This window comes from Zea mays, chromosome 4 (assembly GCF_902167145.1).
Source record: "Zea mays cultivar B73 chromosome 4, Zm-B73-REFERENCE-NAM-5.0, whole genome shotgun sequence".
Lineage (NCBI taxonomy): Eukaryota > Viridiplantae > Streptophyta > Magnoliopsida > Poales > Poaceae > Zea > Zea mays.
Window position 1 is genome coordinate 90,304,830 of NC_050099.1, and position 72,089 is coordinate 90,376,918.

The following is a 72,089-nucleotide window of genomic DNA, read 5'->3' on the forward strand; positions in this document are numbered from 1 at the left end:
ATTAACACAAAGAACACATAGATAACCTGTGCATCATGCTGGAGTTTATTTGATTGTGCATTTGTGGATAATAAAAATAAATGCATCAATAGCAATGTAATAATGTGCCCATGACATCCAACCCCTAAATTGAAAACAAAACCATGAAAATGGAGAAGGGAAGGAATAAATATTGTACAATGCCAAATAAATATATAAATAAATAAATTCCTCTCATTTTTGGGTATGTTAAAATTTCACTTATAATTTGATAATAAACTTGACACAAGTTTGAATTCAAGATAGAAACTCAAATTGAACTTGAAAATAAGAAAGAAAAGGAAAATCAGAAAAAGAAAAAGGAATAAAAAGCTACCTGGGCCGTGGAGCATCAATTCGGCCCAAATTCCACTCCTCCACTCACGCGCGCGGCCCAAACCACAAAACCGGCGCCGACACCTGGGGCCCGGCTGTCAGTCGCTGGTTTCGCGCGCGCCTCTGACGTGTGGGGCTCGTTTGTCAGCTCTAACTCCACCGAATTCCCCCGCGCGCTGCTCTGTCACATAGGGCCCACATGTCGTACCGCGGATCACGCCTATCACTGTCCCCGTGACCCCACCTGTCATCTCGGGCGTGCGCCAACCGCCCGCGTGGATCGCACGGCGGACCTCCCCGTTGATATCCGCTCGGCCCCAACCGACCCACCTAGGCCGTTAAAGGGAGCTCGGTCGCGGTCCTCCTCTCCCCTTTTTCCGCGCTCGCACCCATCAACGGCCTCACAACGACGGAATTTCTCGTCGGAGCAGTACCGAACCATCTTTCCGCCTTGCGCCGTGAACACACACGTCTACGCCCTACTGTGAGGTAATAACCTTTTCCCTGGAATCGCATTCATCTCCGCATCGTGTTAAACCTCGGGGTCAGGGAGTTCATGCACTAACGCCATAGATTGCATTGGCGCCGATGGGGGGTTTGCCGTGGTTCAAGCGCCACCGTGGATCCGCTCCACTCCGTGGCCAGGGTGGTAACATCAGTCGAACATTAAATTGGGGGGCTCTATCGGGTTCGCCCTACCTTTGGCTTAGTGTGGCTTGGTTGGATTGGAAACTCAGGCGGGTTTGTGGCCGATTTGATGGTTCTCCGGCGAGCGGGTCACCGTGGGAGCGGGCGCCGTCGCGCTCGGCAACCAGAGGAGAAGAAGGTTTACGCGCCGTTGATCTCCCAGGGAACGGCTGCGATTAGAAGTAGCGTACCCCTTCGCCACTTTGGTCGGGTACCGTTGATCTCGAATCTAACGGTAGTGGTTAGATCTGGTTTCATAAACTCAGGGTGCGTTGATTTGGGATCCAACGGCTGCAGTCGCGTACCGGTTCGGGAAAGGCTAGATCTAATCTCGCGCGTCCACACCTAATCGAACGGTTCAGATTAGATGATACCCCTTCGGCTTGCACATTTCGCTAAAGAGACCCCGACTAAAACGAAAATTAACCCGCCATCCTATCCGACTGTGCGCTGGGTCTAGTATCTTTTGCGCAGAGACCCCTGACTTCTCTAGAATTCGTGGCCCAATCCAGAGCCTACTGTAAATCGAATAAAATAATTAGAAAACAGATTTTAATATGAAAATAAGTGTTAAAACTTGTTTATTGCATAGAAAATTCATTTTAGCTCCAAATTGAACCATTCCAATTTCTAAAAATTTGTAATAATATTCTCTATCATATAGTGGCTCTGTTTTGGCATGAAAACAGTAAAAAAAATTTTTTATCATTTAATCCTATTTTAATCACATTAAACCTTAGGAAATTCATAACTTGAAATCTATAACTCCAAATTTAGTGATTCCAGTTCCTATGATTTCATTTTAATATGTATATTTTTACTGTATATTTTATTCATCTGTTTGGTGTGATGTTGATTTTGGCTATACTATGTATGTATTGTGTTGATGCGAGTAGACGAGCAAGCCACTGTGGAAACTGAGGTTCAACAAGTAGAGATAGCTGAGCAGGAGCTCATTGAAGGCAAGTTGTGCCCTTGATCACTTACTTTTCCCAGCCATGTTCTTATTAATTTTAATGATCTGCATAGGTTAATTTTGATGGGAGCCTTTATGTTACCCCAGTTTTGATTACCTCTATACCTTGTTCACCCCTGAAATATTTTTGGGTAGTACTTGCTATTGCTTTATGTGGATTGGGTATGGAGATACACTAATCATGATTATTCTGTTATTATCTTGTTATTATTACTGTTCATGTTAAGATCATTAAATTAATGGGAACATGGAGCGACCACCCGGGAAAACAGTGCTACCACAAGGGTATAATGGGACGCCCTTGGCTGATTAACTAGGAAAGCTAGTGGAGGTCTTCCTTACCCGAGAGGGGCAAGGGCAGTAGGGGAGTGGTCAGTGTAGGGAGGTCCTTGCTTGATTTTGCTGCGATGGCGGTCAGGCAAGAACCCTGCACTGGAGCTTCCTATAAACTGTAGCGGGATTTCTGAAGCTAGTGGAACTTTGTAAAGGCCTCGTAGTGTTACCCTGCCTCGCTTCCTTGGTAGAGGTGTATGGGATTCATGACCCCTTGGCAGATGGGTAGCACGGCTTGTGGGTAAAGATGCGCAAACTCTGCAGAGTGTAAAACTAGTATACTAGCCGTGCTCACGGTCATGAGCGGCTCGGACCCTCACATGATTAATTATGGAACTTAAATTCAATTTGACATTTGCATCGCATTTGGGATTATTTTACTATTACTGTTCTTTATTATTATTAAGGTTTGGTATTTACTTACACTTAGTAATTGCTAATAAAATTTTGACCAACTTATAAAAGCAATGCTCAGCCTCAGCCTTTATTTCATTGATCAGCCTTACACTACATGAACTCCCACCTTTGGTGAGTTCATGCCACATTATTCCCCACGACTTGTTGAGCTATGAACGTATGTGAGCTCACTCTTGCTGTCTCACACCCCCCCACAGGAGAAGAACAGGTGGTTCAGGAGGAGCCACAAAGCGAGGAGTTCGATTTGATCTAGGTGGCGTTTCTCAGTCGACATTGGAGCCGACGATCCTTAGTTCGTTTTATATTTATCTTTTATTTTGTAATAAGTCTTCCGCTATGTAATAAATACTCTGATGATTTATGACATTTAGCTCTATACACTCTGTTATTATATATGTTGTCTTCTTGGCGCATGTATGAGATGCACCCGGCTTTGTTCCTTAAATCCGGGTGTTACATCAAGCCACCTCAGCAGCAGCAGCCGGCACCCAACCGCTACCCAGCTCCCGCCCCAAGGAACAATCAGCCTCCGCAGCAGCAGCAGTTCCGCCAGGGCAATGGGAACAAGTGTTTCACTTGTGGCAATGTGGGGCACTATGCCAAGAATTGTCCCAGGAACCAGCAGAGGCAGATGCCAGCACCAAATCAAGACAAGGGAAGAAAGCAGAAGGTGCAAGTCAGGCAAGGGAAGCTCAACTTCACTACTCTGGAGGAAGTACCAGAAGGAACTCCTATCATGACCGGTACCTTTTCAGTTTATAATCAACCTGCTTTAATTCTGTTTGATTCTGGTGCATCTCATAGTTTCATTAGCCAAAAGTTCAGTGCTAAATGTAAACTGCCATTCTCTCACTCAAAAGGGTCATTCATGATAGCCACACCTGGGGGTAAAATTGCAACTAATCAATTAAACCAAAGTGTGCCTATTCAACTGGGAAGCCACATTCTCAAAACCACTCTTCTTGTGTTGGGATTGGAAAATGTGGACATTATTCTAGGGGCAAATTGGATGACCTTGCACCAAGTTGTGCTGGATGTAGCCAGCCGTACCGTGGAAGTTAATTCTCCATTCTGCGGGAATTTCACTTTGATTCTGCCTAGTCAGGGTTCTTCTCAGTCATGTGCTTTCTCTATGACGGAGCTACCCCTGAAGAAGATCCCAGTGGTCTGTGAGTATGCAGATGTCTTCCCTGATGAATTGCCAGGAATGCCACCAGACCGGGATATTGAATTCGCCATCGAGTTGCAACCGGGAACGACCCCAATTTCCAAGAGGCCCTATCGAATGCCACCCGCTGAGTTGGCAGAGTTGAAGAAGCAATTGCAAGAGTTGCTGGATAAGGGTTTTATTCGCCCAAGCACTTCGCCTTGGGGATGTCCAGCACTGTTTGTGAAGAAGAAAGATGAAAGCTTGAGGCTGTGTATAGATTACCGCCCTCTTAATGCGGTAACTATCAAGAACAAGTATCCTTTGCCTCGTATTGATGTTCTCTTTGACCAGTTGGTCGGGGCCAAGGTGTTTTCCAAGATAGACCTTCGCTCTGGCTACCATCAGATCAAGATACGAGCAAGTGATATTCCGAAGACGGCATTCTCAACCAGATATGGGCTATATGAATTCTTGGTGATGTCATTCGGGCTGACAAATGCACCAGCATATTTCATGTATCTGATGAATTCTGTTTTTATGATGGAATTGGACAAGTTCATGGTGGTTTTCATCGATGACATTCTAGTGTACTCAAAGAACGAAGAAGAACATGTCGGGCATTTGCATGTAGTGCTTCAACATCTGCGAGAGCACCACCTTTATGCCAAGTTATCCAAGTGTGATTTTTGGCTAAAGGAAATCAAATTCTTGGGTCACACTATCTCTCAGGCTGGAATAGCTGTTGATCCTGATAAAGTGCAAGAAGTGATGAATTGGAGGCCACCAACAACTGTTCGCCAGATTCGGAGTTTTCTGGGATTAGCTGGTTATTACCGAAGATTTATTCCGGACTTCTCTCGAATTGTGAAGCCTATTACTGAGTTGCTGAAGAAAGAAGTCAAATTTGTGTGGAGTTAGAAGTGCGAAGATGCCTTCCATGCTTTAAGGCAGCATCTGACCACAGCACCAGTATTGGCGCAACCCGACAGCAGCAAGCCTTTTGATGTGTATTGCGATGCCTCTGGCACCGGGCTAGGTTGTGTCTTGATGCAAGACAACCGAGTCATTGCTTATGCCTCAAGAGCACTCAGGCCTCATGAGCAAAACTATCCCACTCATGACCTCGAGTTGGCAGCAGTGGTTCATGCATTAAAGATGTGGAGGCACTATCTAATGGGAACCCACTGCAACATCTTCACTGATCATAAGAGCCTTAATTACATTTTTACTCAGGCTGATCTCAACATGAGGCAGAGAAGATGGCTAGAGCTGATCAAGGATTATGACCTGGAGGTACATTATCACCCAGGGAAAGCTAATGTGGTAGCAGATGCCTTGAGTCGGAAGTTGCAATGCAATTGTATTCTGATGGATTCTCGCATTAACACCTTGTGTGATGAGTTGAGCAAGATGCAAATCGAAGTGATTCCTTCTGGGTTCTTTGTCTCACATTTCTGTTGAGCCAACTTTGCAAGACCAAATTATCATGGCCCAGCTCAGTGACAAGGGAGTGCAAGTTATCAAAAAGAATCTCCATCAGAAGGTTGAGAAGTATAATTGTTTCCGCCAAGATGAAAAGGTTGTGTTATGGTTCAAGAGCAGATTGGTGATTCCTAAGGACCAGGATCTCAAGAGGAAAATTTTGGATGAGGCTCATCTCTCCAAATTCTCTATGCATCCGGGAAGCACCAAGATGTACCATGATCTGAAGCCTTTGTACTGGTGGACCAGAATGAAGAGGGAAATAGCCCAGTATGTATCAGAGTGTGACACTTGTCAGAGGATAAAGGCAAGCCACTTGAAGTCAGCTGGAGCCTTGCAACCACTGTCCGTACCTTCGTGGAAGTGGGATGACATCAGCATGGATTTCATTGTGGGTCTGCCCAACACCTCTCGTCATCATGATTCAATTTGGGTTATTGTGGACCGATTGACAAAAGTGGCACATTTTCTTCCTGTGCACACCACTGATAAGGCTCAGAAATATGCGGAATTGTATATTGACCGGATCGTGTGTTTGCACGGATTACCTCGGACCATTGTTTCTGACCGAGGAGCCCAATTTGTTGCCAGATTTTGGGAACAATTGCAAGAGTCTTTGGGAACCAAGCTAATTAGGAGTTCAGCTTACCACCCACAGATTGATGGTCAGACGGAAAGGGTAAACCAAATCCTGGAGGATATGCTAAGAGCTTGTGCGATCGATAGTGGCAAGAACTGGGATAAGCACCTCTCCTTGGCAGAGTTTGCTTATAACAATAGTTATCAATCCAGCCTAAAGATGGCACCTTTTGAAGCTCTCTATGGAAGAAGGTGCAGGACACCACTCAATTGGTCTCAACCTGGTGAAAGAGAAGTTTTTGGACCTGATTTAGTGACTGAAGCCGAAAGGAAGGTCAAGCTAATCAGGAAGAATCTAGAAGCTGCTCAGGCCAGGCAGAAGAGCTATCATGATAGAAGAAGGAAACCTCTCCAGTTCGAGGTGGGAAGTTTTGTATACCTCAAGGTATCACCCACCAAGGGAGTGCAGAGGTTTGGGATCAAAGGCAAGCTAGCCCCTCATTACATTGGACCTTATGAGATCATCGAAGCATGTGGACCCGTGGCATACAAGCTGAAGTTACCTTCCAAGATGTCTGCCATTCACAGTGTTTTCCATGTATCTCAGCTGAAGAAGTGTGTTCGATTGCCGACCGAGATCATAGCAGAGCCAGAATTGGAGATAGAGCTAGATCTATCGTACCAAGAGTACCCCTCCAAGATTCTGGATTGCAAAGAAAGATCAACTCGGGCTAAATCGATCAAGATGTACAAGGTCCAGTGGAGTAATCACTCAGAGGAGGAAGCTACTTGGGAAATCGAGGAATTCTTAAGATCCAACTTCCCCGATTGCCTACCTAAGGAAGCTGGTACGTAATCACCCCCAACCCCTCCTCCTGCCTTTAGAACCTAATTTCCAAAAATATGATCTTAATTCAGAATGAAGAAACTATGAAGTAAAACTTAAAAGGACTTCCTTCTGAAGTTGCAAAGAGAATGACATTCGAAGAGCAGTTTTACCCTAATAATAACAATAATCACCCATTTCCTATAAGTCTCACCCTTCACTTCACCCTGGGAGGACTCTGGCCCGAATCTCGGGACGAGATTCCTTTAAGGGGGGGAAGGCTGTGACACCCCAGTGTCACCTAGGGTTTATCTCAAATGCCAAACCAAGAACCATTATTTTATGTGAACCAAAACAAGCATGAGCTTCAAAATAACTTAAGTAATAAAGAATTCACCAAGTATATACTTAAAAGTATCATGATCAAAACAATTGAGTCTTTGAAAAGGGTAGAATGTGCAACCCTAATTAAAAACCCTAAGTGAGCCCCATGAGCAAAATTCAAGAAAATAAGAAAAAGGGAATGAAAAGTTTAGAATTATGACTTGAGCCAATTATAAAAGTTAAAGTATATTTATTGAGCAACAAGAAAGGTTGAGAAAGCTTAGCCAAAATAACTCAAATAAATCCCCAAATCAGCCCTTGAACTATGAACCCTTGGAGAAATTCAGATTTCTGAATTTCTGAATTTCAGACCTCTTCCCAAAGATCATCTGTGTTCTCTGCTTTTCGAAACTCAAAGCCAGGAGATCCAAATATCAAAGTCGTGCCAAATTCCCTTGAACACGTCCTGGAAAAGTTTGAACTCAAACCAAATTCATTGGCATGGTTTTGGCGCAGCTTGACCTCGGGACCAGGCATTCTGACACTGGCACCTTGGTGACGCTACAACTCCCTGTCCCTAGCCTAAAACCGTGCGATGTCCATACACAAAAGACAAAGCTTGGTTAGGTGAACAAATCCTTCACAGCGATCTTGCCCAAATTCGCGAAGATTTGCTCCCAATCGGCGCTTGAACAGGGGCAGAGGCAACGGGAACACGTGTTCGACCGTGACTGACACCCCCGGTTCACGCCCGTTCGCGCACCGCGCCTCCCGGTGCACGCCCGCGCGCACTCGCCGGTCCACGACCGCCCGTGCACCGCGTCGTGCCTATAAAGCCTTCCCAGGCGCGCCCCACTTTGCCCCGCACTCACCCTCACTGGCCAGCCACTTTTCCTTAGCTCCGGCGAGCTCAATTCCGCCTGCCATTGCCGCCAGAGCTTCGGCCATCGTGGCCAACCCACTCCAGCCATCCTCTGGGCAAGCTAGTGCTTCGGCTAGCTCCGCCAGTAGCCCGTGAAGCTTGCCAAGCCCTCGGACCCGGTCGGACTTCACCGGAGGCCCGAGATCGACCTCACCGGACTTCGGTCTTCCGCCGCCGCGCGTGGACCGAGCTATCCAGTGAGTCTCCGCCCAATTCCTTGCACTCATGTCTTCTCTGGCATCCCGTGAACCTCCCTGACCCATCTAATTGAACTATCTCGCCGTGACCAGGCCGGTCTCCTCGCCGCCGACGAGCATCCCCGCCTACGCGCGTGGACCGACCAACTCCGGCCATCTCCGATGGCGTCCCGCACACCGTTGTGATCCCCGAGACCTCCCCTACGTCTTCGACCACTTCACCAGAGCAATCTCGCCGCCGGTAAGCCCCTCCGCCCTTTCTTCCACCGCGGTTACTGTTTAAGGTAGAAGAAGGACCTCGGGTTAGGATTTGTAGAACCCGAGGGGTTTTCTGTAACGTCAGTGACTCATGTGAATAGTATCTTAAGAACTTATCCGCGAAGAAAACTTAAAACCCGCCAGGGACCCCATGTCACACCCGGATTTTAGGGTCCAAAACCCGAGCGCGAACATAATCACTAGATGTGCTGGGACCAAGTCTCACACATATGATGAATCATGGCACATGATCGAATGTCACATCTTTACTACATAACAGGAGTTCTGTACAAAATAAATAAATAATTACATTATAAGGAGACAACGGTCCAGCAACCCAAAGTTGACTGGGAAACGACGACCTAGACCTCTCACGAACTCGTCACAGCATCCTTCATGCGCCATCCTGTGGTACCTGTTCTTGACCTGTGGGGGGTGTGAGATAGCAAGAGTGAGCTCACATACGTTCATCGCTCAACAAGTTGTGGGGAATAATGTGCATGAACTCGCCAAAGGTGGGAGCTCACGTGAAGTGTAAGGCTTACCAAAGAGGATGGTTAGAGCTGAGCATTGCTTTTAAAGTTGGTCAAAATTTTATTAGCAGTTACTAAGTATAAGTAAATACCAACCCAATTAAGTAGTAGAACAAAAGTAACAACATCACCTACGATGCAATGCATATGACAAATTGAATTTAAGTTCCATAAATTAATCATGTGAGTGTCCGAGCCGCTCATGACCGTGAGCACGGCTAGTATACCAGTTTTACACTCTACAGAGGTTGCGCATCTTTACCCACAAATCGTGTTACCCATTTGCCACGGAGTTGATCAGACTCCATACACCTCTACCTAGGAAGCGAGGCAGGGTACCATTACGAGGCCTTTACAAAGTTCCACTAGCTTCAGAAAACCCGCTACAGTTTATAGGAAGCTCCAGTGCAGGGTTCTTGCCTGACCGCCATCGCAGCAAAATCAACCAAGGACCTCCCTACACTGACCACTCCCCTATTGCCCTTGCCCCTTTTGGGTAAGGTAGTCCTCCACTAGCTTTCCTAATTAATCAGCCAAGGGCGTCCATAAACCCTTGTGGTAGCACTGTTTTCCCGGGTGGTTCTCCATGTTCCAATTAACATAATGATCTTATCATGAACAGTAAATAACAACTGATAACAAAGATATAATCATGAATAAAAGGTATCTCCATACCCAAAACCACATATAGCACTAGCAAGTACTACCCAGAAAGTTCAGTGGTAAACAAGGTATAAAGATAGACAAACTAGGGTATCCTATTGGGACCCATCAAAATTAACCTATGCAGATCATTATGATTAATTAGAACATGAGTGGGTAAAAAGAAGTGATCAAGGGCACAACATGCCTTCCACGAGCTCCTGCTCAGCAGTCTCTACCAACAGAACCACAGAATCCTCTGTAGCTTGCTCGTCTACTCGCATCAACACAATACATACATAGTATAGCAAGAATTAACATTACACCAAGCATGTAAATAAAATACACAGTAATATTCTAGACATTAAAATGAGATCATAGGAACTGGAATCATTAAATTTGGGGTTATAGATTTCAAGTTATGAATTTCCTAAGATTTAATGTGCTTGAAATAGGATTAAATGATAAATTAATTTTCTACCTGTTTTCATGTCAAAAAAAGAGACACTAAATAGTAGAGAATATTATTACAAAATTTTAGAAATTGAAATGGCTCAATTTGGAGCTAAAATGAATTTTCTATGCATTTTACAAGTTTCTAGATTTGTTTTTGTATTAAAAACGAAATTCTGTAATTATTTCTCTGTTTTTAAACATCCCAGGACTCGGCCTCATTTTCCAGAAAGGTCAGGGGGTCTAGCGCATGATTTCCACAGACACAGACTACTATATATTAGACTGCGGGTTGATTTATCAATACTGGAAGGGCTCTTTTGCAAAACGACCCGGCCGAAGGGGTATCCAACGACCCTGGCCGCCCGATTAGGATTCGAAAGCGTGGATTAGATCTAGGCGATTCCGACATCGTGACGTGCTTCAACCGTCGGATCCAAAATCTACAGCCTGGATTTAAACTACCCAGAGCGATTGCCACACGTATGATTCGAAATGGACGGCGGGGATGAGCCTGAATCGAATCGGTATATCGCTTCTAATCATCACCGTTGCCTAGGAGATCAACGGTCCGACCGTCATTTCCCAGGTCCAGTGCGTGGACACGACGGCGCCGCCCACCCCGCGGTGGCGCTTCCGCCGCCGCGGCGAGCCTTGCCCTATTCGCCGCCCCCAACCCCGACTAGATGGCGCTACTCGATGCACATAACAAATCGAACCGTGTGAGTGAGATCATACCCCACAGCGACGAGTCGGTGTTGCAATCCACGGTGAGGCGCACCTCCGCCACCAAGGAGAAACTCCGGCGAGCAATTCACCGACGACCCCGCCGTCAAGCCCGCCCGAAGTGTAACCATGCCATCCACGCGTCTAGTCGAAGCCCCAGACCCACTGGTTGAATCCCGAGCTGTACCGTGCGCGAGTTCCACGGCGGCGGAACTTTCCCCCACCCGCACCCACTCTCTATCTCACGGCGAGGTGTGCTCAGGGCCTGCCTGGTGCTTTGTGATGATGGACAGGGAAGCGGTGGTCGTGACCCTTATACCCGAGGTCAGATCATATCAACCTCGGCTAGATTCACGCAGCACTTCGCGGCGGCCGGTACGGAGGTTCGGTGCGCCCAACAGAAAGGCGGACAAGGGAGGAAGAGGCGGTTCCTGACGCCCGGCTACCACGGCTCTCCGAAGACGGGGGTCTCGCCCGCAGCTAACGGCGAAGGGGGCGGCCAGCTCGAAGTCAATCTGCGCTAGGTGGCCGCAAATGCCGCACCACACGGGACTGTTTCAACCGAACGCCCGCGAGAAGGGGAAGAAATCGATCTAACCCCGGACTCCGCGCGTGACAAGAAAGGGTGCCCGGATGACTGGGTGACAGGCAGATGGGGCCCCCAGGCCATAGACACCAAGGAAGTTTGGAGGAGGAGGGCTAGCGGGCAGCTTGGGATAGTGGGCCGCGCAATAGAGGAGAGAAATGGGCCGCCAGCGTGGATGAGGCCCAGCACGAGGTCCCCCCCCCTTTTTTATTTTATTCTTTCCTTATTCCCAAATTTAATTTGAATTCAAGTTTAAATTCAAACCTTGTGGCTCAATAATTATAAATTATATTCGTGCAGTTAAAAGTACCAATTTGGAGATATTTTAGATATATTATTTATATTTTTAATATCCTTTATCTTTTCTTTTCTTAATTCCACTTTCAAATTCTTATTTAAATTTGTCTCATAATTTAAAGTACAAATGCAACATTAAAAGAACTTCGGCATGATGCACACTTTATTGAGGTATGATTTATTTTAGACCTGTCTCCTAATATTTCTTTATGAATGAAAAGGCATTACACAAAATTTTTATCCCTTTCTTTTATATTCCAAAAGTTGGGTATTACAAATCCTACCCCCCTTAAAAATAATCTCGTCCTCGAGATTTGTAAGAAAAAAAAGGATTATACCAAGATTGGTTTGTAATTGAGGTTGTAGTTTCTAATTGATTCAAAAATTAAGAGTCTCTCTCTTTTTTTAAATACAATTTAGCAAGTACTTAGAAATGCATGGGTATCTTCTAGTTTAGACACACGGTTAGGTAAGAAGAGAGATGGTCAAAGTGAGGTTAGCTGATGGTAAGAAGAACTTGGTAAGGGAAGACTCCATCGAAGGTGGTAAATCTTGAATCATCTCGAGATCTGATTTGACTCCTATTCTTCCATGTCGAGGTTGATCTCCTCTTTCTTGCTCTTTGGTGTCTCCATCCGGATTTGGGACAAGAGGCTAAGATAGATCTGTTATGTAAGTCAAGTTGTTGGGTATGGCCTTATCTTTTGTACCAGCATTAAGTAACTTACTCTAGATTAGATCATAATAGATTAGATAAAAGCTAGATTAGATTGGATATGACTAGATTAGACTAGTAAAAATCTAAATAATTTTTTTTGGATTAGCTTATGGTTGTTATTCTAGAGTGGGATAAATATGCTGATTAGGGCAAGATGGATCCATAAGGATAAGGTAGAATCTTTTGAGGTTAGTTAGATCTATTAGGATGAGATAAAATCTTTTCAAGATAAGATGAATCCATTAAGGTAAGAGAGTCTTTTAAGATAAGATGGAGCTATTAGGCTAGATATATTTTAATTAGGATAATCTAGGTTGTTTAGTTATCTTATGAATTTTATTTATTTACATTTATGCATATATGTATATGTAGATGTAATTGTGGACATTACTCCACAACTCATCCCACTCAATCAAAGATCCAAATCAGACAAGTATCATAAGAACAAACATTCAAGCACATAGATACCTAAAAAAATAATTTTGTTTTTGTTCCTAAGAGTAGGTCTCATATTCCTAAAGGTCACTTTAAGCACATGATTTCAAAGTGTGAAATCCACATTTGTCTTTAGAAAGAAAAGGTAAGAATAATCAGAGTAAGCGGAAATAGATGAGAAAAGATTAAGGAAAGTTTTGGAAAGAATCAGAGTAGCAAAGATAAGTAAGCATTGGTTGTCCAGTTCTATCTAGGTTTCGTCCTACAGTCAACATTCCTCTGATACCACTTCTGTCACACCCGGATTTTAGGGTCCAAAACCCGAGCGCGAACATAATCACCAGGTGTGCTGGGACCAAGTCTCACACATATGATGAATCATGGCACAGGATCGAATGTCACATCTTTACTACATAATAGGAATTCTGTACAAAATAAATAAATAATTACATTATAAGGAGACAACGGTCCAGCAACCCAAAGTTGACTGGGAGACGACGACCTAGACCTCTCACAAACTCGTCACAGCATCCTTCATGCGCCATCCTGTGGTACCTGTTCTTGACCTGTGGGGGGTGTGAGACAGCAAGAGTGAGCTCACATACGTTCATCGCTCAACAAGTTGTGGGGAATAATGTGCATGAACTCGCCAAAGGTGGGAGCTCACGTGAAGTGTAAGGCTTACCAAAGAGGATGGTTAGAGCTGAGCATTGCTTTTAAAGTTGGTCAAAATTTTATTAGTAGTTACTAAGTATAAGTAAATACCAACCCAATTAAGTAGTAGAACAAAAGTAACAACATCACCTGCGATGCAATGCATATGACAAATTGAATTTAAGTTCCATAAATTAATCATGTGAGTGTCCGAGCCGCTCATGACCGTGAGCACGGCTAGTATACCAATTTTACACTCTACAGAGGTTGTGCATCTTTACCCACAAGTCGTGTTACCCATTTGCCACGGAGTTGATCAGACTCCATACACCTCTACATAGGAAGCGAGGCAGGGTACCACTACGAGGCCTTTACAAAGTTCCACTAGCTTCAGAAAACCCGCTACAGTTTATAGGAAGCTCCAGTGCAGGGTTCTTGCCTGACCGCCATCGCAGCAAAATCAACCAAGGACCTCCCTACACTGACCACTCCCCTACTGCCCTTGCCCCTTTCGGGTAAGGTAGTCCTCCACTAGCTTTCCTAATTAATCAGCCAAGGGCGTCCATAAACCCTTGTGGTAGCACTGTTTTCCCGGGTGGTTCTCCATGTTCCAATTAACATAATGATCTTATCATGAACAGTAAATAACAACTGATAACAAAGATATAATCATGAATAAAAGGTATCTCCATACCCAAAACCACATATAGCACTAGCAAGTACTACCCAGAAAGTTCAGTGGTAAACAAGGTATAAAGATAGACAAACTAGGGTATCCTATTGGGACCCATCAAAATTAACCTATGCAGATCATTATGATTAATTAGAACATGAGTGGGTAAAAAGAAGTGATCAAGGGCACAACTTGCCTTCCACGAGCTCCTGCTCAGTAGTCTCTACCAACAGAACCCCAGAATCCTCTGTAGCTTGCTCGTCTACTTGCATCAACACAATACATACATAGTATAGCAAGAATTAACATTACACCAAGCATGTAAATAAAATACACAGTAATATTCTAGACATTAAAATGAGATCATAGGAACTGGAATCATTAAATTTGGGGTTATAGATTTCAAGTTATGAATTTCCTAAGATTTAATGTGCTTGAAATAGGATTAAATGATAAATTAATTTTCTACCTGTTTTCATGTCAAAAAAAGAGACACTAAATGGTAGAGAATATTATTACAAAATTTTAGAAATTGAAATGGCTCAATTTGGAGCTAAAATGAATTTTCTATGCATTTTACAAGTTTCTAGATTTGTTTTTGTATTAAAAACGAAATTCTGTAATTATTTCTCTGTTTTTAAACATCCCAGGACTCGGCCTCATTTTCCAGAAAGGTCAGGGGGTCTAGCGCATGATTTCCACAGACACAGACTAGTATATATTAGACTGCGGGTTGATTTATCAATACTGGAAGGGCTCTTTTGCAAAACGACCCGGCCGAAGGGGTATCCAACGACCCTGGCCACCCGATTAGGATTCGAAAGCGTGGATTAGATCTAGGCGATTCCGACATCATGACGTGCTTCAACCGTCGGATCCAAAATCTACCGCCTGGATTTAAACTACCCAAAGCGATTGCCACACGTATGATTCGAAATGGACGGCGGGGATGAGCCTGAATCGAATCGGTATATCGCTTCTAATCATCACCGTTGCCTAGGAGATCAACGGTCCGACCGTCATTTCCCAGGTCCAGTGCGTGGACACGACGGCGCCGCCCACCCCGCGGTGGCGCTTCTGCCGCCGCGGCGAGCCTTGCCCTATTCGCCGCCCCCAACCCCGACTGGATGGCGCTACTCGATGCACAGAACAAATCGAACCGTGTGAGTGAGATCATACCCCACAGCGACGAGTCGGTGTTGCAGTCCATGGTGAGGCGCACCTCCGCCACCAAGGAGAAACTCTGGCGAGCAATTCACCGACGACCCCGCCGTCAAGCCCGCCCGAAGTGTAACCATGCCATCCACGCGTCTAGTCGAAGCCCCCAGACCCACTGGTTGAATCCCGAGCTGTACCGTGCGCGAGTTCCACGGCGGCGGAACTTTCCCCCACCCGCACCCACTCTCTATCTCACGGCGAGGTGTGCTCAGGGCCTGCCCGGTGCTTTGTGATGATGGACAGGGAAGGGGTGGTCGTGACCCTTATACCCGAGGTCAGATCATATCAACCTCGTCTAGATTCACGCAGCACTTCGCGGCGGCCGGTACGGAGGTTCGGTGCGCCCAACAGAAAGGCGGACAAGGGAGGAAGAGGCGGTTCCTAACGCCCGGCTACCACGGCTCTCCGAAGACGGGGGTCTCGCCCGCAGCTAACGACGAAGGGGGCGGCCAGCTCGAAGTCAATCTGCGCTAGGTGGCCGCAAATGCCGCACCACACGGGACTGTTTCAACCGAATGCCCGCAAGAAGGGGAAGAAATCGATCTAACCCCGGACTCCACGCGTGACAAGAAAGGGTGCCCGGATGACTGGGTGACAGGCAGATGGGGCCCCCAGGCCATAGACACCAAGGAAGTTTGGAAGAGGAGGGCTGGCGGGCAGCTTGGGATAGTGGGCCCCGCAACAGAGGAGAGAAATGGGACGCCAGCGTGGATGAGGCCCAGCACGAGTTCCCCCCCCCCCTTTTTATTTTATTCTTTCCTTATTCCCAAATTTAATTTGAATTCAAGTTTAAATTCAAACCTTGTGGCTCAATAATTATAAATTATATTCGTGCAGTTAAAAGTACCAATTTGGAGATATTTTAGATATATTATTTATATTTTTAATATCATTTATCTTTTCTTTTCTTAATTCCACTTTCAAATTCTTATTTAAATTTGTCTCAAAATTTAAAGTACAAATGCAACATTAAAAGAACTTCGGCATGATGCACACTTTATTGAGGTATGATTTATTTTAGACCTGTCTCCTAATATTTCTTTATGAATGAAAAGGCATTACACAAAATTTTTATCCTTTTCTTTTATATTCCAAAAGTTGGGTATTACACCCCAGTGCAAAGTGGATTTCCATTAAACCAATTCTGTTATTCTTTTTAAAATGACCAGAGAACTTAGAAAATCCATAACTTGATGAATTCTTAATCAAAAGTTGTCAAACTAATTTTGCTAGATCCTAAATATTATGAACTGTCATTTAAAAATGGTAAACCTTATGCTTTCTGTTCTAAATTTTAGAGTTTGAATTTAAAAACAGAAACCCACCAAACCTTGTTTATTTAAGGAAAATTAGTTTTTCTTCTGTGCTGAACTTAAGAAAATTTGTAGATGTTTAAACCTCATTTAGACACTGTTTAAAAATAATGGGAACCCCAGCATTGAAAAATATGATGTAGTTTTCATTTAAAGCTAATTTGTCCAAAACTTAGAGAAAATCAGAAAGGCATTAGAAATTAATGAACAGTAATTAAAATTATTTTTCCTAGTTTACTTATGTAACAGAGAACATAGGAAAAATACAGAGACCATTAATTTGGACCAGTTTTTAATTAAAATGATTTATTTAGCCTTATATAGACTAAAAATCAATTATTAGAGAGGCAAAACTATAACCAAAATGCTTAATAAAAATCCAGTGGACTTACAACCACCAGAGCCCCACTACAAAAATACAGAGCACCTCAGCCCAACTTTTTAAGTAAGGAAAATAAATACAAAGTGATAATAAGGCATTTTCCAAATAAATCTTGAACAACCCCTATTAATGTGATAATGGGCAACCAAAAATTTGCTAAGTCCATGATGAGATAAATTACCAGAGAAAAATGCAAACCCATGAAAAAGAAGCAAACTCATACCAAATGCTAATTATGAGAAAGGCCACTTAATTCAAATAATGCATACCACCCCTTCCCTTAAGCAAAAAGATGCCAAACTTCAGAATGATTGCTCTTGCACAAAATGATAACCAAGAAGAATAAGAACTCTGTTGTTTGATGTTTTTCAAGTATAGTGGTAGTAGAAAGCACCCATTTGGCTAAAAACTTGAGAAAACCATAGAAAAATAATTAAAAGGTATTAATGATTAGAAATTTGTATCAAGTCATGTTATAACACCTAAAAGCCAGCAAAAATAAGTTTTGGAGAATTGTCCACTGTCAATTAGTAGTTGTAGTTCAAAGTACCCCTTCTGCCCTAGAGTTTAATAATTTTGTCCAGAGAAAACTATTCACTTTCTGATCCCCAAATTTTGAAACAGAGAAACACACACCAGTAACAAGCCACTGTAATTTTTGCAGAATTTTTGGAATTTTATAAAAGCAACTTGTAGTTCAAACCTACTCCCAAACATTAAAGAGAATAAAAGAAAAGGAAAGAAGGAATAAACCCCACCTCAATAAGCCTAACTTAAGAACTTATCATTTCTCCCTAGGACTTAAAAGGAATCCAGTGGAACCCCAAAAAGTTAATCCACTACTTACCTTAGCTAAGTTTAAACCAGTTTACCAAGTATACCACCCAAGGTTCTTACATAAGTAAAGTTAACCTTGTTTAACTCAAGAAAGATCATACACCTTTAAAATTGTAATTTCTAAAAGCACATATCATATCATGCATATATCTTACGCATTGCATTCATTAGATTGTAATCTTGCCGACGGAGAGTACGTGCTCATCCCCGAGCAAGGACCTATCCAAGAGGAGGACCAGGAGCAGGCTCCAGAGACTGCTATTGAGGATCTCCCCGCAGCCCCAGCAATTGAAGGCAAGCCCCGGTTTTATGCATAACCTGTTAATTATGCTATTTTACTACACTTAATGCTTGTAGGATTGAAATGTGCACTTAAGTGTAGGAGTTGCTTGAAACCTCTAGTTGCATGAACTTAGGATTCCTTTTTGAGATGAATACTAGTATGCTAGGTCGAGTAGCTGCTTGCTAATCAGGATCTCGGTAGAAGTCGAGTGATTTTTCTAGCACTCGCGCGAGGTCAGGAATTGATTGTATTCATCTTGATAACGGGATCTATGTTGGTCTATGGACTTGGATCTAGGGAGGATGCCTTGTCCATGAGACGGGAAAAATGAATTAAGGATTAATGTGTGGATACCTGAGTCAAGCTTTTGAACGTACTAAGCACATGCCGGGAAAAATGGTAACCGGTAAACCTAGTACCTGAGTGAAGCCGGGCGTGGACTTTATCCCTCATGCGACCTGAGACTGGGTCTCCCATGCTAGCTATGGTGGGTACAAGTGCGGTCACTGCACGGCGGCAGCCGGGGTCAGTGGAGCATTGTATGCCAAGGCGGTGAGGCCTGGACGCGAACGGGGAATCGATGGGGACGGTTGTCATGTGTGGGGTCGGAGTACCCTGACATGTCGTGTGTTTAGGTTTACCTTGCAAGGTTAAAACTCGATTCGAATCGTCTGCTTCTCGCAGCTAATGAGACTGCTTGATTCCTTGTACTGCATCGAGTAAGAAGTGAAATGTGGTTACATGAGATAACTTGTTGATTGAACTAAATGCTTGTTACCATGTATGCTTAGAAGGAGCAAATCTAGCTAAGTTAATGATGGTAGAATTTGAAAAGCTAAAAATTGATTTTAGAAACAGCTAGTGCTTTTGGCAAACCAAACCCCTCAGCCAAACAGCTGCATAGTCTAGAGGTAGAGGAGTAGACTCCTCACACCGGTTAAGTCTAGCTGAGTATTAGTATACTCAGCCTTGCTTGTGGCACCATTTTTGCAGGTACCATTCAGGAAATGGTTGATGGTGTGACTTGGCCTACCACCCTGCCACCGGGTTGGACGGTCGAGTGGGATGTTGCTCCGGCAGGAGAGGAGCATGAGGAGTAGTGGGCTAGGCCTTGCCCATTTCCTCATTACCGACGACATCGATTATCCGCTGCACTTTATTTTGTGAACTTTATTTGCTACTCAAAAACTCCGATTTATGTAATAACTTAGTACTTAATTTGAGGTTTCCTGTTTTATTGTATTTCTTCTGTGACTCACCTTCGAGTGAGATTGTGGAATTTGATCCTGGTTAAGTGGCTCTATCAGACTAGATCTGAAGGACTGGCGGGTTATTCCGATTTAAGTGTGTTACGGCCCCCTGAGGCGTGACTTAGGCACTTAAGCTGGAATAATTCGGGTGGTTCTGCCACACTTATCTTCGTTAGCCTTCGTTTCAACTAGCTCAACCGAAGGTACCTTCAGCATTGTAGCCGACTCTTCAGTTCTCTGCGCAGGAGGAACAGTTTCTTTTGCTTTGGCAGCCGAAGAGGCCCCTTCTCCAAATTCAGGTATCACGGCCGGTTCGATGTAACACGGCCGGTGAGTCAGAATCTTCAACTTTTTTCCCTTCGGCACAGGCTCATCTGGGGTGGCCAAAGTAGCAGCTTTCCTCTTTTTCCTCTGTCCGCGCAGCGGGCAGCGGGTAGCGGTAGTCGGGGTAAACGAAGCCAATGGCGTCGAAAACTCTGTTTAGTCTCTTCTTTCCCCGGCCTCCGAAGGCTGCGGATAGGGCATTATCTTCTGCATTGGAATATGCTCCAAGCAGTTCATCACTTGTAGCTTCGATACATTTTAGCCAGTCGTTGTTTGGTTCATCGAACTTATCCCCAAACCTGAATGTATACTTCAGCCGGACCAAATCACCTTCGCTAGAGTTAGTAATGGTCTCCTTCGACATTTCCCAGCTTTCTACAAGCGACCACACCCTGAAGGCTATATGTTCTTGAATTAAATCCCTTGCCCCAATAAAACAGCAAACAGTGCTGAAGGCCCTCTTACACGCTTCGGCGGCGTCATCAATTTCGACCTTCGGCCTTCGGAGGCCGAAGCGGGACTAGATGGGGCGCATAATGACTTCCTTAATTTCTTCCATCGCTTTCAAATCATTCTTTACATAAAACCATTCTTCCATCCAAGCCTCGGGCCACCTTTTCCGAAATGTAGGCACCGGGTGGCTTGCATTGGGGCGAGCGATAAATCCATAACAACTGAACTAGTTATGATAATGTTCTTTACCCATGGCCTTCGTCTCATATAGAAGTTCGTGCATACTGCAGAAGCACTTCGCGCTTGGCTCTAGCCCTTGGCTCCTTACTGCCCAGACAAAAATCCCCATCCTTATTATGGCTTCGGGGGTGATCTGATGAAGGAAGATATGGTACATCTTCAACACTTCAACAACAAACTTACTCAAAGGGAACCGAAGCCCAGCCTTGAAGAAGCTTCGGAAAATCACAACTTCATTCTCCTCGGGGGCAGGGACGTTGTTGTCTCCACCAGCCCTCACAATAGACATATCCCGAAAATACCTTCCCCTCATGTTTTCGAGATGACTCTGTTTGATGGTCGATTTTCCGGAGATTGAATGACTTGGCCTCCAGGGCCGATCCTTAGAATCTTCGTCCCCACTTTCCACATCATAGCTATCACTGTCACCAGTATCTTCAGACAAGCCCTCCAGTATCTCTTTAGTAATCTTCTCTGTATTTGTTTTTGCCATCGACTCGACAAATCCAGCAATATAGGGATCCACAGTCTTCTTCTCCTCAAAAAGCTTCTCCTCTTCAGTCAGCTTTGTCTCGGCAGCAACCTTCTTGTCTTGAGACATTTTTTCTTCAGAAATGATGAAAACGCGACTTTTAAACCGAAGCTCAGAGAGCTTGAAAAACTAGCAAGCACTAGTGAGCAAGATCTATAAAATTGAGAAACTAAAGCAAATGGCACAAGCAGCGTATCAAATGTAGTTGGTGTGAGTTCTTATTTATATGCCCAGTGCGCTCCAATTTGGAGGGCCCCGACTGTCATTGACTGTTGCTATTCTAGCAAAGGGAAGGTGTTTTTTCGGACCTTCGGCTTAAGGCCTTCGTCCATGTCGTAGTCTGAATTCGTTATCTTAACAAATTAATACTGCAAGGGGCTACTGTTGGGGGCCTTCGTCTTCCGAAGGTCCTCAAAAACATGATTTAACAATGTCTTCCAAGTGTGACATATGAACAGGTACCTTCAGACTCGGGTTAAAAGCATATACAATGTGAAGAGCATGGTCGTGACGAAGGCTGGTGTTGCTCCGAAGCTACGCGCAAGGGAGCTTCGGCTCAATGGCGGAAAAAGGAACCGACTTAAAAGGGAAAAGGCTATCTAGTCCCCACTAGGTTGTCTATAAGTCAATAGTAAATATGAAGGGCATGAATGTAATTTCACACGGGCTATGTCCTGTGCCTATAAATAGATGAACAGTACCCTCGTACTGTTCACGCTGACTTGTACTTGCTCGTGCGTCACGCTTGTTCTTTCACTTTCTGTCAAGCCGAAGGTACAAATGTAATTCAATATTGTTTCTATTTTTCCATGATAATATAATGAAGACGAGTTAATAATGTTATGTGATAGTTCATGTTGTTTCTTATATTATATATGCTTTCTCTTTTATTAACATATATTGTGATGATGAAGGTATGTCCTTCCTGACCTTCGTCTAAGATCATTATATCCCAAGGGAAATAATGCTTCGAAGGACGAAGGGTATTAACCTTTGACATTTTGTGTTGCCTTGTTCTTAATTCAGAGCATTTGAGAACAAGTCCCCAACAATACTTGTTCTTGATAGTAATCTCATTCAAAGCTCGATAATCGATGCACATCCTCTTCGTGCCATCCTTCTTCTCCACAAATAACACTGGGGCTGCCCAAGGCGAAGTACTTGGTCTGATGTAGTCTTTGTCCAACAACTCATCAATCTGCTTCTTGAGTTCGACCAACTCTGGTCCGAACACTCGATAGGCTCTCTTGGAAATAGGGGCAGTGCCTGGAATAAGCTCTATGGCAAATTCAACCTTCCTTTCAGGTGGCATACCTGGTAACTCATCGGGAAACACATCTAGGAAATCTGATACTACAATGATAGCCTCTGATGATTTAATCTCCTCAATATGAGCGGTGACTTGGTGACAACTCCCTTTCCTTGATCCGGACAAGACCAATTCCACTAACACTTCTTCTCCTGATAGGGACACTAACTTCACTGTTCTCTTATCACAACTAAGACTGGCTTGATACTTGGTTAATCAATTCATCCCTAGGATGACATCTATAGTTGTATCCTGGTTACCCATAACTATTAAATTAGCGGGGAACTCTATCCCCCTAAACCTTTGCACTAGGGCAAAATCTATCAGTTTGGGTCCTTCCACCAGCTGAACCAACTCTCATAGGTGGATACATGGGTGCTACTGGTATATTATGTGATTCTACCCATGATGCAGTCACAAAAGAATGCGTTGCTCCAGTATCAAATAAGACATTTGCAGAATGGTACTCGACTAAAAACGTACCTAGTGCCACTCCTGGAGTCTCCTAGACTGTGTCGGCCTCCAAGTGGTTCACCTTTCCATACTGGGCACGAGGTTGCCCACGGTTGTTGCCTCCTTGCTGCATTGCATTCTGTCTAACTGGGGCATTGGGAGCTGGCTGCTGCTGAGCCACTTTCTTTGGGCAATGATTCACCCAATGGCCTTGTTCACCACAGTGGAAACATGCACGACTTCCTCCTTGAGCTGGCGCTGCTTGATTGCTCTGGTTGGTTGCTGGGGCAGGAAGACGGGTTGCCTGGTTGCTCAGATGTTGGTACTGATTTCCTCCTTGCTGGTTGTTCTGATGGTACTGCTGCTGCTGAGGAAACTGCCTCTGGTACTGCTGCTGCTGGTTCTGACGCTGATGCTGGTGCTAGTGCTGGTGCTGAGGTGGGTTGCCTGAGTAGCAAGGACGACTGCTACTCCCAACCTGAGGTCCACCAATCTTACGTTTCATGTCCTCCATCTCCCGACGCTTCCTTTCTATCATGATTGCTCTATCTATCAGATGCTGGAAGGTGGGGAAGGTGTGGTTCATCAGCTGATAATGGAGGGGATCGACCAATCCTCTCATGAAGCGGAACTATCTCTTGCCATCTGTGTTGACATCCTCTGGGGCATAACGCGATAGTTGTAGAAACTTGTCCCTGTACTCACTGACGGACAGGGGACCTTGCTTCAGGGCGAGAAACTCCTCCTTTCCCACTATCATCAGTCCCTCGGGCACATGGTAGCAATGGAAGTTATCCCTGAACTCTTCCCAAGTGATAGCTTCAGGGTTGGCATGGGTGGCGAGGTAGGACTCCCACAAAGACTGTGATGCTCCTCTCAGCTGTCGGGGACCATACAACACCTTCTCACGATCGTTGCACTGGGCAGTGTGCCACTCACGCTCCACGGTATGCAACCAATCTTCAACGTCCATGGGATCAGCAGAGTGGGCAAAGAGGGGGGATGATCCCTCAAGAACTCTGCCCACTTGTCTCTGGGCACTTGAGGCATCTGGACTTGCACTAGAGGCTGAGGTGGTAGTGGCTGCCGCTGAGCTTGCTGCATCGCTACTAATGTCTGACCAATTGCCTGAACTGCCTGGGTCTACATCAAGAACATCTGCTCGATAATCATCGGTGGTGGCGGTGGCAAATGCTGCTGCGGGGATGCTTCCTCTTAGGGTGCCTGATGTTCAGGCTGAGCACGCCTCACACCTCTGCGCCTGTTCTCAGACATTTGTAGACACCACACACATATCAGAACTGACTCTGTAGTCTTTCAGCATAAGAAAAGGTATACAGAAATCTTCACAGCACTGAACAATTGACCATCTTCACTGACAGCTTCTCAGATAAAGAGGAAAGTGGAAATAAATGGATTACCCAACTAAATAACTGACTTTATTAATAACTACACCAGGTTGCAGGTTATACCCACACCTTGGTGACAATCATTACAAAGATCCAACTTTAGTACATGTCCATCATAACAAGCATCCAACATAAAATAAGCAAACTAATTCTAACTAAGACTAATTAGACTGAGACACTGAACTAAGAATTATTACATACTCCGACTCTATCGATCTAGGGATCTAAATCTATCTGGGTCCTGCAGTCTGGGGTACCATAGTCAAAGCGACCACGAGGCGGTGAACTGTAAGGGTGCTGAATCCCGACAAGGGCGGGAGAACCACCATCAAGATAGTGGCGTGCTGCGCACTCAGCACACAATTCTGCAACCTCCGCCCGCACCTTGCCCAACTCATCGAGGGTGTGATCCAACTCTGTGTTGAGCACGGCAACCAAGTTGACCATGCTGTTCAGTCTGGGATTGCCCTCACCTACTGGCGAGACAATCACACCTCCAGCACTGTCGGTCGAATGACGAGGGTAGTACTTCAGGTCAAGGCCATCATCTACCCTGCTGAACAACGAGTAATACTGAGAAAGTGCATGTCGTGCTGCATCTTGCATGGATGCCTCAGCAGTATCCCTCATAGTGATAGAATAGTGCTCTGAGAAGGACTCTGCACCATGGAGATCATCGTCCGGATGGCGCACCAAGCAAGTAGCCTCCCACTGGTCCGGGTATAGCCCGCGACGATGCTGGTAGACTACACAACGATACTCGATAGACCATGTGTGTCGGTCGAAGGCCTGACGCAGCAGGGTATCGAGAGCGTCGTGGAAGTGACACCCGCGAGCGGCCTCACGAGTGATGGGCCTAGCGATCCATCCATTCATCTCCGGCTCCTCCGAAAGCTCCGTGCCATGGCTCGAACTGCCACCGACGTCGTCGTCGTCTTCGTCCCCGTCAGGGTATCCTCCGGCAGCCGGGATGCTCGGGGGTGGTGCAGGGGGCATCTCTAGCTGAGGTGCAGGGGAAAGCGGCCTCTCAGACTCCACCTCCTGCTGAGGCGAGGGGAAGGAGTCCTGCTGCTCCTGCTCCTGCTCCTAGCATCGGCGCTCCTGCTCCTCATGCAAGCGACAATGCAGTCTCTCCAGTGACTGGACTGACCTGGCACCATGCGACGCAGTGGACGCTCTGCCAGGCGAGAAGGCAAAAAGGGAATCACAAACTTACGTGCAGTGCACCTGATACAGCCCATCTACAAAAGACATCGTAAGCACAAGAGTAAGAGTGGAACTATGAGACCAGAAAGTAAACAGAAAGAAAAGTGAGACAAAACTTTTGAGATGAGTAAATAACATAGAGTTGGTCAAGATGACCAACTTTTGAAAGAACTCTAAGGTCAAGGTAAGAGTAGGGGTCTATAGTCCTTAGGGCAACCATTCTAGTCTAGGTTAGCGGTCTTACAGTCAGCAAGACTTTGATACCACTTATGTCACACCCGGTCTTGGAAGGTAGACCAAATGCGAACCATGTATGTGCCAGGATCAGAAACTCACGTACACAACGATTACATAATTGGACATCATCACACAATGCTCGAAATAAATAGCGGAAAGGTACTTTGTTACATCAAGATGTCCAAGACATCCACATAGTCTATTAAATAACCATTATTCAACATAATTATCAAAGTGCGGAAATACGAAACGCAGATGCTAAGCCTACAAAGGCAGCTGACTGGGGGCTTGCCACTAAGAAAGAACTAGAACTCGTCGTATTCCTGGAACTCCTCGAAGTCATCCATGTTTCCAGCATCACCTCCTGAGCATTGGGCACACTAGGGACAACCTGGGATGGGGGTGGTGTGTAAAGCAAGGGTGAGTACACATCAACGTACTCAGCAAATGTCCCATTTGGCTAAAGTGGACTAGCTATATATGGAGTTGAGGTCACGCAGTTGCTTTTAGTTGGTCAAGTATATATTACTATTAGTAGAGCCAAGTTTTAGTAATAAACCCAGTTATTACCCAGAAGTACCTCCTCAAACGAGGAAATACTAGAGATCAGATTTTATAACATCATTCTTAATCATCAACATAAAAGTATCCAAAGTTCTTCTAATCAAAGAGGATCCCAAGGCTGCTCTTAACCGTGAGCTCGGCTGATATACCAGTTTTTAACACTCTACAGAGGTTGCACACTTTACCCACAAGTCGTGATACCTTTCCAGCCTAGGTTGTATAGACCCGATCTTCACTACCAAGGTGAATGGCCAGGGATATACTATGTAGCCTTTACAAAGACTCCCCTGGTGCATAGTTGCTCGTTAGGTTTCTCCAGTCGTACAAACGCAGTACACCTCCCCAAGGTGGGTGACTAACAAAACCAAATCGAAAGAACCTCTGCACCCCAACCTTGGCAGAGCGAGCACTACGCCCCGGCACCCATTGACGGCCCTCCGGCAAAGCCAACTACACCCCAAGTTCATCTAATTAATCAGCTAAGGGCGTCCCATTCCACCCTCATGGTTGCAATGTTATCCAGGGTGGTCACTCCACGAACAGGTCCTTACAGAGAGGTACTCAGGAAAAAGGCCTGAGCCCCCTAAGGTATCACAAGATCATCCACAAAATCAGGATAACAGTATCGTATCATAAATGTTCACATCATGTTCATTGATTAAGTTAAAGCAATAGCAACATGCTAACCATGATAACCCAAAAAGGTAAACAAGGATAAGTGAATACAGACTAGTCAATCCTTAGGATTCATAAGGTAATGTGGGACAGTGAATTATAAAGTATGTAGGACCTAATGGGTCGGAGGACACTTGCCTTCACCAGGTTGTTGCTCAGGGAGGTCTCCAACAACACACTCAGGAAACTCGGACTGCTCGTTGTCTAAATAAAGTGAGCATGTATTCAATACATTTGAAAAGCACAAATGAACATCACACCGAACATGTACAAACATTGGAACACATCTTAAAAAGACAAAATACTACATAAAGGGTAATGGATTCAATGTATAACATAAACTATAACCTACATTAATTTTGTTTGAAAATAGTTTACTATTTCTCCTAAGTGTTATTTACAAGTACAAAATCATAGATCAATTAATTTTATGGTGACCTAAAATTTAGAACAGAGATGAACTTATGTAATGCATATTATTAATCTCACAAGTTTAAGCAAGTTTAAATCTCTAAGGTTCTCCTTTATTTGTTTATTAAATAAATAAAACATACACCTACAATAGTTCCTATTCAATCCTAAAAATTTAGAGTGTGCAGAAAGTGAGTGAACCTATTTTATTTACATAGAGAATAATTCTATGAACATTTTACAATTTGAATCACTAAATTTGGAGTTCATATGCAAAAGATATGAAGTAAACAAGTTTGGGAGTTCAAAATATGAAATTAGGGCTAATTCTGCGATTAAATAAAAGTCCAGGGGTCTAATTAAAATAAACTCGGGACCTATGCGCTAAAACAGAGGACGGCGGGTTGATTTCCTAAAACCAGGGGGTTTCTTAAACAAAACAGTCACGCGAAGGGGTTTCGGGTGAATCTAACCATTGGATCAGAAACCGACGGCCGAGATTAGATCTGCGGCCGAGGGCGCGCGCGTGGGCGGGCAAGCGCTGCCAGGTGGGACAGGGAGTGTCAGCGACAGAGGGGAGAGCGCACTGACCGAGCGGGTCCAGCGCTAGAGAGGAAACGGACGGCTACAGGGGTCCAAGCCATTCGATCAAGATCGGACGGGGGGGTCCGAGGGGGTCCGAAGGGGTCCGAACCGTTCGATCAAGATCGGACAGGGGAAATCAGACCGGGAAGGATAAGCGGCTGCGAGTGGTGCTGACAGGTGGGTCAATGCGTCAGGTGCGCGTGCGCGAAGCGGTACCCGCGGTCCGAGCCGTTCGATCTGAATCGGACGGAGGGGATCAGACCGGGGAAACAGACGGCTGCGGGCGGCGCCGACCTCTCCGCGGTGGTGAGGTTGCCGGGTTGAGGCGGGCGCGAGCTAGGGGGGTTCCGGGGTCACTGGAGTTGGACAGAGAGGAAGAGGGTGCCACGACGAACTCGATGGCGGGGAAGAGGCCACGAATCCATGGGCAAAGAGGGGAGAACGGTGGTGGGAAGACCTCGGGCGGGCCGGAGCAACTCCGGTGAGCGATTCCGGCCATGGGGACGGGACTTAAGGCGCACTAAGGCCTTGGCTAACTTCAGCAGGGGCAGGGGCACCTTAGGGACTAACGCTGGGGAACTAGACCGGGCTAAATCAGCCGGCCACCGCGCGAGCACGGCGGACCGCTGCGGTTGAGCACCGGCGAAGGCGAAATTGGACGAACACAGGGCGCAATAAGGGAAATTGGGCACGGGGACGGGTGTCTCACCTCGGGGTGGAGCTCGGGGAGGCTTGGCGCGGTCTCCGGCGAGCTGGATGGTCGGGAACGCGGGCGCGGGTCTCCGGCGGCGGCTGGCGGCGTGGGCAGAGCGCGAGAGAGGGTGAAGCTGCACGAAATGAGGTAAGGGCTGTGTGGGGGGCACTGGCGGGGCTCTAAAAAGGGAGCGTGGCGCGTGGGCGGGCGTCGTGGCCGAGAAACCCCGCGACGTGCACGAGTGCGCACGCGCCGGTCCACGGCGGGCGCAGGGAAGGCGGATCTAACAAGGCAGGCCCACAGCGCAGAGAGAGAAAAGAGGACACGCGGGGGCAACGGCTCGGCACTAACGAACCGGGCCCACGAGACAGAGAGGGAGAGAGCGAACGGGCGAAAGAAACTAGCGCTGATAGGTTGACCCCACTGGGCAGCGAGCGAGAGAGGGAGGGCACGCACGAGGGAGAACCGTCGCTGATAGGCGGGGTCCGCCTGTCAGGCGGTGCGGGCATGCGGCCTGGCTGGGCTTAGTGGGCCGGCTAGGCTGCTTTCTCTTTTTCTTTTTCTCTGGGTTTTCTAATTCCTTTTCTATTTCTTTTTCTATAGGGTTTTCAAATCCAAATTCAAACTAGGTTTCAAATTCAAATAAATTCAAACTTGTGCAACACTTCAAAGAATATTTTAAGCTCAGCATGATGCAACATGTCATGACTCATAAGGTTTTGACAAAAATAAATAATTAACCTCCACTAGTTTAAGCTATTTCTAATTAAAAAGGAAAAAGGGAGAAAAAATCTAGAGAGAGAGAAATCCTAGAGTGAGAAAAGGAAGAGTAACACATGATTTTGGGTGATACTTAGAAAGAAATTTTATACCCCCAAAATCAGGGTGTTACACATACGGTCTTGTTCTTGCCTCCATTCTCTTATTGTAAGCTTCATCGTCTGAGAGGCGGTTGCCTTGGAGGAAGGATATTGTTTTGGTCCTCCAGTCTTCACTATGTACAGAGATTGTGAGCACTGCTCTCTCCATGAGCTCGACTGAAGGTGCTTTTATTGTTTCAAAAAATACTTCTGAAGGCAAAGGGAGCCCCTGTGCCGCTAACTTAGCTAACAAATCTGCATGCTCATTTTCTCCCCTTGGGATATTTTTTACAGAGAATCCCTCAAAAGAAGCTTCCAATCTTTGGACTGCATCCAAATACTTTTCAAGCTTCGGGTCTCTTGCCTTGCTACTCTTATCCACGTGGCTAGAAATAACTTGTGAATCAGTTTTGAGGATTGCCCTTCTTATTCCCATTGCCTTTAATTTCCGAAGCCCTAAAAGAAGAGCTTCGTACTCGGCAATGTTATTTGTACAACTGAAATCTAACTTTATTGCATAACATGTTCTGACTTTAGAGGGTGCTACTAGAACAGCAGCTGCTCCTGAACCGAAGGTTCCCCAAGATCCATCGTAGAATACCGTCCAAGCTTCGGCATCTTTTGTTGCTTCTTCACCCTGAGCCCCTAGCGTCCAATTAGCAATGAAGTCTGCAAATGCTTGAGATTGAATTGAGGATTTGTGTACATAATCAATGGTAAATTCATTAAGTTCCGCGGCCCATTTTATGATCCTTCCTGTAGCTTCTTTGTTCCTCATTATGTCTTTCAGGGGTTGTGATGAAGGCACTATTATATGATATGCTTGAAAGTGGTGCCGAAGCTTTCTGGAGGCCATCAATACAACATACAATACCTTCTCCAATTCTGTGTAATTTTTCTTTGATAGGCTGAGTACTTCGGAGACGAAGTATACTGGTGCTTGTCTTTTTACTTGGCCATCTTGCTTCTCCTGTACAAGTGTCGCACTAACCGCAGCATGGGAAGCAACTACATATAGAAGTAGCGGAGTTCCTAATGAAGGTGGAGTTAGAGTTGTCAAATCTATCAGATATTGTTTTAACTCTTCCAAGGCTCTCTGTTGAGCTGAACCCCACTGAAAGACTTCGGCTGACTTCAGTATTTCATAGAATGGTAGATTCCTCTCTGCTGATCTTGATATAAATCTATTCAACGATGCTAGCCTTCCTGCAAACCGTTGAGCCCCCTTCTTTGAATTTGGTGGCTCCATCCAAAGGATAGCTTCTATATTGCTTGGATTAGCTTTGATACCCTTTGTTGATACCAGGCAGCCAAGAAACTTGCCCTTCTTCACTCCGAAAACACATTTTTCTGGGTTCAACTTGAGACCATCTTATCTAAAATTGGCAAACGTCTCTTGTAAATCGGCAACATGATTTTCTTGTTTTGTGCTTTTCACTATGATGTGATCGACATAAGTTAGCACATTTCTGCCTATTTGAGAGTGAAGAACCTTGGCAGTCATTCTGTTGAAGCTTCCTCCAGCATTTTTGAGCCCCTCAGGCATCCGAAGGTAACAATAGGTACCACTAGGAGTTATGAACCTTGTCTTTGGCTCATCCTCTTTCTTCATCCAAATTTGGTGATAGCCCGAGTAGCAGTCCAATAGGCTCATGAGTTCTGAAGAAGCTGATGCATCTACAAGGGAATATATTCTTGGTAAAGGGAACTCATCCTTCGGACATGCCTTGTTGAGGTCTGTGAAATCAATGCACATTCTCCATTTCCCATTAGCTTTCTTCACCATAACGGTGTTAGCGAGCCACTCTGGATATGTTACTTCTCTGATAACACCGGCAATGAGAAGTCTCTTCACTTCATTTCGTGCACCTTTGGCTTTATCATCAGACATTTTGCGAAGCCTTTGTTTTTTTGGTCTGAAGGATGGGTCCACATTGAGTGAATGCTCAATGACATCTCTATTGACACCCCAAGGATCATTAGCTGTCCAAGCGAAGACATCTTTGTTGTTGAACAAGAATCTTAGCAGAGTCTTTTCCTGTTCACCAGGTAGCTGAGATCCCAGCAATACCTTTTGGTCTCCTATGTCTTCAAACAAGAGAATAAGCTTCGGCTGATCTGCTGAAGCAGCCTTCTCTCTTTTGTGCTTATACTGCTGATAAGCTTCGACTTCATCTATATTATGGATAGCCTTTGAATCCGTCCAACTCCCTTCAGCCCTCCTGGCAGCTTCTTGACTTCTGTGAACAGCAATAGGCCCTTGTTCCGAAGGTATCTTCATGCATAAATATGCTGGATGAAGTATTGCTTCGAAGGCATTAAGCGTCCCTTGACCAATGATTGCATTGTATGGATACTCCATATCAACAATGTCAAAGACAACCTGTTCAGTTCTTGTGTTATGGACATAGCCGAAGGTAACTGACATTGTTATCTTGCCAAGTGCAACAATCTGTCTTCCTCCAAAGCCACAAAGAGGGTGTGTCGCATCATGTATCTTATCTTCTAGCTCTTGCATTTGCCTAAAAGCCTTTGCAAAGATGATGTCTGTTGCGCTGCCTTTGTCAACCAGGACATTGTGGACCAGAAATCCCTTGATGACACAAGATATAACCATTGCATCATTGTGAGGATAATCTTTGAGCTGAAGATCTTCCTCGGAGAAAGTAATTGGAATGTGAGACCACTTGGATTTGATGAAGGATCCTTGCACCCCAACAAGTTGTACCCTTCTTTGTGCTTCCTTCTTCTGCTTCTTGTTGGCTGGTTCAGAGCTTGAACCACCTGTGATCGGGAGCACCAGCTTCGTGGCCAAAGGTGCTACAACTTGGTTGTTGTGCGAAGCCATCGTCACAACTATGGAAGTGAGTTCACCAGAGGTGGGCGCCAATGATGGTCCTTGTTCTCAGATGCTATACATCAAGAACAAAGCAACACAATTGTTAATGACTAGGGACCTTCGTCCTTCGAAGCATTATTTCCTCTGGGATATAATGATCTTCAGACGAAGGTCATGAAGGGTATACCTTCATCATTTCAGTGAACGAAATGTAAATAGAGACATATGAAATATAAGGGAATATAAACAATCATTACAATTCATTAGATTAATTACATTCTCATTTTATAAACATGAATAAACATCAATGATATTTGTATTACATTTATACCATTGGCTTGATAGAAGATGGAAAAGCAAGAGTGACGCGAGAGTGATTACCATTCAGCGTGAACAGTACAAGGGTATTGTTCATCTATTTATAGGCACAAGACATAGCCTGGACAGGCAAAACGCTTAGGCCCCTCCTCATCTTAGGATTAGGGCGGGTGCGTTTCGCCACCCGGCCGGTGGATTTTCCCACCGATAGTATCAGATCAGGGAACCCAGTTTACTTCTCACTTTTTGCAGCAGTTGCATGAAGTCTTGGGCACACATTTGAAGTTTAGTTCAGCTTATGACCCGGAAACAGATAGTCAGACTGAGAAAACCAACCAGGTCTTAGAAGACATGTTGAGGGCTTATGCTTTGCAAGATAAGTCAGGTTGGGACAAGAGGCTACCTTATGCAGAATTCTTTTATAACAACAGTTATCAGGCCAGTTTCAAGATGTCACCGTTCCAACCACTTTATTGGAGGAATTGTCGAACTCCATTGCACTGGGACCATCCCGGTGAAAGGCAGGTGTTCGGTCCAGACATTTTATTTGACGCCGGGGAGTATATCAGAATGGTTCGAGAGAATCTGAAGAAATCACAGTCTAGATAGCGAAGCTATGCCGACACAAGAAGAAGAGAGCTGTGTTTTGAAGTGGGAGATTATGTTTACCTGAAGGTGTCACTGATCAGAGGAGTCAAAAGGTTCGGAGTCAACGGCAAGCTAGCACCTCGATACATCGGGCCGTACCAGATTCAAGCAAGACATGGTGAAGTGGCATATCAGCTTAGCCTACTAGAAAGTCTATCAACAGTGCATGACATGTTCCATCTGTCTTAGCTGAAGAAGTGCTTGCGAGTACCAGAAGAGCAACTGCCAACCGAGGATCTCGAAGTTTAAGAAGACTTGACATATATCGAGAAGCCAACTCAAATTCTGGACACATTAGATAGAGTCACTCGAAGAAGCACCATCAGAATGTGCAAAGTTAAGTGGGGTTACCATTCGGAGGAAGAAGCAACTTGGGAAAGAGAAGATGATCTGAAAGCTAAATATCCCGAGCTCTTTGCTAGCCAACCCTAAATCTCGAGTGCGAGATTCTTTTTAAGGGGATAGGTTAGCAACACCCTGAATTTGGGGGTATAAAATTTCTTCTCTAATATCTACAAAATTTAGGTGTTACCCCTTGTTTCTCTCTATAGATTTCTTCTCTCTTCTTTTTATTCAGAGTTATGTCTACAATTTGGGAGATGAATCATTTCTTTACTATATCAAAACATATGGGAGTCATGAAATGTTCCACGATGATGAGCTTAGATTGTTCTTTTCTTTGATGCACATGTTTGAATTATTTGAATTTGAATTTGTGGCATGTTTGACTTTGAATCCAAAAGAGAAAACAAAAGGAAAAGGAATTAGAAATTCAGGAATAAAAAGAAAAGGAAAAGAAGCCCGGAACCCCCTCCCTCCTGGCCTTTCAGCCCACTAGGCCCAGTCCGCTCGTGTGCCCTCTTCCGCTGACCGGCAGACCCGCCCTCTCCCTCGCTCGTCCGTGTGCCCACGCATTCTCTGCCAAGCGACCTAACCCATCAGCGCCTCTACCCGTTGGGCGCCTGTGCCATCGCCCTACGGGCCCTGCCTGCCAGCCCCTCCCCTTCCTTCAACCGCCCGCCAAGACCACCGCACCCACGTCGCCTCTCCTCACAAAACCGCTGCCCCAACCTGCCTTGAAGCCCCTGCACGCACCCACTTCCCCTGCCTCATTCATTTCGCCTCAGCGGACTCACCCGAGCTGCGTGCAACCATTCTCCAAGCTCACCGGAGCTTCCCTGCCACCAGACCTCCTGCGCCCCAATCCTTCAACGGCAAGGCCCACCCGTCGTCCCCGGCCATGACCCGCCACCGCCAGACGAAGTTCCGCCGCCGCACGCGCTTCACCCGAGGTGAATTTCCTTGCCGGAGTTCCTTTTCTCTCTCCCCTGTTCTTCCTGCTCTGTCGATTAGTCGCCGGTGATCATCGGCACCAGCACCGCCGTCGTGACGAGGTCCCTCGGCCAACCGCCACCGCCTTATGCCCTCCTTTGCCCGCGTGAGGTCACCGGCTCCAGCCATGGTGCTCACGCTGAGCACGTGACCGAGGTAGACGACAACCCCAACAAGGGGACCCACCCGCAGTCTCCCAACCGCAACCCCTCTCTTGTCCCCTCGCGTGGCCGCTGACCAGTGGACCCTGGGTCCCACGCGTTAGCACCACGCTGACCCTCTCCCCTCCATGCTGGGTCGCCGCTTGGTGGGCCCTACCCGTCAGTGCGTGCCCGCACCCGCGCCTGCGCTTGCCCCGTGCTGCTGACCAGCGGGCCCGGCCGTACCTTGGCCTCACCTATCAGGCAGCAGCGCTCTAGCGTTCCGTCGCTCACCCGCTCCGTCGCCCGAGCCTCTGGCCCGTGAGCCCCACACGTAAGGCGCCCGCGCCCACGCGCCTGTGCACTCACCTGCTGGTTCTAATCTCGGCAGTTGATCCGAGATCTAACGACCGAGGAGATCTGATACCCCTTCGGATTGCTGTTTTATAAAAAGAACCCTCGGTTCTCGGGTATTAGAACCTGCCGTCCTAATTTCTTTCAGTCGAGCCCCTGAATTTTTTGAAGAAAGATCCCCGAGCTTTAGTTTAATTGATGAAAGGTCTTCAGTTTAGGGATTTAAATTCCAAAATTTGTAAATTTCATATCTTTTGCATATGAACTCCAAATTGGATGGTTCAAATTGAAAAATGTTCATAATGTTATTCTCTATCAGTTTAAATTATATTCACCCACTGTCTACATGTCTTAATTTTGTGGCTAGACTCTAGATTAATTTAAAATAATATAATAATTATTTAAGAATAAAAGAAAAGGTAAAACCCTAATGAATGTTCAAGTGTGTAACTTTGTAAACTTAAATTCATTTAGTGTAATCCCATGCCTGGAATAACTTTAATTAAGTAAGTAATTTATTAAGATAGACCTAGTTAGGGAAGTAAATTTAATAAGATGAACTTAGCTAGAGAACAATAGACCCTTAAACATAGTGATCTACCCTAGAACATTGATTTCACTTGTGTATCTATAATTTTCTAGTGAATCTGTGTTTGATCTGGTGCATATGTTTGGTGTAATGTTCGTTGTTATTCTCCAAGTGTGTTGAATGAATGATTGCTTTGTGTAGACAACGAGCAGTCCGTGGTTCCCGAGTGTGTTGCAGCAGACTTCACTGAGCAGGAATCTGGTGAAGGCAAGTGTCCTCTGACCCATTGTGTCCTACTTACTTTATAATTCACTGTCCCGCATACCATCATCAACCTAAAGATTGACTAGTATTCTGTTTTCATGTCCTTGTTTACCCTTTGGGAATAGGTTATTATGATTAATATTATGCTACTGTTTTATTTTAATCAATGAACATGATGAGAATATTTATGATACGATGATGTTATTCTGTTATTGATGATGAACTTGTGATACTTTAGGGGGCTCTTGCTATTTCCCGAGTACCTCTCCTTAAGGACGTGTTCGTTGGATGAGCACCCGGGAAAATAGTACAACCATGAGGGTGGAATGGGATGCCCCTAGCTGATTAATTATAGGAACTTGAGGTGTAGTTGGCTTCACCGTCGAGCTGTCTATAGGGTCCGAGCATAGTACTTGCTCTACCGAGGCTGGGTGCCGAGGTTCTTTCGTGTTGCTTTTGTTAGTCACCCTTCCTATGGGGAGAGGTACTGTGTTTATCAAACTAGAGAAACCTAACAAGCGGCTATGACCTCTAGGGAGAGTTACTCTAGATGGTGTTTATGATGATGGTTAATGTTGAGGATTATGGTTACGGTTCATGGTATTTCCTCTTGGAGGGAGTGCCTTTTGGGTAATAACTTGGATGTATTACTAAAATTTGGCTTTCTACTAGTAATAAATATCTGACCAACTAAAAGCAACTACTTTAAGCTTAACCCCACATACAGCTAGTCCACTTTAGCCACGGGACATTTGATGAGTACGTTGATGTGTTCTCACCCTTACTTTAAAACACCCAAACCCCCAAGTTGTCCCATTGCAATGAGTGCTTAGGAGAAGATGAAGGCAACATGGAGGACTTTTAGGAGTTTCAAGACTTCGATGAGTTCTAGTTGTGTTTAGTGGCAAACCCCCAGTCAGCTGCCTATGAAGGCCTTATCGTACTATGTTTCGTATTTGCACTTTGATCTATGTTAAGTTAATGACGGTGTGGATGTCTTGGACATCGTGATGTAATAAAGTACTATTTCTGCTTTTATTTTGAGCAATGTGTGATAATGTCCAATTATGTAATCGTTGTGTACATGAATTTCTGATCCTGGCACGTACATGGTTCGCATTCGGTTTACCTTCCAAAACCAGGTGTGACATGGGGTGGCCACTGGCCCCCTTTGGTTGGACATCCAATCAAAGGGCGAATACAGGGTCGAGTAAGGAAGGACTTTATGAGATGCCCCCAACGAGCCAAGCCCTAAAGTGGGACCACTCGCCAGACCAGACCCTAGCAAAGGACGGTTGGATCTCACTTGGATAACTCGTTAGCAGTTCAACGCCCTCCATCACTGCGCCACCTAGGTCGATGATGGACAATCCTCTCCTCGAAGGACAAAACCTTTCCGGGGGGAGATGCGTGCAAGAAACCAAACTTATGACCAAACAATCGAGCCTACGCTTATCTCAGGCCTGAAAACGAGCGCATGCCCAGCTCCGCCATTAACTGAACCTATGTTAAGCTCCGGCCCGAAAGCGAGCACATGCCTAGCTCCGGTGTTAACTGAGCCTACGCCTAGCTCCGACAGTAACTGAGCACACACTTGGCTTTGGTGCATGACCAAGCCAACCATCACAAAGAATGGATCTACCCCAAAGCGGGAAGCTCACTACACTCAAGATAATCCCCTAAAACAATCCTCACAAATTGCTCAGGGATTGCATCTAACCGATGCACTTGCGTGCCTCCATGAACCACACTCTATAATTTAAATATAAAATATATACATTAGCCGTTGCTGGAGAAAAAAATAAAATTAAAAACCTAAGAGCTAATTTGGCAACCCTATTTTTTCATGGGATTTTCAATTTTCTAAGGAAAAATGAACTAATTTTCCTTGGAAAAATGAAAAACCCCTTGGAAAAATAGGGTTCCAAACTAGCCAAAAATGTATTTCACACCACCTTCTACCCTTCGAACAAATCTGACAAGTGCTGCTCCAGCTCCTCCGCGGTGCGCCCTTTGGCCACCTCTACCTCCGGATGTTCTTGCAAGTACCGGCGATACACCGGCATGACATTCTCAGTGACGGTTTTCCGAAGGATACCCCGGATCACCGGGTTTGGAATCTTCCAGCATCTCTGGGCGCTGCAGGCGTTCTCCAACGAAGTGAAGAACGCGCTCAGCCGATTGCTTCGGCGCCCGAGAGCAGCGCCAGGCTTGGTCCTGGTGCCGCCGCCGTCCAAGAGCGACACGACGGGCTTCCACGACGCGTCCATGTAGCCATTGATGTATGCTTCCATGCGCTGCTCTCGGACGCGAACCCACCCCGGCGGCAGCAACAGCTTGAGCTCGGAGCGCATCGCGCGGCACACGATGGCGAACGTGTTGTTGAGCATGAACACCTGTCTCAGCCCCGGAAACGCTAGAGCGGCAGACTTCTCCTCCAGCACGGTCTCCAGGCACGATATGAGCTCCGCCACCAGGCCGAGGCCGCCGGCTGGAGCGCGCGGCGGCGGTGCTTCGCTGTCGCTGTGGTCGTCGCCGCCGCCGAGGATGAAGTAGAGGGAGATGCGGTTGCGCAGCAGACAGCGAAAGTAGCCCATCCAGAAGCCGACGCACGGGTGCACCTCGCCACCCTGTGGCATCCGCCATGGGTAGTGCGACCTTATGAAAGACGACCTGAGGTCGCGCCTGCAGCGCCGGGCCGCATCCACCAGCTCCGCGAGCGCGGTCTCGACGGCAACCGAGACCGGATGCGCGGGGCCCCAGGAGAAGAGCCTCGCGAGGACTGGGAACGCTTCCGATACAGGGACGTACACGTCGAGCGTCGCGAGCAGCTTCGACGGGGAGCTCCCGAGCGCGGCCACGGCGCCGGCCAGCTTCAGCATCGCTCCGGCGCTCGCCGCCGCGAACTCCCCCATAGCGACCACGTGCGCGGCCTTGAGCTTCTGGTGGCGAAGGCGGAAGACGTGCTCCATGGTGCTCAGCGCCTGCACCCACGCCTTGACCCTCCTCCCGACCTCCCGCCGTGACAAGAGACCACCACCATCGCGGCCCCCGTCCAACGCGCCCACGTCCAGAACCCAGCCGGCGTCGAACCCGGCGAGCCAGCGAGACAAGGCGTCCGCGCGCGCGCCGGCTCTTGCGGGAGGGGAGAAGGCTGGGAGGAGGGCGAGCATGCGCTGCTGGTGCCTGTCGATGTCGTGCAGCACGCAGGCGGACGACTCCGACACAGTCACCAGTTGGCGGCTAGTGCCGCGGTCGACCTCGTCGGCGTTGCTGCTGCTGGAGCCGTCGCTGTCCGAGGGTCCGGAGCGCGGGGACGCCGGCGGGCTGCTGCCACCGCTGCTGCTGCTGTCGTAGCCGCCGTCCGGGCCGAACTTGCAGCTGTGCTCCATCTTGACGCGCGGCGCGCGCACAGGCGGCTTCCCAGTGAAGTGAGACGACGAATGCGAAGTAGTCTACATGTCAACGCACGCAGCAACGGCCAACGGGCAACGACTACTGCAGAGTCGCTGAGTCGCGGTTGCGGAGCTTCTGCTGCGGCTGCCTTTGGATAGTTTTCTGGCTGCTGGGCGTGCGAGTCGCTTGCTTCTTCTGGCTCCACGTGTTTTCCGCGGGATCGGAGAAGCTGGACTGAGACTGGACTAACAAAATATCCAAGCAAGCACGGAGGCAATTCACGGAAGAAACACCAGTCCAAGACGCGGCCGGGCGTGGACTCGGCGAGAGAGTCTTGTGCACCCCCTTCCAGCTTTCGCTGTCATCTCCGTCGGCCTCGCCGCGTCGCCAGTCACCGCGATTGCTCTGTTCTGACTTCTGAGCATCTGGCGGATTACCAGACCAGCCGCCGAGACGACGGCCGAGGCCAGGTGCAGGTGGGCACGGCTATGGGACATTGGCTACTCAAACAGGCTCATATGCTCAAGTTTTTAGGGGGTGCTTGGTTCCTGATTAAACAATATTGGCTCACATGTGACATGCACAACAGCAGATCGAATCATTTTCGGTTGCTAGGATCATTAAAACTATTTGTTTATGCACATGTTTAGTATATGATGCGTTCGAATAATAGTTGGATTTCATCAACTAAAGTAATGTTTAACTTAAGTTTGGTATTAACAAGTATTATTGTTGTTGGTAACTTGTTTTCATTGCTGCATGGCATTAAAAATAAGGCAACACAAAATTGAGAAATAAAAACCGTGGTCCCAAAGATAATACACCTTCGGTATAATCATCTGAGGACAAAGGTTTAAACGTATGATAAAAGATGAAACTGTCATATACTTGACCTCAATCCTCTAAAGGTACTGAAAATCTAGTCGAAGCGTTATAAAAACATTCGTCCTAAGGTTTTATACCATCGCATACATCATAAGTGAAATGTGACAAGAAGACATGGAATAACACATGAGAACTTATCTTTGTTGCCTTGACATTTTCAATATGTCTCTCGTTACATTGAATATATTTGTAACACCCCATCCAATCTCTGAACCAACAATACTAACTCCTGACAGCTCGCTAGGATCATATATTGTCCCATAGACCAACACGAGTCTTTTGTGCGCATTTTGTCCTCACTCATGCACACCCGAGAAAATTTCTGATCGGTCACCCATCCCAAATTGCTCCAAGGCAAGCACGCTTAAGTTGGAGGTCCTTTCGAGATAGACTTTCAAAAAAGAAGATGCACCTTGTTGGTATGGATACTCTATTAATTCTATTAAGCCTTGAGCCAGGATATCACCATCCTAGGGGCCAGGATATCACAATCCACCCTCTTAAAAGACCAATGTCCTCGTCGGTCAACCCCAATTCAGGAACCTCTTCTCTTAGCCATGTCTGTGTGTCTAGTGTCGTCATATGCCATGCCATGTGATCACTCCGGGCCCACGTGCGCCATATATCCGAACCCCTAACCCACAAACACCCTTGAAACCGTGAGGGTCGGCTCTGATATCACTTGTAACACCCCGTCCAATCCCTGGACCGGCGGTACTTACTCTTGACAGCTCGATAGGATCATATATTGTCCCCACAGACCAACATGAGTCTTTTGTGCGCACTTTGTCCTCACTCATGCACACCCGAGAAAACTTCTCGGTCGGTCACCCATCCAAAATTGCTCTAAGCCAAGCACGCTTAAGTTGGAGGTTCTTTCGAGATAGACTTCCGAAAATGAAGATGTACTTTGTTGGTATGGATACTCTATTAATTCTATTAGGCCTTGGGCCAGGATATCACCATCCCAGTGGCTAGGATATCACAATATTTTGACACCCCGAGTGTTTATTTCGTGCTCTGTCGTGAGATTGGTCCTAAGCTCGGATCGTCAGTGGAAAATTTGGATTGCTTGATCACGTCTATCTCCATTTATCAAGTTACTCATGAAAGTTTCACTGAATTTGAAATTATTCGATCTTGAGAATAGCCAAATTTGGAGCATGTTAAAGATTTGTTTCTTGAACGAGTGCAAATTCGGATGTCAACCTCATCTCGCAAATCTCGCGTAAAAATACTATTATTCAAACTCTCGGTAGTTGCTATCCGATCTGTGCTCGAATCTGCTTTCTCAATTTTGGTCTATGTCCAAATATTTAATTCGAGTTCGTGTGCTCGAATCCGCTTTCTCAATTTTGGTCTATGTCCAAATATTTAATCCAAGTTCGTACTCTCAAACGGAATGCTCTGTTGTGTCGGCCTCTAATTAATTCTTATCTGACTCGGCTTAATATCTCTGTGTCCAATCCGAATTCAAAATTCAACATCGGCAATGATTTTCTTTTTAATGTCGTGACTCGCCTTTTCCAATCACAGATTCAAAAGCTAGTCGATCTCAAGTCCTTTGATTTTCTAATCGTACGCGAACAAATTCTCGAGCAACACTAAAATCAAATTCCTAGTTTCGGATAATTCTTCAGTCTTCCGTTTGACCAAGCGCTAGCTCGTCATGTTCTCCACACCGATCAGTTCCGCATGGTATAAATTTGACCAAATCTGGACAGCAAGGCCTTCCTAGTGTCCTTTACCCTTGATGCATATTGAGTTGTCCTAAGATGTTTATAAATGTTTTGTTGGAAATTTTATTATCTTTCTAGAAAGTCTAGGATCACTTGTTTGGATGCATGAGTCTTTAGTTATGAACTTTTGAAGTTACAGGTCTGAATTTGCCCAACTTTGTACAGAGCTGTTGTTATAGGTCAAATCAACCTTGTTAAGTGTCTAATCACATTAAGATAGTAATACCAAAGTTGTAGAGAATTTCTTGAGCTTTCTTAAAAGTGTTTGTTCACTATTTTTGGATGAATATCTTGTGAGTCACGAATGAAACAAGTAACGATGTGCTGCTGTATTGAACATGTTAGTTGTGGTTGATTGCTCTACTCTCTTGTCATGCTTGAGTATGATTGATAGTGTTACTTTATAATTCATATGGTAATAGAATCATGTAGATAATAACATGTTCCCATTGTCTTCTACTTGTGCTGCTAATCTTGAATATTACCGTATAACCAACCTAACTAAAATAGCATAATATGTAATTGTGATTAGACCATCCCCTTCCATGTGTTCTCTTGGGTGTGTGCTTGCACTAGAATATTGTGAATGGATGTAGAACCCGATTAAGAGATTAGTCCTTTTTAACTAAGTCTATCTATATAGAAGTCATAGCGAATCTATGTGTACTTAACTAGTTCAATATTAAGTAACCAATGAATGATTAAAGTGAATGTGGTAAATGCTTATACTCATGATGTCTTGTTTGCATTGGTTAAATATACGAAGTATTCGTCATCTTTCTAGTGGTGTTGTTTCCATGTGCCCGATGACGTATAGATAGCCAGCACATGCGTATAGTTGCAGTGTCTTACTAATTAGTGTTTAGTTCGCTAGCGTGAGCTTTGGAGTATCTTGAGCTCTTTTTCCATCATATTGATACATATGCATCATGCATCACATTTAGGACTGAGAGATGATGATCGTGCGAAGTAAAGTTGTGCCAACCACAAGATGCAGTTGATGGACAACCTGAAGAAGGATGGACTGAACAAGTGGATGCTAGCCCAGCGAGTACCCTATATTAAACATTGTCTAGTGTGGATTCAAGGCAAGCATAGATTTTATGCATAACTGTTATATATGCTATTTTATGGCAATTATTGTTTGTTGGCTTGTACTGTGCACTTAAGTGTAGGAATTGCTTGAAACTCTAGTTGGATGAACTCAGGTTCCTTTTTGAGATGGATACTAGTATGATAGGTCGAGTAGCTGCTTTGCTAATTAAGGATCTTGGTAGAAGTCAAGTGATTTTTCTAGCACTCGCGGGAGGTCATGGATTGGTTGTATCCATTTTGATAACGGAATTATAATTGTTTGTGTGCGAGATGGAAATTGGAATAAGGATTAATGTGTGGTACCGTGTGTCAAGCGTTTGAACATATTAAACACATGCCGAGAAATATGGTAATCGATAAGCCTAGTACCTAATTGAACCTGCCCGTAGACTTTACTCCTCACTGGACCTGAGATGGAGTGTCCCATTCTAGATATGGTGGGTACAAGTGCGGTCACTGCTCGACGGCGGCCGGGGTCAGTGGAGCATTATATGCCAAGGCCGTGGGCCCTGTTCTATTGACGGGGAATCGATGGGGATGGTTAACGTGTGTGAGGATGGAGTGCCCTGACATGTGTGTTTAGGTTTACCTTGCAAGGTTAAAACTTGATTTGAATTATCTGCTTCTCGCAGCTAATGAGACCGATGTTGCATCGAGTAAGAAGTGAAATAAGGTTTCATGATATAAAGTGTTGCTTGCACTAAATGCTTGTTACCATATATGTTTAGAAAAATGCTAACCTAGCTTAAGGAATATTATAGAACTCGGAAAAGCTAAAACTTGTTTTATACTCCGCTAGTGCTTTTGACAAACCAAACCCCTTAGCCAAATAGCTTCATGGTCTAGCGGTAGAGGAGTAGACTCCTCACACCGGGTAAGTCTAGCTGAGTATTAGTATACTCAGCCTTGCTTGTGACATAATTTTTACAGGTACTCCTTGGATAAATTGGTTGATGGTGTGACTTGACCTTTTGCCACCGGGATGGACGGTCAAGTAGGTTGCTGTAACACCCCAAATTCTTATTTGAAAATGTTGTAAGACTCTATAAATGTTTTAGATTAAAAGGTCATTAAATAAAAAAATTTCTTACCTTGAAGTTACATCTCCGAAAACCAATATGTTTTTTGTTAATAAAGATTTAATAAAAGGATCATTGGTTATCCTTTGTTGATTAATATATTAATATCCTCTAAAGAGAAATATAACCTAAACACCCTTGTGATAGTGATCATACCTTAGAAATTATTTTATCCTACGATAGTGAATAGTGATTTTAATGAACTTTTATTTAAGCAATATATGGTAAGGAGTATTTGTTGCATATTTGAATCATTTACCTAAACGGATACAAACATGAAATAAAAATATTTTATATATAATTGCATAGCATGCTAGATTTATGATTCTGCATTTAGTTTAGAATTTGAAAACTCAAATTAGAGTTTAGTTTGAAACTTGTAAATTAAAAATAAAAACAAAAAATAGAATAGAATAGAAAAAGGAGGGAAGTATCTGCGCTCTTGGGCTGAAACTACCCACTCGGCCCAAATGGGTAATCCCGCGCATCGGCTCACTTCTCGCCATCAGCTCAGGATTGAAGCAACAGGCACCGACACGCTGGCCCGCTTGGTCAGTGACCTACCCGCGAGCTCAGTCACCGGTGTGTGCATCTCTGCGTAGAACCGGTTTCCTCTCGCTGACACATGGGACCTTTGGGTCAGGTTCGTCCCTAACCTCGCAAGACATGAACCCGAGCTCAACAACCTCCTAGGAATCCACGCGGGCATCGGTAATGTACCGCGTCCCCACACTTCGGGCTCATCCTTCACCCATATATACCCAAGCGAGACCCCCCTGAAGCCATAGCCCGAGCCATCATCATCCACCACCATCGCGGAGGAGTGGGAGAAGTGGATGTCGCCACCACGGTCAAATCCCGAGTACGCCGCATCCAGTCCTTCGATGGGTGGACCGGGGATATTCGTTGCATCTCTGGGGGAGCTCCCATGGCCACATCGAGGGGAATCTGCTATCAGGGTGACCCGATTGCTCGTCGGAGCGATCCCTCTTCCGCTGTGTCACGCCATGCCGTGGGTAGGCCCCCAAACGCCATAAGCCGAGGTAAGAAAATCTCCTATGCGTTCGGCATATCGCCACAAGGGCTGGGACCATTTCGGGTCAAGTATTGGACACTGGAGGGGCCGTTTCGGCTGGCGCCGGTATGGTCGCCGCCGTGACGGGCTTGGTGGCGCCGCTAGTGCCAGCTGGGGTAGGAAGAACGTCTCCTGACCATCGATTCTGGGATGGACGACGCATATTAAATGTAGGGATGCACGGTTCGGATTTTGATCTCGGTCATCCAATCCAAATCATGCGCGTAAGAATTGATCTCGGTGTTTAAAATCTTGGCTGCTGATCTCGGGATCAATGATTTTCAGTGCATATTGGTTCGATTAAATATTGATCTAATCGGTGCCGTCCATTGATGATCAACGGATCTCATTGGCCCATACCCCTTCGCCAAGCGATAGTTACAATAGAGACCCTCGGGTTTATCGGAATCAACCCGCCATCCACGCCAATACAAAAGTAATTACCGATAGGTCCTAGATTTTATATATGTAACCCTATATTTATGGAGAATTGAAGCCACCGACCAGAGACTTTAGTAATTCATATGATAAATCTGGAAAATGATTTCTAGTAGAAAAAAAATATATAAGCTTCGAAAATTCATATCTTGCACATTGTAACTCTAAATAAGTCCGTTCCAGTCGCGTTGGCTTTGTAATAAAATTACCTACTCAGTAGCATCATTGTTTGGTCATGTCACATAATATTATAAATAGATATTGGTTTAGCCTCATAATAATGTTACCTACACTTTAGTAAACTTACTTTACCATGTATAATGTCTTAAAAATAAATGTTTATTTACCCCAAGTTTATTAGATCAACTCTTCCAATCATAAGTTAAATGTGATACTCTGAATTGTCTATAATTATAAACCAACTAGAGGATGATCCCTAATCAAGTTATAACTTAAAATAAAAGTTGAAATAGTTATTTCATTAATCTCACTCACAAAATTTATAATAATAGTTTATTGCTTAGTCACATAAAACTCCAGAAAATTATATGTTCTTAACCAAAACTCTGATTTTAGCCGTTCTCAAACCTACGATCTCGTAGCGTCGCGTAAAATATTCCTACGTAGTTTGTTCTCATGTTTGGTGTAATGTTATTTTTATGTACTCCTTGTCTATTTCTATGTATTGCTACGAGTAGCAGTGAGGTCACGAGAAACTTGAAGACCAACTTGGTGAAGTACCTATGATCTCAAGTCTAAGGCAAGTTGTGCCCTAATCGCTCTTCTTTACCTAATAATGTTTCTATTAATCACTGTGATATGGTCAGGTTAATTTGATGGGACCCAATAGGTTTTCCTAGTTTTGATTACCCCACACCTTGCAGAAAATTAACTATTGGGTAGACTTGCTATTGCTCTACCTGGTTTTGGGATTAATGCTATATTGAATTATGATCATGTTCCAATTTTGTTGTTGATTTAATTATTGTTCATGAGAAGATTATTGTGTTAATTGGAACATGGAGAACCACCCAAGAAAATAGTGCTACCACAAGGCTGGTATGGGACGCCCTTGGCTGACTAATTAGGAAAGCTAGTGGAGGACTACATTACCCGAAAGGGGCAAGGGCGATAGAGGAGCTATGGTATAGGCAGGTTCTTGGGTTGATCATGTTGTGATGGCTTTTCGGACGAGGATTCCTATATCGCCCTTCTCAAAAACTGTAGCGGGTTTTTTGAAGCTCGTGGAACTTTGTAAAGGCCTCGTTGTGCTATCCTACCTCGCCTCCTTGGTAGAGGTGTATGGGATTCATGACCCCGTGGCAGATGGGTAAAACGACTTGTGGGTAAAGATGCACAACCTCTGCAGAGTGTAAAACTGGTATATCAGCCATGCTCACAGTCATGAGCGGCTCGGACCCTCACATGAGTAATTTATGGAACTAAACTTAATTTGTCATTCACATTGCATTATGGGTGTTATTATTAATTGTGATCTCTTATTTATTTGTGTTGGTATCTACTTATACTTAGTAACTGCTAATAAAATTTTGACCATCTTTCAAAGTAATGGTCAGCTTCAACCATCTTCTTTGGTAAGCCTTACACTTCACATGAGCCCCCACCGTAAGTGAGTTCATGAATATTATTCCCCACATCTTGTTGAGTGATGAACATATGTGAGCTCACCCTTGCTGTACTCACATCCCCCAGGTCAAGAACAGGTACCGTAGGATGAGATGCATGAAGGATGCCGTGGTGAGATCGTGAGAGGTCTAGGCTGTCGTCGCCCAGTCAATTGTGGTTGCTGGATCGTTGTCTTCGTATGATGTAATTATTTGGCTATTTTGTATAGAACTCTATTATATATTAAAGATGTGACATTTGTTTCTGTAACATGAGTCATCATATGTGTGAGACTTGATCAGCACACATTTGAGATGCGCTCGGGTTTGGCCCCTAAATCTAGATGGGACAGTTGCTGCCTCTATAGGAGAGGACCAAGAGGAGTAGCGTGGCCAGGCTTCGCCATGCTACTCGGTTATTTTCGTTAATTCACTGCATTAAAAACTATGGTTTACTTCTTTTAAAACTCTGGTAATGTATTAATGTTTGGTACTCCTTAATTTGTGGTATTATGCTTTATTGTATTTCTCTATGCCTCACCTTCGAGTGAGCAAGTGTTACTCAATCCTTCTTAAGTGGTTTCATCAGACTAGATCCGACAGACTGATAGTTTATTCCAATTTAATTGTGTCATTGCCTCTAAGGCGAGACTTGGACACTTAAGCTAGAATAATCTGAGCTGTTCCGCCACATATATTTACAAACATACCTTCGACTTCTAAGTGATAGGATGCATGATGGTTCTTCGAAGGCTAAGCACCATGAAGCTGTAGATCTAGCCAAAGGTATCTTATGTAGGGTACTGTTCATCTATTTATAGGGCAGATGAACCAACCTTATACAGATTTATAGTAATGTCCATCCACTTTTACATAAGCCATTTAAAATGACATTAGGACAATAGTGTACTTTCTTCATTCTTGACTTCGCGAATTCCAACCTTCGTCGCTAGGTGATCATGTAAAAATAGCTCAACAAAACAAACTTGGTCTAATATTGAATTAGTGAAATCAAAAACCAAGTCTGAATGAAGAGGATGAGAGGAGAGAACTTCTTCACTTAATTGCTCTCACAAGGTGAGTATTAAACTTAGAGCAATATTGTAAGTGAAGTGAAGTGCTAGAAAGAATAGAATCACAATAACGTAAAGTAACTTAAACAATAACGGGGGTTGCACTCAACTCCTCTCAGTGATCCAATGATCAACTTGAGTACCACAGTTCTCTTTCTTATCACAATTTTTTCCCGTTGTGAGGAATCTCCACAATTTGGAGTCTCTCACGCCTTACAATGTTGATCTCAAATAAACCACAAGAGCAAGGGGGAGTAGAAACGCTCACAGGAGACAAAATCAAAGCAACACACACACACACGTTGAGAGAGGATCAGAAGAGACAACACAGCAGAACTACAGCTCAAATACTTGCTCAAATCTCAAACTATCAAACCAAAAAGCATGGTCACAGTGTCTCGTTGTTGTAGAATGTTCAATGGATGCTTGGTATTCTGCTCCATGCGCCTAGGGTCCCTTATAGAGCCCCTAGGGGCCAAAGGACCGTTGCTCCTTCATTAGGAAGGCTCTGATTGCCTTCTGTCTGTGGGCGCACCGGACAGTCCGGTGCACCCCCGGACAGTGAATAGTGCATGATTTCCTTCCTTGTATGGCGAAGCCGACCGTCACCAGCCTCTGGTCCGATGGCGCACCGGATAGTTCAGTGCTGCCTAGTGACTGTTGGCTGAGCACATGTGGTGCCCGCTGATCGTGCTGCCGACCGTTGGCCAGGCGCGCGGCTGGGACACCGGACAGTCTCGTGAATTTTAGCCGCGACGCCCTGTTCACCAGGTGCGCTAGCCTGACACGGGGCACTGTCTGGTGCCCACCGGACAGTCCGGTGCACCGCAGGCTGGTGAAACTTTGGCTACCCTTAGCCAAACTTCTCCAATTAAATTTCTCTCATTTTGAGAAGTTCCCTAGCACTTAGTAGAACATAGTTAGTTCCATAAAAAATTACTAATTGCTAGAATGATACCTTTGTTTCTCTCGGATTGTAGAGTTTGCAATTTATCCTTACAATTCTCATTTTGCTTCTTCTTTGACTCTAAGCTCATACTCACAATTGTATGTTAGATCAAAGTGATGTGTTGGACACTTTATCACCAAAACACTTAGAAATGGCCCAAGGGCACATTTCCCTTTCAATCTCCTCTTTTTGGTGATTTATGCGAACACATGAAAAGCAACTTAAAATGTACTAACATACCCAAATGCGAGCTAAAAAGTGCAAATTTAAGTCAAACTCAAAACCAATAGAATTATCACATGATTTGGTATATTTGGATCATTTTGCCACCACTTGGTTTGTTTTCACAAAGTAAATTCATTTTTCTATCTCTATGTCAAAAACACTTTATTTTGGCAAATTGAAATATCTTTCAAGACTAGTTTTGATCAAAAGCTAGAAACTCCCCCCTTTTCCCATAATCAAATTTCTCCCCCACAAGAGAGTAGTTTTTGCAATAAGAGGGTTTTGATCAAAAACCAAGTATGCTCACACTAAAATTTTGAAAAATTCACAAGTGGTAGCTGATCCAGTTGCTTTGGCCTGAATTTATCCACCTATGGCATTAAGCATCAAAACAGAAGAACTAGTGGCCTATTAACCCCATTGGCTTACATAAATTGCAACTAAAAACCAAGGGCAATGAGAGAACACAACAGTGACTTGGAATAAGATATATTGATACCGGAATGCTGTGGAAGCCTTTTCTTTGTCCAAGTCCACCTTTGCCCTTTCAATCCATCTTTGAGACTATATTATAAGCACACAAGCAAACACATTAGTCTCAAAGGGTCAAGTTGTAGCACATCCTCCCCCTAAACATATGCATCATTTGCATAAGGACTTATGGGGATGACTTGTACAACTTGAGCACCAAAATAAGCAAGTAAAGATAATGATACTTAAAGGATTATGATCAAAGGCATAAAGACACATGTATGTTATAAATCAATCCAAGTTTCACGAATCTAAGACATTTAGCTCACTACGCAACCCGCAAAACCATTTCTCATCTAAAGGCTTGGTGAAGATATCAGCTAGCTAGTTCTCGGTAATATGGGTTGGTGAGGCGATTTGGCCAAGGTTGCTTCACAACGAAGCCTGCCCGAGCTGGGCTTCGGGCGAGTCGAGGGTGCGCCCACCTCCTGAAGAGGCCCTCGGGCGAGGCGTGAATTCGTCCGGGACTACGGTTCCTGCCCGAGGCTGGGCTCGGGCGAGATCGCGTCCCTTGGGTAGACGAAGCCTTGACTTAAACCGCGCCCATCAGTCTTTGCAGTTTGTGCTGAGGGTGGTTACCAGCCGTGTTTAGAAGTGTTGGGGGTACCCATAATTACGGTACCCGACAGTAGCCCCCGAGCCTCGAAGGTAGTGTTGGTACTCGCTTGGAGGCTTTGCCGCATTTTTTGTGAGGGGACCGGCCTTTCTCGGTTATATTTTGTTCCGGTGGGTGCGCGCGAGCGCACTAGCCGGGTGTAGCCCCCGAGGCCTCGGAGGAGTGGGTTGACTCCTCTGAGGTCTTAATGCTTTTCGTGATGCCTCGGCCGGCCTGGTTGTTCCCTCATGCGGCCTGGCTGTAGCCCGGGTGCATGGTCAGGTTCCGAGTTTCTGAGCTGGTTTGTTGACGCTGTCAACAGTTTGGCCGTAGCCAGGTTGCGAGAGCAGCCCCTGAGCCTCTGCACGGAGCGAGAGGATGATCAAGGACTGTCTCAACTTTTATTATACGCCCCTTCGTCGCCTTTCCGCAAGGAGGAAGGGGGAAATCGCCATGTTGCCCTCGGAGGGCGCCGAACATGGTGTTTCCAGTGAGTTGCTAACGGGTGATCCGAGTGGACGCCCGTGCCCCGTTCGATAAGGGTCGGCTAGTGGCCCAGAGGCGCGCTCCAAAAGTACCTGCAGGTGATTTGCCGGACCCGGACCCATTCGATAGGGTCTGAGGGCTCGATGCCTCCCTCTTGTGGGATTCCATTACAAAATCGCTCCTGCTGGTCTCGGAAATGTCCTAGGGTACCTCGGGAGCGTAGCCTGAGCCTCGACCATGTAACGGACGTACCTAGAGTCATCCCTCACTCTACGTGCTCTGGGGCGGCTGTCAAACCCTTCCGAGGGGCCAGCCTTCGAACCCCTGATCAGTAATGGGCGCGGAGCCCGAGTGCTCCGGGGCGGCTGTCGAACCCTTCTGAGGGGCCAGCCTTCGAACCCCTGATCAGTAATGGGCTTGGAGCCCGAGTGCTCTGGGGCGGCTGTCTAACCCTTCCGAGGGGCCAGCCTTCGAACCCCTGATCAGTAGGAGGGCTCGGGGCTTGCTTCCTTCGCTGAGAAGGATCCCTTTCGAAATATCCCCTTTCCCGATCCCTGTAGCAAGAGAGAGAAAGGGGAAGAGGAAAAGGATATGAATTTAAATAGTGTGGCGCACCTTTTTTGACGTGGTCATCATGGCGGAGGTGAAACGACGCCTGCTTCGCCTGCCAAAGGTGTCGCTTGCCCTACCGAGGAGTTAATGCGACGGGACGAGCGATTCGCGGGGTGGCCGCGTGCGCGAGTTGTTTGAGGAACGGAACACGGGCGCGTCGTCTTCATGCAGTGGGAGAGGGCTCTTCTGTCGCTTCAGGAGGGGACGCGAGCCTGCAGGCGATTTGACCGCTGCTTTCGCTTGTCTGTCGCTGCAATTACTGTCGGTCCACTTTTGGCCGTATCGACCGTCGCGCCTCCTCCCGCGGCTGACTAACCCATGATCGTTGCACTCAATTGGCACTGTTGGGTCACGCGCAGGGCTACCTCGAGTCGCGGCACTGGTTCCGCAGTCAAGAAGACGTGGCATTGGCGCAAGTGGCGATGCGGTTTCCTTGCACGCAGTAACCGACGCGCCGGTTACATGACGTGCGGGCCTGAGCCTCCATGCCGGATGCGACGAAGCCGAAAGGGTGCACAACCGTGGTGCAGTTGCACGCCACTTGCATGGCGGTCCGCCCTTTCGACCACTGGTTTCGGCGAGGATGGAGGAGTGCTTATAACCGCGGGGCGGTTACATGCTCCGCATGCGGCGGTTTGGCTTCTTCCGTTTCGGGTCAGCTTGCATGACATGTGGGACCCAGCCCCCATGTCGTAGGGGGAGGACCCTGGAGCACGTCGGTGGAGACTTTGCCCGTGACGCTTGAGGATGCGAGTGGGGAGAGCCGCCTTTAAAAATGGGTCGATCCTCGGGCAGTAGCCATGCCTTCGCACTTCCCCTCATGCATCGCGCCCTTCCACTTTCCGAGCCTCCCGATGGGGAGCACCCGTGTTGCCCTCCTCTTGTTGTTGTTGGAGGAGCGCGACCTCGCGGAGGTTGGCGCCCTTCAGCCATCGCTCGGCTTCAAGGATTTTCATCATGCAGCCCAGCTGCAGTCCCGTGCCGGCGGTCACCTAGGATGATGACCATAGGCCTCGTGGTGGGGAGAAGCAAGCCAGGCTGCGGCCTCTGCCCTGCCTTCAGCTTCAAGGATGTTCATCATCCTCGCTGTGGAGGAGGGCGAGCTGAGCCGGGGTTCTACCTCCCGCATGGGCCGGCGAGCTACTTCTTCCTTCAGCATTCGGGGGAGAGGGCGCTCAACGGCCTTGCGGAGGGGCGAACTTCGACAACGTTGATCCGGTCGGCCGCAAGCGTCGTAAGCTGCAGCGTGCCTGGCATACTGGCTCAGCTAGCTCTGGCGCCGCCTCCGACGCTGCCTCCTGCCGCTTGGTCTGGGCGTGGCTGTCCGTCCACCGCACGGGCGACTGTCGCGCCGCACGCAGGTCGGGCATGTCTACGGCCCTTCCCACGACGCCGACTGCACCGAGGGATCGTCCAAGACGTCGTACACCGTGAGGGCGGCGTTCGTGTTCTTGGATTGTCTTGTCCTCACTCCGGCACGACGCCTCCATGCGGAGGCTGGCGCCGGCCCGTATGTGAGGACTTGAGTGGGGATCTGCCGGTGCAGGCTGGGGCGGCCGCCATTCGTCGGCGTGGCGCTGGCGCGCAGGTGGCCGCTGTCGTCGGTGCTGAGGTGGTGGCAGCCAGAGGAGGTTGTCTCCGTCGACGAGACCGTCGGCGCCACCTGCGGTCGGACCTCCGGCTCTTTGGCTTTGATGGCTTGTCCTCGCCCCTCGTGCGAGGACGTGGGCGAGGGCCCTTTCACAGCAGCGTTTGCTCTGAGGTCATCGCTGCTGCTGTTTAGCCGCCCGAGGCGGAGGTCGTTGTCGCTGCCAGTGGAGCGGTCGCCGGCGAGCCACCTGGAGTTTGTTATCCCGCTGGCCTTCTGGTGTGGAGGTTGTTCATACCTGTGGGAGTGGAACCGGAGTCCCGTTTGTAATGGTACCCTGAGTATGGGTGTGTGTTCATTGTGGCTGCTGAGGCCTGAACATCTGGGTATTTGAGCGTGAAGCCGTGTTTCTTCCTCATTTCGAGCACTAGGACTCGCCTGTCGGCTAGCTGAACCACTTAGCCGAGCGTGAGTTGCCTTGTGCGGAAGGTGACGAGTGAGGTATCTGTATCCCGGAGGCATAGGAGTCCCTCGGCTCGATCGGCCTTGCCGCTCAAGGTCTCTCTTGCTCAGCTTTAGGACCTTCGGCCGCTCTGCGACGAGCTGAAGCTGGAGGCAGCGGTGTCGACGCGGACGGAGGCGGAGTCGGCTCAAAAAGAGGCTTCATCGGCCCGGGAGCATGCGGCTTTCCAGGCCGACGAGGTGCAGCAGCGGCGACTGGAGCTTGGCCAGGTCGTCCGCGAGTGGGACTAATCCCGGAGTCACACCGCCGAGGCCGTGAGCCGGGCTGAGGTCCTCGGGGGACAGCTGGCTGAGGCTACGGAGCGGCTAGCCGGGGTGTCCGCTCGGGCCGGGGCCCTAGCGGAGAGCCTGACCGTGAGGGCCCAAGCGCGGTGCTGGCGTCCTCCTTCGAGGTGGAGATCCTTCTGCCCGTGTCGCCATCTGAGGCTGGGCCAGGTTCCACCGAGGGTGGAAACGTCGCCGAGGGTGCCGCTGCTCCCCCTGCCTATGTCTGAACCTACAGAAACAGTTTGTCTATAGTATGCGTATGTTTTTTGCGGTCGCTGAGGCCTAAACATCTTATTGTCGTGTTATAAAGTTGTGTTTCCTTTCCTCTTGTTTCGAGTATGAGGACTTGTTCGTCGGTAGCAGAATCACTTATCCGAGTGAGAGTTACTTTTCGCGGAAGGTGATGAGTGAGGTATCCGTATCCCGGAGGCGTAGGAGTCCCTCGGCTCGGTCGGCCTTGCCGCTTACGTGCACTCTCACTCGTTTGCAGGATTCTGTTATCGATATAGTCGAGAAGGCACGAAAGTCGTTTTCTACCCAAGCGCTAGGACTTGTTCGGTAGCAGGATCGCTTATCCGAGCATGAGTTACTTTTCGTGGAAGGTGATGAGTGAGGTATCCGTATCCCGGGGGCGTAGGAGTCCCTCGGCTCGGTCGGCCTTGCCACTTACGTGTACTCTCGTCATTTTTAGGATCTCGCTATCGATATAGTCGAAAACACGAAAGTCGTTTTCTACCCGAGCGTTTAGGACTTGTTCGATAGCAGAACCGCTTATCCGAGCGTGAGTTACTTTTCGCGGAAGGTGATGAGTGAGGTATCCATATCCCGGAGGCGTAGGAGTCCCTCGGCTCGGTCGACCTTGCCGCTCAAGGTCCCTCTCATTGTTTTCAGGGTTCCGTTATCGATATAGTCGAAAGTCGTTTTGGTAGAAAACTTTTCCTTTGGTAGAAAAATTTTTCGAGAAAAATTTTGACGCAGAGGGGGTTCCCCCCCCTCTAGCCCCCGAGGGAGGGTCGGGCTTTGCCAAGGCAAGGCTGATCCTTCCTTGATGGTTAGACTTTATTTACGTATGTAAAGAAAAACGAGGTATATGAACGACTTGAAACATCTTAAGGGTAGAAGCGACGTAGCTGTTGGATCTTCCAAGCGTTGTTGTAGACCTCGCCTTGATCGTTGGCCAACTTGTATGTTCCGGGCTTCAAAATCTTGGTGATGATGAATGGCCCTTCCTAGGGAGGAGTAAGCTTGTGGCGCCCTCGGGCGTCTTGTAGCTGCCGAAGTACCAGGTCTTTTACCTGGAAGCCTCGGGGCCGAACCCTTCGGGCGTGGTAGCGTTGCAGAGACTGTTGATACCGCGCCGAGTGTAGTGAAGCCATGTCCCGAGCTTCTTCGAGCTAGTCCAGTGAATCTTCTCGGCTGGTCTAGTTGCTTCGGTCGTCGTACGCCTTTGTCCTCGGGGAACCGTATTCTAAGTCTGTGGGTAGGACGGCCTCGGCCCCATAGACTAGAAAGAACGGCAAGAAACCCGTGCCTCGGCTTGGCATCGTCCTCAGACTCCAGACCACCGAGGGTAGCTCTTTCATCCACCGCTTGCCAAACTTGTTGAGGTCATTGTAGATCCTTGGTTCTAGTCCCTGCAAAATCATACCGTTGGCACGCTCCACCTGCCCATTCTTCATGGGGTGAGCTACGACGGCCCAGTCCACACGGATGTGGTGGTCCTCGCAGAAGTCCAGGAACTTCTTCCCAGTGAACTGCGTGCCATTGTCGGTGATGATGGAGTTCGGGACCCCAAAGCGATGGATGATGTTCGTGAAGAAGGCCACCGCCTGCTCGGACCTGATGCTGGTTAGGGGTCGGACCTCGATCCACTTGGAGAATTTGTCGATGGCGACCAGCAGGTGCGAGAAGCCCCCGGGTGCCTTCTGCAAGGGACCGACGAGGTCCAGACCCCACACGGCAAACGACCAGGTGATGGGTATTGTCTGCAGGGCCTGAGCGAGCAGGTGCGTTTGTCTTGCGTAGAATTGACACCCTTGGCAGGAGCGTACAATCCTAGTGGCGTCGGCCACCGCGGTCGGCCAGTAGAAGCCTTGTCGAAAGGCTTTCCCCACGAGGGCTCGAGGTGCTGCATGGTGACCGCAAGCCCCTGAGTGTATCTCTTGCAACAGCTCTTGTCCTTCGGTGACGGATATGCATCGTTGGAGAATGCCTGAGGGGCTGCTGTGGTAGAGCTCCTTTTCATCACCCAGTAAGACGAACGACTTGGCGTGCCGCGCCAGTCGCCGAGCTTCAGCCTTGTCGAGGGGCAGCTCTCTTCGGAGGAGAAATTCCAGGTACGGGGCCTGCCAGTTCGGGTTTGGCGTGACCCCATTCCGCGCTCCCTCGATGCGCAGGGCTTCACCCTCGACGGCCGAGGGTACCTCGGGCTGGGCCGAGGCCTCCTCGGGCTTGGGCGTGTCGTCGATCTTGATGGAGGATTGATGTATGTCTCTGGAGAAGACGTCCGGGGGAACCGTTGTCCGCCCCAAGGCTATTTTTGCCAGCTCATCCGCAGTCTTGTTGTACCGTCGAGCGATATGGTTGAGCTCTAACCCGTAGAACTTGTCTTCCAGGCGCCGAACTTCATCGCAGTAGGCCTCCATCTTCCGGTCACGGCAGTGGGAGTTCTTCATGATTTGGTCAATGACAAGCTGCGAGTCGCCACGAGCGTCGAGGCGCCGAACCCCTAGCTCGACGGCGATGCGCAGCCCGTTAACCAAAGCCTCGTACTCGGCCACGTTGTTTGACGCCGGAAAATGGAGGCGTATCACGTAGCGAAGATGCCTTCTGAGGGGTGAAACGAAGAGCAGGCCAGCACCTACTCCGGTTTTCATGAGTGACCCGTCGAAGTACATGGTCCAAAGTTCGGCCTTGATCGGAGCTGTCGGCAATTGGGTGTCGACCCATTCCGCCAGGAAATCCGTCAAGACTTGGTATTTTATGGCCTTCCGAGGGGCGAACGAGAGTGTTTCGCCCATGAGCTCCACTGCCCACTTTGCTATCTGTCGGCGTTTCGAGACCGGGGGGTCCCTAAGCCGACGAGTGAGTGTGCCGCGTGCCCCAGCCCAGATGGGTCGAGCGCGTGGGCGAGCGTGAAGGGGGGAAGCGAGGTGGCCGGAGACGGGCGTGAGAGAGGTGGAAATCCTGCGGCCTTCGTGTTCGTCCCGCGCCTAGGTCGGGTGCGCTTGCAGTAGGGGGTTACAAGCGTCCATGCGGGTGAGGGAAGCGAGCGGCCCCCGGAGAGCGCCTGTCCCGTCCTGGGCGCGGGACGAACACGAAGGCCGCGGGATTTCCACCTCTCTCACGCCCGTCTCCGGCCACCTCGCTTCCCCCCTTCGCGCTCGCCCACGCGCTCGACCCATCTGGGCTGGGGCACGCGGCACACTCACTCGTCGGCTTAGGGACCCCCCGGTCTCGAAACGCCGACAGTTGGCGCGCCAGGTAGGGGCCTGCTGCGTGCTGACGAACAGCTTCCCGTCAAGCTCCAGATGGGCAGTCTCCAGCAACCTCTCCGGCCCGGGACGGTGCTCCGTTTCGGGAGTCTTGAGTTCATGTCCTTCGACGGCAGCTACGACATGATACTCCTTCCACCGCCGCGCGACAACGACAATGGCGGCCGACAACCCGCCCGCCGGCGGCGGAATCGACGACATCTTCCCCGCATGGTGGAAGAACGACATTCGAGCTTGCCCCGTCCTCTCCCCCGCCAACGGAGGAGGAGGCGGGGCAACCAAGGCCAAGCGGGAGGCCGCGCTTCGTCGGCTGTCGAGCAAATCGACGTCCCCAGCACCCCAACGGGGGGCGCGTCAGACGTCAACCTCGCATTTGAGACGAAGGCGAGCGCCGTCCCCCCGCGACACACCAATCCCGAGCAAGTGGATGACGCCAGCGCGCTCGTGGAGAGCTTGCAGGACGTCGCCCTCGTACCTGAGACGACGGTGCAATCAGTCCCCGACGTGACGATGACGCTCCTCGTCGACCAAAAGGTACCGACCAATCCCCATCCTACGTCATTTCGACTCGGCCTCAACCCGCCTAGCAACCTTGCTTTGGCGGGCGCTCTCGTTGAGGCGAGTGCAACCCCTCTGGGGTTTCGTATGCGGTCGCCTTGGGACCGATTGACGGACGTCTCGACCTACGGGCCCTCTGGGTCCGAGGAAGATGACGACCCCAGCATCTGTTGGGATTTCTCTGGATTTGGCAACCCCGGTGCCATGCGGGACTTTATGACCGCATGTGACTACTGCCTCTCCGACTGTTCCGACGGTAGCCGCAGCCTTGACGACGAGGACTGAGGCCCAAGCCGTGAATGTTTCCACGTCGAGCTAGGGGATCCCTCCGAAGGCAACCATCTCGGCATGCCGGAGGACGGTGATCTCCCTAGGCCGGTGCCTCGCGCTGACATCCCGCGGGAGCTAGCTGTGGTCCCCGTTCCGGCGGGGGGTCACGACCCACAGCTCGAGCAAGTCTGCAGGGCGCAGGCCAGGCTCGACGAGGGAGCAAGAGCGCTTGAGTCGATCCGCTGGGACGTCGGGCAGGTATGGGCGGGCCAGCCCCCGGCCGGAGAAATACGTCATCTGCCCCAGGGTTTCCAGCACCGCGTCGCCAACGACGTCAGGGTCAGGCCGCCACCCGTATCCAGCGGGGTCGGTCAGAACCTGGCAGCCGCAGCGATGCTCCTCCGCGCGATGTCGGAGCCATCAACCACCGAGGGTCGGTGAATCCAGGGAGAGCTCAAGAATCTCCTGGAAGGCGCTGCGGTCCGGCGGGCCGAGAGCTCTGCCTCCCGAAGGCAGGGATGCCCCTCGGAACTTCATGTCGCGACTTCCCGATTCATGCGGGAAGCCTCGGTCTACTCCGGGCGCACGCGCAACACCGCGCCTGCGGCCCCGGGCCACCTCGGCAACGAGCACCATCGTCGCGACCGTCGGGCCCACCTCGATGAAAGGGTGCGCCGAGGCTACCACCCCAGGCGTGGGGGACGCTACGACAGCGGGGAGGATCGGAGTCCCTCGCCCGAACCACCCGGTCCGCAGGCCTTCAGTCGGGCCATCCGACGGGCGCCGTTCCCGACCCGGTTCCGACCCCCGACTACTATCACAAAGTACTTGGGGGAAACGAGACCGGAACTGTGGCTCGTAGACTACCGCCTGGCCTGCCAACTGGGTGGAACGGACGACGACAACCTCATCATCCGCAACCTCCCCCTGTTCCTCTCCGACACTGCTCGCGCCTGGTTGGAGCACCTGCCTCCGGGGCAGATCTCCAACTGGGATGACTTGGTCCAAGCCTTCGTCGGCAATTTCCAGGGCACGTACGTGCGCCCCGGGAATTCCTGGGACCTCCGAAGCTGCCGGCAACAGTCGGGAGAGTCACTCCGGGACTACATCCGGCGATTCTCGAAGCAGCGCACCGAGCTGCCCAACATCACCGACTCGGATGTCATCGGCGCGTTCCTTGCCGGCACCACCTGCCGTGACCTGGTGAGTAAGTTGGGTCGCAAGACCCCCACCAGGGCGAGCGAGCTGATGGACATCGCCACCAAGTTCGCCTCTGGCCAGGAGGCGGTCGAGGCTATCTTCCGAAAGGACAAGCAGCCCCAGGGCCGCCCATCGGAGGAGGCTCCCGAGGCGTCTACTCCGCTCGGCACCAAGAAGAAAGGCAAGAAGAAGTCGCAAGCGAAACGCGATGCCGCCGACGCGGACCTTGTCGCCGCCGCCGAGTACAAGAACCCTCGGAAGCCCCCCGGAGGTGCTAACTTCTTCGACAAGATGCTCAAGGAGCCGTGCCCCTATCATCAGGGGCCCGTCAAGCACACCCTCGAGGAGTGCGTCATGCTTCGGCGCCACTTCCACAGGGCCGGGCCGCACGCAGAGGGTGGCAGGGCCCACGACGACGACAAAAAGGAAGATCACCAAGCAGGAGAGTTCCCCGAGGTCCGCGACTGCTTCATGATCTACGGTGGGCATGTGGCGAATGCCTTGGCTCGGCATCGCAAGCAAGAGCGCCGGGAGGTCTGCTCGGTGAAGGTGGCGGCGCCAGTCTACCTAGACTGGTCCGACAAGCCCATCACCTTCGACCAAGCCGACCACCCCGACCACGTGCTGAGCCCGGGGAAATACCCGCTCGTCGTCGACCCCATCATCGGCGACGTCAGGCTCACCAAGGTCCTGATGGACGGGGGCAGCTGCCTCAACATCATCTACGCCGAGACCCTCAGGCTCCTGCGCGTCGATCTGTCCTCCGTCCGAGCAGGCGCTGCGCCTTTCCACGGGATCATTCCTAGGAAGCGCGTCCAGCCCCTCGGACGACTCGACCTTCCCGTCTGCTTCGGAACGCCCTCCAACTTCCAAAGGGAGACTTTGACGTTCGAGGTGGTCGGGTTCCGAGGAACCTACCACGCGGTACTGGGGAGGCCATGCTACGCGAAGTTCATGGCCGTCCCCAACTACACCTACCTAAAGCTCAAGATGCCGGGCCCCAACGGGGTCATCACCGTCGGCCCCACGTACAAACACGCGTTCGAATGCGACGTGGAGTGCGTGGAGTACGCCGAGGCCCTCGCCGAGTCCGAGGCCCTCATCGCCGACCTGGAGAACCTCTCCAAAGAGGTGCCAGACGTGAAGCGTCATGCCGGCAACTTCGAGCCAGCGGAGACGGTTAAGGCCGTCCCTCTCTACCCCAGTCGCGACACCTCCAAGCAGATCCGGATCGGTTCCGGGCTCGACCCCAAATAGGAAGCAGTGCTCGTCGACTTTCTCCGTGCAAATGCCGACGTCTTTGCGTGGAGTCCCTCGGACATGCCCGGCATACCGAGGGATGTCGCCGAGCACTCGCTGGATATTCGGGCCGGAGCCCGACCCGTCAAGCAGCCTCTGCGCCGATTCGACGAGGAGAAGCGCAGAGTGATAGGCGAGGAGATCCACAAGCTAATGGCAGCAGGGTTCATCAAAGAGGTATTCCATCCCGAATGGCTTGCCAACCCTGTGCTTGTGAGGAAGAAAGGGGGGAAATGGCGGATGTGTGTAGACTACACTGGTCTCAACAAAGCATGTCCGAAGGTTCCCTACCCTCTACCTCGCATCGATCAAATCGTGGATTCCACTGCTGGGTGCGAAACCCTGTCCTTCCTCGATGCCTACTCAGTGTATCACCAAATCCGGATGAAAGAGTCCGACCAGCTCGCGACTTCTTTCATCACGCCCTTCGGCATGTACTGCTATGTCACCATGCCGTTCGGTTTGAGGAATGCGGGCGCGACGTACCAGCGGTGCATGAACCATGTGTTCGGCGAACACATCGGTCGCACAGTCGAGGCCTACATCGACGACATCGTAGTCAAGACAAGGAAGGCTTCTGACCTCCTCTCCGACCTTGAAGTGACATTCCGATGTCTCAAGGCGAAAGGCGTCAAGCTCAATCCCGAGAAGTGTGTCTTCGGGGTACCCCGGGGCATGCTCTTGGGGTTCATCGTCTCCGAGCGAGGCATCGAAGCCAACCCGGAGAAGATCGCAGCTATCACCAGCATGGGGCCTATCAAGGACTTAAAAGGCGTACAGAGGGTCATGGGATGTCTCGCGGCCCTGAGCCGCTTCATCTCACGCCTCGGCGAAAGAGGTCTGCCTCTGTACCGCCTCTTAAGGAAGGCCGAGTGTTTCGCTTGGACCCCTGAGGCCGAGGAAGCTCTCGGGAACCTAAAGGCGCTCCTTACAAAGGCGCCTATCTTGGTGCCCCCAGCTGATGGAGAAGCCGTCTTGGTCTACGTCGCCGCGACCACTCAGGTGGTTAGCGCCGCGATTGTGGTCGAGAGGCAAGAAGAGGGGCATGCATTGCCCGTTCAGAGGCTAGTCTACTTCGTCAGCGAGGTACTGTCCGAAACCAAGATCCGCTACCCACAAGTTCAGAAGCTGCTGTATGCAGTGATCCTGACGAGGCGGAAGTTACGACACTACTTCGAGTCTCATCCGGTAACTGTGGTGTCATCCTTCCCCCTGGGGGAGATCATCCAGTGCCGAGAGGCCTCGGGCAGGATCGCAAAGTGGGCGGTGGAAATCATGGGCGAGACAATCTCGTTCGCCCATCGGAAGGCCATCAAGTCCCAGGTGTTGGCGGACTTCGTAGCCGAATGGGTCGACACTCAGCTGCCGACGGCTCCGATCCAACCGGAGCTCTGGACCATGTTTTTCGACGGGTCGCTGATGAAGACGGGAGCCGGCGCGGGCCTACTCTTCATCTCGCCCCTCGGGAAACACCTACGCTACGTGCTACGCCTCCATTTCCCGGCGTCCAACAATGTGGCTGAATACGAGGCTCTGGTCAACGGGTTGCGGATCGCCATCGAGCTAGGGGTCAGACGCCTCGACGCTCGCGGTGACTCGCAGCTCGTCATCGACCAAGTCATGAAGAACTCCCACTGCCGCGACCCGAAGATGGAGGCCTACTGCGATGAGGTTCGGCGCCTGGAAGACAAGTTCTACGGGCTCGAGCTTAACCACATCGCTCGGCGTTACAATGAGACTGCGGACGAGCTGGCAAAAATAGCCTCGGGGCGAATGACGGTTCCCCCGGACGTCTTCTCCCAGGATCTGCATCAGCCCTCCATCAAGATCGACGACACGCCCGAGCCCGAGGCACCCTCGGCTCAGCCCGAGGCACCCTCGGCTCAGCCCGAGGCGCCCTCGGTTCGGCCCGAGGTACCCTCGGCCCCCGAGGGCGAGGCACTGCACATCGAGGAGGAGCAGAGCGGGGCCACGCCTGATCGAAATTGGCAGGCCCCGTACCTACAATATCTCCGCCAAGGAGAGCTACCCCCCGACCAAGCCGAGGCTCGGCGGGTAGCGCGACGCGCCAAGTCGTTCATCTTGCGGGGCGATGAGAAGGAGCTCTACCACCGCAGCCCCTCGGGCATCCTCCAGCGATGCATCTCCATCGCCGAAGGTCAGGAACTCCTATGAGAAATACACTCGGGGGCTTGTGGCCATCATGCAGCGCCTCGAGCCCTTGTCGGGAATGCTTTCCGGCAAGGCTTCTACTGGCCAACGGTGGTGGCTGACGCCACTAGAATTGTCCGCACCTGCGAAGGGTGCCAATTCTATGCGAAGCAGACCCACCTGCCCGCTCAGGCTCTGCAGACGATACCCATCACCTGGCCCTTTGCTGTGTGGGGTCTGGACCTCGTCGGTCCCTTGCAGAAGGCGCCCGGGGGCTACACGCATCTGCTGGTCGCCATCGACAAATTCTCCAAGTGGATCGAGGTCCGACCCCTGAACAGCATCAGGTCCGAGCAGGCGGTGGCGTTCTTCACCAACATCATCCATCGCTTCGGGGTCCCAAACTCCATCATCACCGACAACGGTACCCAGTTCACCGGCTGAAAATTCTTGGATTTTTGCGAGGATCACCACATCCGGGTGGACTGGGCCGCCGTGGCTCATCCCATGTCGAATGGGCAAGTAGAGCGTGCCAACGGCATGATTCTACAAGGGCTCAAGCCCCGGATTTACAACGACCTCAACAAGTTCGGCAAGCGATGGATGAAGGAACTCCCCTCGGTGGTCTGGAGCCTGAGGACAACGCCGAGCCGAGCCACGGGTTTCACGCCGTTCTTCCTGGTCTACGGGGCCGAGGCCATCTTGCCCACTAACCTGGAATACGGCTCCCCGAGGACGAGGGCCTACAACGATCAAAGCAACCAAGCTAGCCGAGAAGACTCGCTGGACCAGCTGGAAGAGGCTCGGGACAAGGCCTTACTACACTCGGCGCGGTACCAGCAGTCCCTGCGACGCTACCACGCCCGAGGGGTCCAGCCCCGAGACCTCCAGGTGGGCGACCTGGTGCTTCGGCTGCGGCAAGACGCCCGGGGGAGGCACAAGCTCACGCCCCCCTGGGAGGGGCCATTCGTCATCGCCAAAGTTCTGAAGCCCGGAACGTACAAGCTGGCCAACAGTCAAGGCGAGGTCTACGGCAACGCTTGGAACATCAAACAGCTACGTCGCTTCTACCCTTAAGATGTTTTCAAGTTGTTCATATACCTCGCACCCACGCAAAGTTTAGTCATCAAGGAAGGGTCGGCCTCGCCTCGGCAAAGCCCGACCCTCCCTCGGGGGCTAAAAGGGGGGGAACCCCCTCTGCGTCGAAATTTTCCTCGAAAAAAGATCCCTTTTACCAGAATATCTTTCGTGCTTTTTGACTACTTCGAAAAGTGGATCCTGAAAACGACGGAGTACACGTAAGCAGCCAAGGCTGACCGAGCCGAGGGACTCCTACGCCTCCGGGATACGGATACCTCACTCATCACCTTCTGCGATAAGTAACTCGCGTTCGGATAAAGTGATTCCGCGGACCGAACAAGTCTTTACGTTCGGAAGCTCTTCTGCCGAAGCGATCCTTCGAGCCTTCTCGACGGAGTCGGTGACAGGGCCTCATGGACGGGTGAAAGTACGCGTAAGCGGCAAGGCCGACCGAGCTGAGGGACTCCCACGCCTCCGGGATACGGATACCTCACTCGTCACTTTCCGCGAGAAGCAACTCTCGCTCGCACAAACATCCCTGTTACCGACAAAAAGTCCAGATACTCGAAACAAGAGGGAAAGAGACGCAGCTTTACAACGCAGCGAGGGTGTGTTTTCTGGCCTCAACGGCCGCAGAAGGCACACGCTACAAGACAATCTGATCCTGCAGGCTCGGGTCTTCACGCTGGAAGGGGGCTATAGCACCCTCGGCATCGACGACACCTTCAGCGAGGTCCGACCCAGCCTCGGACGGCGATGCGGTCCAGGGACTTCTCCGGGAATCCGGCCCGAGCAGGCGGCTCGGCCGGTTACCCTCGGGGCCTCAGCCAACCATCTTCTAAGGGCGCCAGCCCGGTCCGAGGCCTCGGCTGATCAACTCCGGCATCGGTCCCGCTGACGGACGACCCGGCTAGGCTCCGGCCAACCAGGTTTTCATTTTCGAGCCAACTCCGCCTCTGTTCATGCTGATATCGCTACCCCTGGCCTCGGCTCGTCGAAGAGCGGCCAAGGGGTCTCTTTAACTAAGCTAGAGGAGCCTCAGACAACAAGGCCGATCGAGCCGAGGGACTCCTACGCCTCCGGGATACGGATACCTCACTCGTCACCTTGACACGGGGCGACTCATGCTTGGTGAAGCGGTTCAGATAATCAACAGGCGAGTCTTAGTGCTCGAAAATGAGGAAAAAACACGGCTCCGTGCCAAAATTACATACATGTTCAGGCCTCGACAGCCACAATGAACAAAAACACTGGCATTCAAAGTGCCATTACAAATGGAACTCCGGTTCCCCCTCCGCAGGTACGAACAACCCCACTCCATGGGGGAAGGCCTGCGGAGCAACGGAAGACCGACGAACGGCGCGCCGTCACCTGCTCCAGCGGCGGCGACGACGACTTCTGCTCCGGGGGCCAAACAGCGGCAGCACTGACCTCAGGGCGGATGCTGCTGCCAGGAGGCCCCCGCCCATGCCAAAACTCGTAAGGCAAGGACAGGCAGAAGGCCGTAGAGTTGGAGGTCGGTCCGTGGCCAGCCTTGGCTATCAAGCCGGCGGAAGAACCTCTTCCAGCTACCGTGGCAGACGCCGGCGCCGCGAGCGGCTCCGAAGCCACTCGCGTCCGAAAGCCGGGCACGCTGCAGCTGCCAGCGCCACGGACGACAACCGCTCCTTCCTCCCATCACTGAGTGAAGGAGCGGACCACCGCCCACGTAGGGGCCGACCCCAACTCGGCACACTCCTATCCCCAGCCCTGGTGATGAAAATCTTTGAGGCTGAGGGAGGGGCAGAGGCCGCAACCCGGCTCGCTTTCCCCCACCATCAAGCCGGAGGTCACCATCTTGGGTGACCGCCGGTGGAGGGGTGCAGCCGGGCTGCATGATGAAAATCCTTGAAGCCGAACGATGGCTGAAAGGTACCAACTCTCACGGAGTTGCGTTCCTCCAACGATGAGGCAAAAAGACGGCGGGTTCCCCCCATCCGGGGGCCTGGAAGGTGGAAAGACGTGAGGCATAAGGAAGGGAGAAGACATGGTCGCCTTACGAAAGGGGTCACCCTCCTTTTAAAGGCAACTCTCCCTACGTGCGCCCCCAAACGTCACGGGCTGAGTCTTCTCCAACACGCTCCAAGGCCCTCCCCTGTGGCGGGGGGGCTGGGTCCCGCATGTCATGCAAGCCGGCTCGGAGCAGAAGAAGCCGAACCGCCGCGCGTGGTGCACACAACCGCCCAGCGGTTACAAGCGACCCCCCACTTTTGCCCAGACCAACGGGCGGAAGGAGCGGGCAGCCATGCAGGCGGCATGCAACCGCGCCAAGTGGACACGCTTCTCCGACTCCCAGCGCGCCAGCATGGAGGCCCAGGCCCACGCGTCACGCAACCGGCGCGCCGGATGCTGCATGCAGGCAACTGCACCGCCACTTGCGTCACCATCGCGCCTCTTCGGTTGCGGAACCAATGCCGCGACTCGGGGCGACCCAGCGCACGACCCAGCGGCGCCAGCCTTGCGCGACGGTCAATGCAGCCGAAAGTGGGCCGGCAGTAATGACGGTGGCAGGCGGGCGGGAGCAGCGGTCACGTCGTCAGCCAGGCTCACGTCCCATCCAGGGGCAGCAAGAGGGCCTCCTCTCACGGTGTGAAGACGGCGCGCCCGTGATCCGTTCCTCGAACGGCTCGCACTCGCGTAACGGCCGCCCCGCCAACCACTCGCCCCGTCGCATTAACTCCGCGGCGGGACAGGCGGCGCTTCTGGCAGGAGAAGCGGACGACGCTTCGCCTTCGCCGCAATAACCGCGCCAAAAAAGGTACGCCACGTCGTTCAATTTCGTATCCTTTTCCTTTTTTCCTCTTTCTCTATCTCTTGCAACAGGGACCGGGAAAGGGGGATACCCCGAAAAGGATCCTTCCCTGTGAAGGAACCGGGCTCCGAGCCCCCCTACTGATCAGAGGTTCGAAGGCTGGCCCTCCGAGGGGTTCAACGGTCGCCTCAGATCGCGTGGGCCCTACACCCACTACTGGTCAGTGGTTCGAAGGCCGGCCCCCCGAAGGGCTCCACGGCCGCCTCGGGCTACTCGGGCTCCACGCCCATTACTGATCAGGGGTTCGAAGGCTGGCCCCCGAAGGGTTCACAGTCGCCTCAGACGCCGAGCGAAGGATGACCAGGGGTACGTTCGATACATAACCAAGGCTCGGGCTGCGCTCCCGAGGTACCCTAGGACATTTCCGAGACCAGCGGGAGCGATCTTGTAACGGAATCCCATCAGAGGGAGGCATCGAGCCCTCGGACCCCGTCGCCAGGGGACCGGGTCTGGCAGATCACCCGCAGGTACTTTTGGGCGTGCCTCTAGGCCCCTAGCCGACCCCCAACGAACGGGGCACGGACGTCCACTCGGATTACCCTCTTGCAGCTCACCGGAGACACCATGTTCGGTGCCCATCGAGGGTAACATGGCGCTCTCCCCCCTCCTCCTTGCGGAAAGGCGACGTAGGGGCGTATTTAAAAAAGCCGAGTCTGTCCCTGATCGTCCTCTCGCCCTGTGCGGAGGCTCGAGGGCTGCTCTCGCAAAACCGGCTCCGGCCGAACCGTTGACAGCGTCAACATACCAGCCCGAGAGCTTGGGCCCCGACCGTGCACCCGGGCTACGGCCAGTTCGCATGAGGGAACAACCAGACCAGCCGAAGCATTACGCAAGGCATTAAGACCTCGGGGGAGTGAAACCACTCCTCCGAGGCCTCGGGGGCTACACCCGGCGGGTGCGCTCGTGCGCACCCACCGGAACAAAATGCAACCGAGAAAGGCTGGTCCCCTTGCAAAAAAGTGCGACGAAAGCCTCCAAGCGAGTGCTAACACTCCCTTCGAGGCTCGGGGGCTACTGTCGGGGACCATAATTAGGGGTACCCTCAAGACGCCTAATTCTCAGCTGGTAACCCCCATCAGCATAAAGCTGCAGAGGCCTGATGGGTGCGATTAAGTCAGGGATCAGTCCTTACGAGCAACTCGATCACGCCTCGCCCGAGCCTAGCCTCGGACAAGGGCAGCCGACCCCGAGGGATTTCCGACTCGCCCGAGGCCCCCCTTTTTAACGGCGGACACATCTCCGGCTCGCCCGAGGCTTTGCCTTCGCTAAGAAGCAACCCTGACTAAATCGCCGCGCCGACCGACCGAGTCGCAGGAGCATTTAACGCAAAGGTAGCCTGACACCTTTATCCTGACACGCGCCCCCCGGCAGAGCTGAAGTGACCGCCGTCACTTCGCCGCTCCACTGAACGGTCTGACAGAAGGACAGCGCCGCCTGCGCCACTCCGATTGCAGTGCCACTTGACAGAGTGAGACTGACAGGCAGTCAGGCCTTGCCAAAGGCGCCATAGGAAACTCCGCTCCGCCCGACCCAGGGCTCGGACTCGGGCTAAGCCCCGGAAGACAGCGAACTCCGCTCCGCCCGACCCAGGGCTCGGACTCGGGCTAAGCCCCGGAAGACGGCGAACTCCGCTCCGCCCGACCCAGGGCTCGGACTCGGGCTAAGCCTCGGAAGACGGCGAACTCCGCTCCGCCCGACCCAGGGCTCGGACTCGGGCTAAGCCCTGGAAGACGGCGAACTCCGCTCTGCCCGACCCAGGGCTCGGACTCGGGCTAAGCCCCGGAAGACGGCGAACTCCGCTCCGCCCGACCCAGGGCTCGGACTCGGGCTAAGACCCGGAAGACGGCGAACTCCGCTCCGCCCGACCCAGGGCTCGGACTCGGGCTCAGCCCCAGAAGACGACGAACTCCGCTTCGCTCGACCCCAGGGCTCGGACTCCGCCCTGGCCTCTGCCGAACAACCTCCGCCTCGCCCGACCCAGGGGCTCGGGCTCGGCCTCGGCCATGGAAGACAGACTCGACCTCGGCTTCGGAGGAGCCTCCACGTCGCCCGACCTAGGGCACAGGCCAACCACGTCAACAGGAAGCACCATCATCGCCCTACCCCGAGCCGACTCGGGCCGCAGAGAACGAGACCGGTGTCCCATCTGGCTAGCTCTGCCAGATAGGCAATGATGGCGCCCCGCTAGCCCTGTGACGACGGCGGCTCTCAGCTCCCTTACGGAAGCAGGGGGACGTCAGCAAGGACTCAACCGCTCCGACAGCTGTCCCTCCGCCAGGCTCCGTTGCTCCTCCGACAGCCACGACATCACACCAGCAGGGTGCCAAGATCTCTCCGGCTGCCACATTGGCATGTACTTAGGGCGCTAGCTCTCCCCCCGCTAGACACGTAGCACTCTGCTACACCCCCATTGTACACCTGGATCCTCTCCTTACGCCTATAAAAGGAAGGACCAGGGCCTTCTTAGAGAAGGTTGGCCGCGCGGGGACGAGGACGGGACAGGCGCTCTCCGGGGACCGCTCGCTTCCCTCACCCGCGTGGACGCTTGTAACCCCCTACTGCAAGCGCACCCGACCTGGGCGCGGGACGAACACGAAGGCCGCGGGATTTCCACCTCTCTCACGCCCGTCTCCGGCCACCTCGCTTCCCCCCTTCGCGCTCGCCCACGCGCTCGACCCATCTGGGCTGGGGCACGCGGCACACTCACTCGTCGGCTTAGGGACCCCCCGGTCTCGAAACGCCGACACTATCCTACCCGAGGCCTCTCGGCACTGGATGATCTTCCCCAGGGGGAAGGATGACACCACAGTCACCGGATGAGACTCGAAGTAGTGTCGCAACTTTCGCCGCGTCAGAATTACTGCGTACAGTAGCTTCTGAACTTGTGGGTAGCGGATCTTGGTCTCGGATAGCACCTCGCTGATGAAGTAGACCGACCTCTGGACGAGCAGTGCATGCCCTTCTTCTCGTCTCTCGACTACGATCGCGGCGCTGACCACCTGGGTGGTTGCGGCTACGTAGATCAAGAGGGCTTCTCCCGCAGCGGGGGGCACCAAGATGGGCGCGTTGGTAAGGAGTGCCTTTAAGTTTCCGAGGGCTTCCTCGGCCTCGAGGGTCCAAGTGAAGCGCTCGGCCTTCCTTAAGAGGCGGTACAAGGGCAATCCTCTCTCGCCGAGGCGCGAGATGAAGCGGCTCAGAGCCGCAAGGCATCCCATGACCCTCTATACTCCTTTCAAATCTTTGATAGGCCCCATGTCGGTGATGGCCGCGATTTTCTCCGGGTTGGCCTCGATGCCCCGCTCGGAGACGATGAACCCTAGGAGCATGCCTCGGGGAACTCCGATGACACACTTCTCGGGATTGAGTTTCACGCCTTTCGCTCTCAAACACTTGAACGTCGTCTCAAGGTCAGAGATGAGGTCGGAGGCTTTCCTCGTCTTGACGACGATGTCATCGACGTAAGCCTCGACCGTTCGGCCGATGTGCTCTCCGAACACGTGGTTCATGCACCTTTGGTCTGTTGCACCTGCATTCCTCAAGCCAACTGGCATAGTAGTATAACAGTACATGCCAAAAGGTGTGATGAAAGAAGTCGCGAGCTAGTCGGACTCTTTCATCTTGATTTGGTGATAACCTGAATAGGTGTTGAGGAATGATAGGGTTTCGCACCCAGCAGTGGAGTCCACAATTTGATCGATGAGAGGTAGAGGGTAGGGAACCTTCGAACATGCTTTATTCAACCCGGTGTAGTCGACACACATCCTCCATTTCCCACCTTTCTTTTTCACAAGCACAGGGTTAGCTAACCATTCATGATGGAATACCTCTTTGATGAACCCTGCAGCCATCAGCTTGTGGACCTCCTCGCCTATGGCCCTGCGCTTCTCTTCGTCAAAGTAGCGCAGGTGCTGCTTCACGGATCGGGCTCTAGCTCGGATATCCAGCGAGTGCTCGGCGACATCCCTCGGTATGCCTGGCATGTCCGAGGGACTTCACGCAAAAATTTCAGCGTTTGCGCGGAGAAAGTCGACGAGCACTGCTTCCTATTTGGGGTTGAGCTCGGAGCTGATCCGGACCTTCTTGTCGGCGTCGTTGCTGGGGTCGAGAGGGACAGACTTAACCGCCTCAGCTGGTTCGAAGTTGCCAGCGTGGCGCTTCGCGTCAGGCGCCTCCTTGGAGAGGCATTCTAAGTCGGCGATGAGGGCCTCGGACTCGGCGATGGCCTCGGCGTACTCCACGCATTCCACGTCGCATTCGTACGCGTGGCGGTACGTGGATCCAATGGTGATGACTCCGTTGGGGCCTGGCATCTTGAGCTTGAGGTACGTGTAGTTGGGGACGGCCATGAACTTAGCATAGCACGGTCTCCCCAACACCGCGTGGTAGGTCCCTCGGAACCCGACCACCTCGAACGTGAGGGTTTCCTTTCGGGAGTTGGAGGGAGTTCCGAAGCAGATGGGCAAATCGAGTTGTCCAAGGGGCAGGACGCGCTTCCCGGGGATGATCCCGTGAAAGGGCACCGCATCGGCTCGGACCGTGGACAGATCGATCCCCAAGAGCCCGAGGGTCTCGACGTAGATGATGTTGAGGCTGCTGCCTCCGTCCATGAGGACCTTGGTGAGCCTGGCGTTGCCGATGACGGGGTCGACAACGAGCGAGTACCTTCCTGGGCTCGGCACGCAGTCGGGGTGGTCGCCTTGGTCGAAGGTGATGGGCTTGTCGGACCAGTCTAGGTAGACTGGCGCCGCCACCTTCACCGAGCAGACTTCCCGGCGCTCCTGCTTGTGGTGCCGAGCCGAGGCGTTCGCCACTTGCCCACCGTAGATCATGAAGCAGCCGTGGACCTCGGGGAACTCATCTGCCTTGTCGCCCTCCTTCTTGTTGTTGTCTTGGTCCTTGCCATCTTCCGTCGGGGGCCCGACATTATGGAAGTAGCGCCGGAGCATGACGCATTCCTCAAGGGTGTGCTTGACGGGACCCTGGTGATAGGGGCACGACTCCTTGAGCATCTTGTCGAACAGGTTGGCCCCTTCGGGAGGCTTCCGAGGGTTCCTGTGCTCGACAGCAGCGACAAGATCTGCGTCGGCGGCGTTGCGCTTCGCTTGCGACTTCTTCTTGGCCTTCT

The 72,089-nt window shown here is 49.9% G+C and overlaps 1 protein-coding gene across 1 annotated transcript; it reads right to left on the bottom strand.

The window, feature by feature from the left end:
* Positions 1 to 37,569: 37,569 nt before the first annotated feature.
* Positions 37,570 to 39,413, bottom strand: LOC103653505 (exocyst complex component EXO70A1). Its single transcript, XM_008680397.2, has one exon. The coding sequence runs from the start codon at positions 39,271 to 39,273 to the stop codon at positions 37,840 to 37,842; it is 1,434 nt and encodes a 477-aa protein (XP_008678619.1). The 5' UTR covers positions 39,274 to 39,413; the 3' UTR covers positions 37,570 to 37,839.
* Positions 39,414 to 72,089: the final 32,676 nt, after the last annotated feature.

What these genes read in the sequence shown, in the direction of transcription:
- LOC103653505 (XM_008680397.2), bottom strand. Translation starts at nt 39,273, where the DNA reads ATGGAGCACAGCTGCAAGTTCGGCCCGGACGGCGGCTACGACAGCAGC.